The sequence below is a fragment of the Phragmites australis genome, chromosome 12 (assembly GCF_958298935.1).
Source record: "Phragmites australis chromosome 12, lpPhrAust1.1, whole genome shotgun sequence".
NCBI classification, from domain to species: Eukaryota; Viridiplantae; Streptophyta; class Magnoliopsida; order Poales; family Poaceae; genus Phragmites; species Phragmites australis.
In genome coordinates, this window is record NC_084932.1 from 5,267,251 (window position 1) to 5,328,485 (window position 61,235).

Below are 61,235 nucleotides of genomic sequence, written 5' to 3' on the forward strand. Positions count from 1 at the left end.
CGGCTTGAGCCCGCCGGCGGCGAGCGGCGCAGTCCAAGCGGCTGGCAACGGCAGCTGCGGCCCCAGCATGTGCGCGGGGATCCATTTGAGGCACACGTCGTCACTGTCGACGGCCGGAGAATGGCTAGCGGCGGCGGACGGCGGAAACTATACGACGGCGGCTCGGTCTTGACTCGCCGACGACGAACGGCGGCGTAACACGCCTGGCCGAATGCACCAACACGTTCCACGCGAGCATGTGGACCTAACGGCGTGCTCGCCGGCCGACGAGCTCGACGGCGGCACGGCTGGCGGCACGCGCGGGGAGGCGGCGGCGGCTCGGCCATCGTGGACACACGCGCCGGTGACGGGACGGAGGAAAAACGCCGTGCGCAAAAGGTGTACAGGAGCATGGGGAAGCTCACCGTGCAGCAGGTTGGGCCGGAGAAGCGAGGGCACGGCGGGTCGACGAAGGGCGGCGGAGTTCGGCTGCCGTCGTTGGGGAAGAAGGCGTGGATGGCTCCAATCCTTGCGGGAAACAGCCGGGGAAGGAGGGGACACGGCGGAGGAGCTCGGGGCGCTCTTCCCTGCGGCTCTACTGGGCTCGGGCTCGAGGGAGCTTGCCGGTGGCGCGTCGGCTTGGCCAGCGGCGCGGCGCAATGCAGCTCGGCGCTGTGGTGCTCTGGGCGACAGGAAGAGCAAGCGAGGGAGAGAGAGATATAAGGCAGAGGCGAAGGAGGAGATAAGGCCTGGGCCGATCTTTTGGCCGGCAACGTGGAGCTGGCCACCGAAGTCAAGATTTGCGGCGCCGCCTTGCTCTGTGAGAGCGGGAGAAGGGGAAGCAGAGGCTGCCTGAGCGAAGGGGATGACAGGTGGGGCCGATGAACAGTGACCGCCAGGCAAAAATATCTTCACTACTTTGGTTATCAAGGTGGAGGCCTTACTGTGGTCTAAAAATTGTGGAACAAATTTTGTTGGCTTCTATAAATCATGAACAATCCATTTTACCTTGTTTGACCCAAAAAGCTTGCACCAAATTCAAATGAAAATTCTCCAAAGAGGCAAGCTTTTCTAAATTGTGTTAATTTTTATGCCTTTAAAATAATTCCCAAAAATTTGGGAAAATTCATTTATATTCTCCTCCAGGCACCTACTAATTTCTAAAATTGTTTCCAACCCTATGTTGTATAGAAATATGGTGAGTTGCTTAACAACGCATCAACTAATATTGATTTTTACAATTTATTTAATTAAAAATTGCATGCCTAAAATTGCTCAAAACCAAACAAATGATGCTAATGACGTCCATTAGCACTTAATTATATGTTTTGGAAATTCTGGGCCATGACACGGGTGATGGTTGGGAACAGTGGCGGCGACCCTCCTAGGCGTTGGGGTGGACGGGGACCCGAGGCGGCAGGGTGGTTGGGCCCGCGTTGGAGTCTCGATGGCATTGAGCCAGCGAAGGACGGAGTAATGGCGACAGAAGGGAGGCGGCCGAGGGCGTGGAGCTTTCATAACCTGAAATTTTTAGTTTTTCAGAGTTCAAAAGTGTTGGAGCTGAACCTAAAGGAGTAAGAGAGAAACCGACGATGAAGATAACGGTTTGAAGACTTCAACGTCCGCTCGCTAGGCTGAGAGATCCACCATTGCTCGCCGATCCAACGAGTCATGTCAAAGCTACATTTACCGTGTATTATTTACTGTTTACTTGCTTTAATGTTCGTTAAACCTGTACTTTGGCATGCTAATCGTAATTTGCTTAATGCAAGTTTGTAATGAACCTTGGGTGGTATATAAGCACTTTGGAATGGAGATGAAGGCAAGGTTGCTCTGGACTAAAGTAATTTAGTGTATTCTTAAGTTAGGGTTAGCTATTGTAACTCATTTTATCCCTTAGCACAATCTGCATCCCCGAAATCCCCCCCCCCCCCCAATTCTTTGAATTCCTGGATGCCTGCATCCTGAACTCAAAGTGACATAAGGGTATCAGGGCCTCTTCGATTCTTGGCAAATTTTTGTTCAAAGGCAACTAGATCAGGCATAGGTGAGGGTTTCGCGGCACTTGTTCCCATGTAAAATTCTGAGAACCAAAGCTGATCTATTGTGAAGGCGGTGGCAGGAGGTTGGATTCAGGCTTGGGTTGTGCGGCTCATTCAAACTGACCTTGCCCTAACCGATACTCTCTCAATATATAGCCCTCCAAACTGACCTTGATTTGGAAACAATTTAGGTCGTATCCTACCCGGACACAAACCATGCCAAAATACGTCCACTCATAACTGAATCCAACTCGTGCTCGAGTCTGACTCCGACTAGCGCTTGATTTATTATGGGATAGGACTCTCCAACCAGTCAGCCTGTAGCCTGACCTCACCATGTACTCGAGCGACCCCGTCACTCGAACACATCATCTGGTTGCCCGCAACCTCGTGTACATTTGCCTTTTTTCACAACGCACCTAGTCGAGCACCTGCAACCTTGCCTTCATATACAATGTTCTCTAGCCCGAACGTCTCGTATGATATTCTCTATCACTAGAACCTTAGTTCCTCTCTGAACCTAGTTTTGAATCTAAGTTCCTCCCTGAACCTAGTTAGCCAATCCATCATCGATGACGGAGGCTAGTTCGCGGGAGGTTGCTGTGGTGGCGAGCTCGTCAACGAGCACATGGCTTTGTCGGCGGTGGACGATTGTTCCAAGGCGTGTAAGTGCCACCTAAAGATATTTTCTACCCTCCCTAGTGCATGGTTGAGCGGTGTCTATGGTGTTAGATTTAGTGCCTTGCTTATGTCTTTCGAAAAACATCAAACTCCTTCTCTCACCTCTTTAATTTCTTATCTTCTTAATAAAAATCCTACTATCTCCGTTCTGAAATAGATGCAGCCCTAAATACATGTAGTCAAACTTTAGAAACTTTGACTACTAATATATACAAAATTATTATAATTTGGTACATAAAATAATAGTAATGAATTTATCATAAAAAATATTTTAATATCATCTAATTTTTATCAATTTTTATAAAAGAAATAGTTATCAAAAGTAATAATTAAATATATTTATTAAAGGACATGTTAATGTCCTAATCGACCAATAAAAAAACATAGAGATAGTACATGACATTAGGCGAGCACTGATACTGGCCTCAAGCCTGGGCGCCTGGCTTCCCTTCTGGAACGATCTGAACGATAGAATGAACCATGGGTGACGTAGTTGACGAATGACGAGGATACCACGTACACCTCTGAGCGCGAATCTTCCACACGTGCACCTGTGCACGCACACGCGTCGGCCAGCTACACACACCGCCTCATATCCACTCACACGAGCCAACGCACCGGCTGGCTCGCGCGGTTTAAAAGAAGCTCCGTAGGCGACGGGTTCGAGCACATCACCGCCATCTCCGACGACGACTCGACGTCGGTCTGTCTCATCAGCTCACACGCAAGAGGAGTTCTACCCGCAGCTTAAGCGATGCCGTCGCTGACAACGCTGTTGCCGTGGCTGGTGAAGAAGAAGATGGCGGGCGGCGGCCCGGTGGCGCGGCCCCGCCGGGGGACGTCGCTGGGGGCGCGGTGGCGGCGGCTGGTCCGGGCGCTCTCATGCACGCGTCGGCCGGCATACTGATGGATCGACTTGTTGTTGGTTGGTGTATAGAGGAGCCAATCACCTACCTAGCGTTCGCGCGTGCGTTACTCTGTTTTTCGTCAAGTGCTCCGTTCGTTTGGCGCGTGTGAAGTCAAAAGCGTGTTACTGTGCTCGTGGTATGTTCAAAATCGTGTGAGACGGATGGATCTACGTCCTGCTCGTGTATGCTCACTTGTTACGATACCTCGCTTTTTTTTAGCATGTTTGTTTGAGTTTGGGTTTTTAAGTTTTTTTAAAAAACTGTAATTCTGAAAATAGTCGTTGATTTTTATAATAATTTTTTTCTTCTCAGCACAGAGCTGTTAGAAAAACGTCTCTCAGTAAGCTTCTCAGTTTTAGTTTATTTTCTTCAGAAACAGATTTCTGACTTTTACTTCTTCAGAAGTCACTTTCTGATTTCTAAGTAGAAGCAAAAGCAGAAAAAAAAATAGGGACTTATTCTCTCTACGAACTCTCCACCACGCACGCAAACGTGACCATTATTTCCTTCTTTTTAAATATTTGCTTTCAAATTTTAAAAAACACAAAGTTGAACGTATTTTTCATGCAAATTTACTAAGGTCGATTTTATTTGTTGGGCGTCGACGAATAACCATCTATCGGACAATTTCATTGGTCAGCCGGCAACGGAGAACAATCTGCAAGACAGTTGTTGACAGGCGTGGATGAATACTTCTCCGTTTCAGAATACTAGTTACTTTTAATTTTACTATTTAATTTTTGACTCATAATAATTTCAAGTAAATTGTAAACAATCTCTATAATATAAAATATGAGTTTCAGCTTAAGCCTCCCCTCCCAACGTCATAGAAAAAATTAGAAGGAAAACAACAAAGAAAAACTACTCGCGCCCGTCCTTCACTATCCTGAAAACTTGAAAAGCAACTGCACCCGTCCCCAATCCCTACTCTTCACCCCGTCCTCCCCGCTTCGGACACGGACCCTCTGACTCGCTGCACGTCCGTTGGCATGCGGGCCCAGGACCCAGATGTAAGTGAGCGTGCAGTAAGTTAAAGATCTCTGTCCCTGCTTCAACTACGCAGGTCCTCGTCTCCCCCGTTGTCGTTCACCATATTGATGTCGATCTGCAGATGACGATCTCTTCCTAGGCTCAAGCGGTAGGCCTTCACCACCCCGCTTCTGAGTTCCACGATTGACCCAGCCTTGCCAAGGTTGTATTTCCCCATCTGCCTAAGCACGACCTCTCTGCTGCCCAGCCCTTGCTCCTCCAAGCCACCAGGTCTCGTCTCCTTCCCATTGTGGCACCGTCTGCGAGGTAGGCTAGTGGTCGCCATGGCCGAGAAGCCAACCGAGCTTATCCACCCCGCATCCCTCCTCTTCCATCCTACCGGCTGAGCCTGTCCACTCCGCAATCCTCCTCCTCTTCTTTCCTGTTACCCACCTATTACCCTTCCTCTGTTGTTGCCCTCCTCGTCGTCATCTGCTATTTCTCCATGTTACCGGCTTCCTCCTTCTGGCTCTCTGTGATGGCACGCTGGCTGCAGTAGGCAACAGCGATGGAGGAGCATGATGCCGGCGGTAGAGAGCAGCACGGTGCCAGGATAAGGAGGAGGAGGGGTCCGACGATGGAGATCCGAGAGCAAAGAGACTAGTCTGTCCATGGCAATTGTAATGGGGGATGACAAGAACAGAGCTCAACACATTAGATAGCCAGATTGGTAATTTTATTATTTCCCCAATTCATATGGTTTTCCAAATCTATTTTCTGAAATATTTCAGCTAATGCTAATTTCTAATGAGGATCCTTTCCAGAAATGCCATTTTTTTATAAATTATTGGTACACATTCATTGGTGTACTTTCCCTTATTATTGTCTCCGTCGTAAGATATCATTAGTTTTGTCACATGAAGCATGCTAAACACTTATAATTATTTTTATATGCATTTGCCAAGAATTAGTGGCCAAAGTTACAACAGGAAAGCAAAAAATAACAATTATGTTGAAACGGATGTAGTATCGGACAATTTCTATCGGTTGCGTGTCAATGAACAACAATATGCAAGTCAGTTGCTGATGAGCAACGATCTGTCAGGGTTTTGGTTTCTACTGGTCGGACATCGATGGGCAATAATCTGCCGGACAATTATTAGCATAGTTGAGTCACTTGTAAGTATGATATAAATGGACTAAAGGACTCGGAAGTGTTTTTCTCTTGACTTGTGCGAATGAAATGGATTTGTGTTGCAAGTGAGCCATATGCGGTACTCTGATCCCAAACAGTATGAAGTACTGTGTCCCTGTTATTTACTACCTCTGTTTTCTAATAATTGACATTTATAACTTTAACTTTGATCAATAATAATTTTTAAAATATTTAAACAAGTAAAATGAAAATAGTATTATCAGATTTGTCATCAAAAGTAGTTTAAGGATGTTATATATTTAGAATGATATATGTGTATATTTATGAAAAATTAATGATCAAATATTGATGCATAAAATTAATTGTGTCAGTTATTTAAAAATGAAGGTAGTACCTTTAGCTGGATCGGAGAAACAGAGCACGGCGCCACGCACGCAGCTTAGAATGTGACACGTCCTGTGAAACACGTGTCATACATCTTCTGGAACGATCTGAAGGTGAGAAATTAAGTGAAGAAGTGCTTGAGTTTAAATGTGATGAGACACTAACCATAGTTGGGGTGTTTTGAACTTGTTTAGCTTATATTTATGGACGTTTATTCTTATTTATATCTAATTTGAATTGATTATGTTTAGAATTGGCAAATTCTTCTCTGTACGTAGAAAATTACACACACCGTAAGTTTTGATGTGAACATCAGATATTCCGGTGTTTATCGGAAGTTTCGATGTGGGCAATATATACTCGTCGAACTATTTCTTAGAAAGAGTAATTTTTTGAACAAAATTAGAGATTAATATACCGGAAGGTCCGGTCCTTCCAGTGAGTATGGTAGCTACACCGGAGGATACTATCGGAGCATTTCCAGTGCTGAAGTGGAAATCAGAGTAAACACTCGATGGTCTGGTGATAGACTTTGAGAGCGTCGAAGTTTTTCTGCAGAGAGGAGATTTTTGGTGCCAAGTTTTATTAGTACGTCGATAGTCTGGTGCTGAGATTATGAACACCAGAAAATGCAACTGACCTTTTGTTACAAAGAGGTTGCAGAAGGGTGGTTCGGTGGATTGGTACACACCGGATTATCCGATGATGGACATAAGATCACCATAGCTATCACCAGACGTTTTCTTGTAGAGAACAAAATTTTCCTAGAACAGATAATGTTACACTTACCGGATGGTCCGGTGTTCAAGAGCATAACACACCGGAACATCCGGTGTTCACATTTTCTGTAGGATGTGCTCTGAGTTGAATTTTTTGATTTTGTGCTAACCTGGAGATGTTTTAGAGTGTGGAGAAATATATTTGCTTGTTTTATGGTGTGCAAATGACGTATGCAACTTTATGGTCGATGGCAGGTGATCAGGACTAAACGGGAGCTTATTGCCGGACGATCAAGGAGAGTCGGGTGGAGTCTAAGGGTGATCTTAGTTATACATATGAAGGTCAAGCAAAGCATGAAACAGAGGATAAAGATGGCGTGTTGACAATGTCAAGCGAAGGGGATACCGGTGTAAGTGATAAGGCAGCCTAAGGGATAGGAAGCGGGAGAGACTTGTCGGCGGTTAAGATCACAGGATGAAGGACATGCGTCATCATCGGAGCACTTGCTTCAGGTGAAAGCAAGTGGCGGCTAGTCACGTTTTGAGAAGCGTGCTAAGGTTTCGCGGTTTGACCTTAAAACCGTGGGAGGACAAGAGGAGTACGTGGCACCATCACGAAGTTTGTGTCGAGGCGAAGCTAAGTCGTAAAGGCGTCATGATCGTCCAATGAATGAAGAACAAAATAGACTAAAATACTCTCGGTGGTAGGTAAAAGTGTACTACAAGAGATGAGCATTTTGGGAAAAGTTAGGAAACTTAGGGGACAAGTTTTCTAGGCCTATAAATAAAGATAGGGCTATGGGAGAGGAAAAACTAGCCACTTGAGTCTATTGTGTCACTTTTTTTAGAGTCTAGTGCTAGGGTTTTAGAGGAAAGGAATGATGAGTGTTTAGCCTATGTATTAGGTGAGAATTTTGAGTGAAAATATTTGTAATTCGTCTAAGATAGAGCTGATCTCTTTGAGTAATGTAATTTATGTTGTATATGTTTGAATTCTCCTCTTTCTAGTTTCCCTGTATTGCTTCCCTTGCAATTTTCAGCATCTTGGAAAGTCATTCTTTTTATTGCTAGAGGCATAAAAATCACATATGAGTTCACTCATAGATCTCGAGCTTCCTTGCCTCTAGATCATCCACTTGGAGAATTTTTTCAACCGGTGACCTTATCTTTATTTATTTTTTAATCTTTCATCTTAAATTCCAAACTTTTGTGTATGGAGATGAGTTATGAATTTGTTTGTTGTGGAACCTAGTATTCGATTCAATCATGAGACCCACCTTTGATTGGATCTTCAAGTTTGGTTTTTGAATTTTTTGAGTTTTTATTCTGTTCTAGACGGATCTTGTGGGTTGAGCTATGTGATTCCACTGTATTTTGTATTGCACTTTATTCTTAAGGTGCATTGGGTAATAAAGTAGAAGAAAATTGTCTATTTCGAATTTTTTTTATTGAGATGACTATTTATCTCTCTCTAGTCGTTATTTTCGATCGTACAAAAGGATAAACAAAGCAGAATGAGATCTTCTGACTTCGGTGAAGTCAGTGACTTCAACAAGTTACCAACCGTTAATTTGAGATGAATGTACTAGATTTGATGGAACAATATTAAACAGTAAAAATCGCTACAGTAGCTTACAGATTTATTACACTTCCATTGCTACAGTACCACCACTATGATATTCGACGTAAAAGATATTGATCTAAAAACACTGTTGCTCTTTGACTTTACCGGATCCCAATAAAGCATGAGTGACACTATGTGCCACACCTCTGAGCGCCTGACTGGTGCATGCACATGTGCACGGTGCGTGGACACGCGTCGGCCAGGGCCAGCACTCGTGTGCACACTCGTAGGGATGGAAACGGATCGGATACGCATGAAATCGAATTCGGATAGTACGATTTACCACATTTTAATCCGAATATGAATACGGATCCGGATATCTTCGAATACGAATACGAATCGGATAGTTCGAATACGAATCCGCATTCGGATATCTACTCGATCTTCGAAATTTAGGTTGGAAATTTAAATTTTTGAAAAAAATTGACTGAAATTTGATAAAATTCGAATGAAATTTGTTCTACTTTGATTGGGCCGGAATTTTACAAATTTTGTTCAAAATTCATGTTGGAAATTTAAATTTTTGATCAAATTTAATTGAAATTTGATGAAATTTGACTGAAATTGTTCCAATTTGATTGGGTTGGAATTTCGTTCATATCTGAAATTTCTAAAACTTTAGCAAAATTTGGTTCCCTGGTTGGCGGATACGGATACGAATCGGATATATCTCGAATTCGGATATCCACATTTGAATCCGAATCTCGAAAACGAATTCGGATATATCCATTTTAGTATCCATTTCAGAAACGAATACGGATACGGATATCCATATTCGCATTTTAACGAATACGGAATCGGATAATTCGGATTTCCTGCCATCCATTTCCACCCCTAGTGCACAGCCTGCCTGAGGTCACCCACACGGGCGACGCGCCGGCAGCCTGCTGGCTTGCGCGGTTTTTAAGAGGGAAAAATTCTTATTTATCATAAAAAATAAGATAAGATAATTTTTTATTTATCATCTTATAAATTAAAATTTCGTATTTATCATTATTTCTAATTTTTATTTATTTTCATCATTCCTATTTATTTGATTATAGAAAAGACATATTTGTTTTTAGTGGAGGATAACCTCGGGTGTGGTCGTTAGTAACTAATCAAAATTTAGGGCTCTTAAAGGTCGATTTTTAAAATATGATGTACTAAAGAGTTATTGATAATTTTTTATATTTTATAGGGGTTTTTCATGTTGAATTTGAATGAATAGATTAATAGATATGAATTTCTATATTTATGTTGTTTGTAGATCATTAGGGGAACTGCACCGTTATATTGTAACTATGATTGGGTAAAAAAACTAGAATTAATTTTTTGGTGAATAACAAAGTTATAGAAAATTTTGTGTAGATAATTTCAGTGTGCTTTTTTTTACTAGTTGTAGAAAAATAGATATAAAAATAAAAGTTGACTAGACTGTAGTGGATATATTAGTGTCGTGGCTATTTTTTAATATAATTTAGTTAATATTTACGATACTTTCTAACTAGAAAATATGATATATTAAATATGGTTTCTATATATAGATCATACTTCTTAGTTGTAAGTTTATATTTTTATACCATATAGACATCAAATTGTTTACCATATGTGATGGAGAACGATACATTTGTGCTTGAGGCCACCGTCTTTGTCTTCAAAAACAAAAACGTCTTTTTATAGATCAACTGGACGAAATGACGAATAAGAAATAAAAATTAAAACAATAACAAATAAAATTTTATTTTATAAGATGATAAATAAAAAATTATCTTATGTTGCTATGACAAGAATGTTTTTTAAAAGAGCCTCGCAGGCGACCGCTTCGAACACACAGTCATCTGCTGTCACGTGTGACGGAGGCTTTGGGCTACTGGCGTGTGGGCCACTGCTGTCAGGACGAGGTGTTTAAATGTCGTAGCCATAGACTTTGGATTTTTCAAATAATATTATTTTGTTAGAAAATTTCAAAAATAATATCTAAATTCATAAAATTATAAAATAGGTACATATCTGCACTCCAAGACATTTAGGCACTCCTGGTACCGACATCCTACATAGCCGTGAGTCCAAGGCTGTCCCGTAGACGATATTCTAAGTAAAATTCATAATTTTTCATATTATCTCATATGAAGATGATCTTTATATGAAGCTTGTGCATCTCGATGAGATATATAACTTTTTAATTAACAATTTTTCTATTTAAATCTATTTAGATGCCAAAAAGTGATTATAAATTTCAGATCGGAAAAACTAGATTTAGAACTTCTAGCCAACTTTTGAGCATTTAATAGATTCAAATGGAAAAATATTAAACTATAAAGTTATAAATCTTGTCGATAAGTACAATTTTTATATAAAGATTATCTTCGTCTGAGATTATATAAAAAAAATATTTTTTTAATATTATCTTTGTGATACATGACCTGAGTGCCGATAGGTCCTCAGACAGACCCACTGCTACGTAGTATGTCGTACGTGGAGCGCTGATAGGTTTCTATTTATGCAAATATCGGATTTGATTATTATTTTTGCAATTTTTCAATAAAATAATAATATATATTTTTTTAAAAAGCTCTAGACTTTGAAGCGTTGCTCTCTGAAATTGAAGGTGTTGCACAACATACATGTAATTCTGTGATACTTGGACGAAAAGGGAGCATTCACTAATACATCACATCCGGACCAACTTTTGATTAATAAACATTTGATGCTTCAGTACCAGTATCTGTCAAAAAAAAAAATATAGTGATTGGAATCCGCAAAAAGGAAACACGTTGCTGGAATACATGGAAATTACACAAATAGAGTTGTCATCAAATGCACCTAATATAGTAACTTTATTGAATATTATAAATATATAATTTATAAAAAAAACTCATCCGCAACTTTGAGGGCTTGTCGAAAACCCCTCTACAACTTCTATTTTGTCTGTCAACCCCCTAAACTCTTATTTTATGTCAAATATCCCGTAGTATTATTGATTGCATGACAGGTGCTTGTATGACTTTTCAAAATGAAATGGTAGCTTGTTGAATGATTTTTCGTAGTCTCTTAAACTATTAAATTAGATATTCATCATGGTTTTACACACTTAAATATGATGAATATTTAAAAAAATGTAAATATAGAGCCAAATAATAAAATGCTAGGTCAATTAAAATAGTTCTTATAAGCGCAGCTAGATGTCGCTACACTACTCCACTAACCCTAGAAAGTCACCCAGGTACCCATCGTGCAGCCAACATTCATATGAGTTCTTTCTGACATGCCCATAGCCACAGGTGCCGGATTGGAGAAAAAGAAGTTGTAGGGGTTTCTTTGTTTAACAAACCCCAAAGTTATATGTGTGGTTGTCGGAGGATTAACTCCTGTTGTAGGATTCTGAGGGATCCTTTTTTTAGATTCGGCCGGAGGATGATTCTGAATATGTTCGCTGGAGAAATAAATGGGTATGAATGCGATGGCAGGTGGGGTAGAATGATCTAATGCGGAACGGAGTAAATGCGCTGGTGTTTTGACAGGTTCAGACCGCACGGAGGCGTAACACCCTACTCTTGTATAGATACTATAAATGCCTTGAGAATGTCTCTAAAGGATGTTACTGGTTACAAGAATGTTTCTCTATCTTAGAGCCTGGGGCTCCTTGTTCTTCGGTCTGCGTGTATCTGTTGGCTTTTGGTGCTCTTGATCTTCTCCTCTCTTCTCTTTCCTACTTACTTCCTCTGGGATTTTCCAACCTTCTTCTGTCCGTGCTGCCGGCGGCTTTAAATACCCGCCGGTAGTAGCGTGCCCTAAACGGGAGGGGGGCACGAGTTCCAAGATACCATAAATGGAAAGGGCGTCATCATCACCTCTGTGCGAAGTGACCAGGGTGGAAAATGCGTCCCACGCCCGGTCATCCGTCACCATAAATGCACTGACAACGGGCGCCGTGGAGAGGGCCCACTAGGCAGCCGAAAAGCGGCCCGGCGTGCCCGCCTTGTCTTGTTCTCCTGCCACAGCAGCGCGGCAGATAGAACGCCTCGGCCCTTACGACGTTATCCCGAGACGGACCGGATGGCACGGGATGGGACCCGTGCATTCAATGACCCCACGCCCTTCTAACAGAATGTGGCAGGAACTAACACCGAGCGTGGCGGGAGCAGTTGGAGGTGACAGGCCACGAGCGCTCTTTAAATACGGTCTTTGGGCCTTTAACTGGCTGACACCTCATCAGTGGGCCCCTCGGGGGCTACTGTCAGGGAGCTTTCTGAGTCATCGGGGAACTGAGTGCTCGGGGGTCACTGTTCACCTCCCCGAGCACTCTCTCCCGAGAATGCCCTTTCTTGATCCTCGGGGAACCGAGTACTCGGGGGTACCGTTCACCTCCCCGAGCACTCTCTCCCGGACACGCTTGTGCGGATCCTCGGGGGACCGAGTGCTCGGGGGCCGCTGCTTGCGGCCCCGAGCATTCTCTCCCGGAACTTCCTTCAGCGGGTCCTCGGGATACTTGGGGGCCCAAGGGGCCACCGCTCGCAACCCCGGGTACATTTCTCCCGGTACTTAGCTTTCTTGATCGTCGGGGGACTCGGGTGCTCGGGGGTCGCCGTATACCTTCCCGAGCACTTTCTTCACAGATCATCGGGGAACTTGGGTACTCGGGGACCACTGACTGTGGCCCCAAGCGCCCTCTCCTGGGACTTAATCTTTTTTACCTTGCGGAGGAGACTCCGCGGGATGACGCTACGTGGCGGATTGCTGGTCTGGCCTCAGAATTCGGGGACCCCCGGTTCCTGATTCACCGACAGTGGTGTTTGTAAATCTTTCTAAATACTCCCTTTATTAAAAAATAATAGATATTTTTTTTAGACTCAGTATTCAAAGCTAAATTTTAGTTAAGATTTTTCTTAAAAAATATATCATTTATAACTACAAAATCTATATAATGTGAAACTATTTTAAATTATGAAATTAATTATATAATTTTTATACACTATATATTTTTACAATTTTATTAAATATTAGTCAAAGTATATAAAATTTTATTTTTTTAAAAATGCACTTATTATTTCTGAACGGATGAATTATATTCTTAAGTGATAAAAAACAGAGTTATTATCCGAAAATTGAGCATTTGTCACTCGAAGAGAGTATATATATTGTCGCACGACCGAATAATAGTAGCACTGTTTCCATCGCACGTGCGTCGTCGCCGGAGAGGGCGGAGTATACGTACGGGGATGGGGACCAGCTGCTTGCCGGCCCATGTGCCGCTGCTCACTGTCTGGCAACGCTAGCTCTGCCTCGTCTCGCGACTTGAATGCAATGCAGAGGCAGCTGCGATTGATCCCGCACTGACCTCGATCGATCCGCATCCGCCTCCCCTCACCCTCGATCCGCATTAACTGCTTCCAGCTTCCAAATCCCAATCCCCATTACCCAAATCCAAAGCCGACCGAAACTACTAGAGCCAGAGGAGAGAGAAGCAGCAGGGAGAGAAGGTGGCGGGAGCGCTGCTCGGCGGCGGGTGAGTGGGGGAATGGGGGAGGCGGGGAGGTCGCTGGCGGAGACGCCGACGTGGTCGGTGGCCACCGTCACCACGCTCATGGTCGCCGCCTGCTTCCTCGTCGAGCGCTCCCTCTCGCGCTTCGCGAAGGTCTGCCGGCCGACCGGCCAGCCAGCCATCACTGCTCAGCTCACTCTCCTTTGGTTGCTGCTGCCGGTGGCGGCAAAGCTTAGCTAGCTAATCGCTTCCTGCTCGCCCGATTCGTCGATCTCCCGGCTCGCTAGCTAGCAGCCGCGTCGTGCTTGATCGGTCGGTTGATTAGTTGCTGTTCGACTAAGCTGATCTCGATTGGCCTGCTTGGCTTTGCAGTGGCTCCGGAAAACGAAGCGGAAGGCCATGCTCGCCGCGCTCGAGAAGATCCGCGAAGGTACGTACCGTGCGCCAAAAGTTGCGGTTCGGGGCGACCATCTAACATGCTAGCTGCGCGATTCACCTGCCCAGTTTGAATGCGCTTGTTGGGCTACTACAGTGTTACCGGGACATAAGACGGTTGTCGGAATCCGACTTGGGTTGGAGTGTTGGATTCGGTAAATAAAATTTTGATATGTGAAATACAACTCGAAATCTGATACGGGTGTTGTAATTTAACTCGGATTTGAGTGTTTAATTCAGAAAAAAAAAAAAATTAGGCACAAGTGTCTAGGCAACACCGGCTACTAGTGAAGTGAGCCAACGGTGGTGAAGACATTGCCCTGGTTGCTCTGCTCATCGTTGTTACTGTTTCCCCTTTCCCCGCTTTTAGATTCTGCATCATTTCTGCTCAGCGGCAGCTTGGCTTTTCTGTGAGTCCTGATGGCATTCGCGTTGGCTAGAAATAGCCACTTTGTGGCTGACAAATACTATTGATGATGAGCTTCCATTCTTGGGTATAGGATGAAATTCTGACATATTCAGGGTCACCATCAGTTCAATTTAGCATGGCTCGCATGTTAGTCGTACTGACACAGTATCACATTGTTTGTAAAGATCTTCACAGTTTGCAATACCTTGCTTGGTCATCCCCTTAGGCCACTTACTTTCACAAGGGAAACACGGGATGCTTGCAATGGGATATCTCGCTACCGCTGCTGCCTTTAAGCTGTTCGACTGTTTGCCTCAACGAGAGGAACCGTGCCTAACTGCAGAACTGATGCTGCTCGGCGTGATCTCGCTGCTGCTGAGCCAGACGGCGCACTGGATATCAGAAATCTGTGTGCCATCGAAGGTGTTCACCAGTCGATTCTACATTTGCTCGGAGAACGACTTTGATGACCTACTGCAGAATGAGGAGGCGAACCAGACATCTCTTGCGAACCACATGCTTGGTGGTCAGGCAATGCATGTTTGTAGTGAGGTAATCAAATGACGTGGTTCCATCCTGTGAAGGTTGTTGGGGAGAGCCATTGTTTGCTGACTCGGTTGGTGTTCTCCCTACTTGCAGGGCCACGAACCTTTTGTTTCGTACGAGGGCCTTGAACAGCTGCATCGGTTTTTGTTCATTCTTGGTATCACTCATGTATTATACAGTTTTGTAACTGTTGTTCTGTCCATGATTAAGGTTGGTGTTCACTGCTCATTGCTGATCTAAAATTTTGACTTTTCTTTGTGAGTTTGTTGTATATATCCTCTCCTTCTGCTATTGGTGCAGATATATAGCTGGAGGAAATGGGAAACCCTAGCAGGTCCAATCGCTGCTGAGGAGTTGAAAGGTAGGAGCATTAACTGAAATGGGATGCTTGTTAAGCCATATGTAATGCAACATTGCTTATTTGTTCTACCTGACAAATATCTGTCCCTCTCAGCTAGGAGAACTAAGGTGATGCGAAGGCAGTCTACCTTTGTTTTTCATCATGCTTCTCATCCATGGAGCAAAAATAAAATACTTATTTGGATGGTAAGCTTGCTTTGTTTTTTCCTTGAGCAGGATGTGGAACTGCTTCCAATTGTATTATTCTTTTTTCCGATAAGCATGTTAAAGAGTAATAAAAATGCCTTACTTGTTCATTTCATCCAGTCATTTCTAATTTAGCCTTGAGCACGTATCACATGTTCATGCAATGACATATAAGAATATCATTGGACTATAAAGGCCAAAGATTCATGTATCTGAAGTCTTGACTTGTGTAAATACTTAATAGGGTGTTGGCTACGTGTACCCACTTGGTGCAGAGACCGGAACATTATTTTATATTGGAATAAAGCTTCCTTCATCTAAAAAAAAAATACTTAATAGGGTATACATCCATGATCTACATGTATACGGATACACATTGCTTTCTGTGATGGCTTGTTGAAATATGGTCTTGTCTGATCAATACAGAGAATACTTGGATTGTGAAGTTTCTCTAATTTTCTCTAGAAATTTTGAAACATTGCAGCTGTGCTTTCTGCGTCAATTCAAGGGCTCCATCACAAGATCAGATTATTTGGCATTGAGGTTGGGCTTTGTCACAGTGAGTACTCTAATTTGTTTCTATTGTTTCAATCTTCTCTGTTAAGATGCTTATGATATGCCACTTTCCCCTGCATTGTGATTTGCTTGTCTAATTTTTTTCTTGTCAGTATCACAAGCTACCACATTCATATGACTTCCACAAATACATGGTACGGAGCATGGAAGATGACTACAATGGGACTATTGGTATCAGGTCAAACAGAACTTGGTCTCCAGATTCCTCACTTTTCATATGATGAATTAATCATTAAACAAATTATCTCTCATAGATTTCTTGATTCAAACATCATAGTATGTATGCAGACTGGTCTGAAAAATGCTCTAAACAAAGTATTTTGAACTTTTCGAACGCATACATTGTACAACCATTTGAAGCTCCATATTGGTCCAAAATTTAACGTGTTGCTTGACCCCAGCTGAAGCTACCTAAACATTCAGCTTTCTAGGAACTTGGTTATAGCATGTCAGGATCTATCCATTTTCTATTTTTCTTTTTGTAATGTTCTGTTTTATAGTTGTTGGAATTACCTTCTGGAATAGCAGTATTCATGCATGATCTAACATCCCGTTTGATGCAGTTGGCCACTTTGGGCATATGCTATCATATGCATATTAATCAATGTTCATGGTACTCTCTCTCTCTCTTTCACAGTTATAACCTGAAACACTGTGAGTTACAACTTGTTAGGTAGATCAGTTATAACATCACGTCCAGAAATGCATAATTACAACACGAGAAGCTAACACTGTGAGTTACAACTTGTTATTTGCACTGTGCACATCCTCCAGTTACAACCCGAAACACTATGAGTTACAACTTGTTAGGTAGATTAGTTACAACTTCACGTCCAGAAATGCATAATTGCAACATGAAAAGCTAACATTGTGAGTTACAACTTGTTATTCGCACTGCGCATATCCCCCAATTACAACTCGAAACACTGTAAGTTATAACTTGTTATGTAGATTAGTTACAATTTCACGTCCATAAATACATAATTGCAACACGAGAAGCTAACACTGTGAGTTACAACTTATTATTCGCACTGCGCACAACCTCCAGTTACAACCCGAAACACTGTGAGTTACAACTTAAGGGGTGTGCGCAGATATGAACTACAGTGAGCATACCTGCAGAATATACATACAATATATATATGTATATGTATATGTATATGTATATGTATATGTATATGTATATGTATATGTATATGTATATGTATATCCCTGTTGTGAGCTTTATAAACATCTAATGACACCATTTGCCTTTTTTTTGTTAACTGTAGGTATCAATATATATTTCTGGTTATCTTTTGTTCCTGTTATTGTAAGTATTACCCATGTCACCTAACTCTTATACAAGATTCAACTAATGATGTCTCTTGTTTCTTGTCTCAAAATGGTACTTATATCTTGTCATAATTATGTGCCTTCAATCTTTCAAAAGCTGGTCCTTCTAGTGGGTACTGAACTCCAGCACGTGGTCGCTCAGTTGGCTCTGGAAGTTGCTGAGGCAACAGCGCCTTACGTTGGCACACAACTCAAACTGCGTGATGATCTCTTTTGGTTTGGAAAACCTCGGGTGCTCTGGTGGCTTATACAATTCATTTCATTTCAGGTGATTTCTCTCGCTGATGTACATAATGTTATGCTGTGATGCTTATATGAACATCCTTTTCCTCATCCTAACACTTATTCTTGCTTCCAGAATGCGTTTGAGATGGCAACATTCCTATGGTCTCTGGTGAGAATCTTTTTAATTTTTATGATCCAGAATATATTGTTTGGCACTATCAGCCAAAAGTGTCAGCAGATGTAGGACAGGTGCTTGGTTTATGCAATCTTTTTGAATTGTTGGTCTGGATCACAGCTTGCTAGTTCTAAAACATAGTAGCAAAAGACCTAAAGTTAACTAAACGACTTCCTAGCTCAAGAGAAAAGAACGGAACTGAAAGTTTTGTCATCACTCCATATAACTTTGTTGGTTATTATTTACCAATTTGCATACATCCTGTGCAGTGGGAACTGAGTTCAGTACAATCCTGCTTCATGAAGCACAATTACATGGTTGTCATCCGCTTGATTTCTGGGTAAGTTCCAAAAGAATGAGTATGCTTTGTTTTGACTGTAGAAGAGCTTGGCATCTCATTTTGCTCTTGATATATATATATATATAAATAATATTGCTTTGAGAAAATTGCCAAAAGTTAACGTTTGACATCAGTTGCTATGTCAATCTACTTTAAAAGTCACACACATTTACATTAAAGCTCTAATAATGATACCGGCATGCTTTAAACATGCTTGTGTTACTCCAGTTATCTAGACTATAGGCTACGTTAGAAGGGATATTTCATATTTGTACTAAACTAACTTTATTGTGATGTATTCTGCTTTTTAAATTCAAGTATATTGGTTGGCTCAGAACTAAAAAAGGTCTTCTCTTCTGAACATTGCAGGCTGCTAGTTCAGTTTTGGTGCAGCTGCAGCACACTGCCCCTAAATGTGATTATTTCTCAGGTACTACTCGAGAACATACCTAATTTGGATCAAGAGATACTGAGATAGTGAAGTCTTGACATGATTTCATCTGCACTCTTTACAACTCACTATCATATCAGCTTATCCTACTGATGAATTGTTTCTTCATTTGGACAACTATTTTCTTACCTGATTTTGAAACGTTTTAATTGCATCTTATTTTTGTAACAAACCACTTAAATTTGACTGCTGCACGTTATATTCAGAAAGAGTTATTCATCTGGGAAAAAAGGTAGGCTGTAGATTTTGAAAAGATGTTCCTACATGGTTGATAATTTGATAAGCTGCTGCTGCTGCTTCTGTCTTCTTTACATCGCTTGTTTGTTCGCTGGATTTGCAGATGGGATCCAAGTTCAAGAAGTCATTGGTTTCAGAAAACGTGAGGGAATCGCTCCACAGCTGGTGCAAACGGGTGAAGGACAGGAGCAGGCACAACCCGCTCTTCTCGCGGAACGGCACCGTCACGTCGAGGTCCGTCTGCTCCCTCGACACCACCTACGAGACCGATCACGAGACGAACACGGTGTGCACGCTGTCGAGGACCGCGTCGGCGTCGTCGCTGGACGACCAGCTGACCGTGGCCACCGTCGACGACGAGCCATCGTTCATGGAGAAGGATGTTTGACATCGTTGCTGGTTTGGTGGCCCGGCACCCCGTTGTTCACCGAAACCACGCCTGTGTATTTGGAGTTAGGACTCGGTTGATCCTGGAAAAAGAGTGCGTTGAACTGAAGAGAAAAGTGGACACTGCATGTATATGTATGTAGTTATTGCCCCTCATGACAACCAATGAATCGCTCTCAATTGAGAGAAGCTGGAGGGGGTGTTTGGAATGGGGGGTCATTCCAGGACTTCTTAAGATTTTAACTAAGTTTACACTAAAAACCTAAACAAGCCCTTAAATTCCTTGTGGAGTCATGGAGATTGTGGAGTAGAGGATAGCATATAGTAAAATCTTACTTCGCGGAGTTCTAGTGTATAATTTCATGTCGAATTTTGAGATTGTAGGCTAAAATAAAATAATTTAAGTTTTTGTTTTTAATCTAAAATAGAAACAAGATGGTTCACTTAAATACCCTCAGGGTATTTATAATTTTAGCTTCACAAATTTTTGGAGCTGTGTATTTGAACTTTTAGAGTTAGAAATACTTAGTTTTAAGAATTTTTAAAGCTAGACTGTTGGAACCCACAAACATGCCTGGACCCACGGGGCAAAGAAACTAGAAATAAAAGAAGAATAGAAAAAGTTGCCGCACCTAAAAAATTGCAGTACCAGTAGCTATAAGTATATAGAAGAAGCCACAAATATATGTACGTTTGCCAATTAAGGAGAGGGGAGCTATCCTTTTTCTCCAAATATTAAGGAGAACGTTTCTTTTTTGTTTCTTGAAATTGTTAAGGAGAGGAGAGCTATCCCAGTCTCCAAATATCCAAAGCCAAACGCTAGCACAGGTTGCGGCTCAAACTCAGCCAGGACCGAAAAAGTCTAGAACGACCACGATTTGTTTGTGGCGGTGAACTTCTTCCAAACACCACACAATGTGAACAAATAAATACAATTCCTCAAAAAAAGAAGAAGAAAAAGAACAGATTTTTTATAATAGCAATTTAGACGAAGCTTCTAAACAGTAATTTTTCTTTGCTGTGCCAAAAAAAAGGAGAAAACAGAGAAAAAAAAAGGAGGAAAAAGAAAGAGAAGAACAAGGCAGAGGAGGTACACAATCACATAGCCACAACCGAGAAGAGCTTCCCAATTCCAATTTGCACCCACCCTCCCAACCCAAAGTCTTCTTCCCCAGGCTCCAGCCGGCCAAGAACCGCGCGCAGCAAGGCAGAGCACCCTTCCTTTCCTTCACCGGGGATGCAGACGGCGGCGGCGGCGGTGGCGTGGGCGCCGGGCCTATCGCCGTCCACCTCCTCCTCGCCTTCCGTCTTCAAGGTTAGGGTTGGGCTCCATCCCCCCTGTTCTCGCCTTGTCCTTTGCCTTGGGGCTGGGGGGGTGCTTTATTGGTTCTATCCAGCTGATGATGGGGCTCTTCATTCGGTGCGCAGGTGGGGATTGCGTCGCCCTGCGGGACGGCAGCTCCTGCTTCTTCTGCGCCGAGGTTGGTCGCCGCGTCCGGCCGCCGGCGGTGGCGGCAAGGTGAGTCTTTTGTTGTCGTTTTCTTGCTCGTTGGCTCGGTTCTACTTCTCTCCCTGTTCCTGCCCTTGTTGGGGATTTTGGATTGGTGGGGAGTTATCTCAAGCTTAAAAGAAGGAGAATAATATGGAGACAAATCGTGGGATTTTGATTGTATAATTATCGAGGCATGCCGTGAAACAATTGCATCGGCTGAAAGAAGAATTTTGGAGCCCCAAACTGCATTATTTCACCTCAGATTGATTGTTTGTTTATGTTCTCCAGCTAGGCACAGCTTGTTCCAAGAACGTTATACTTATCAATATAGTGACGTATGGTAATGAAGAATTGTGATGAGAACCCTGTGTGTTCTGTGGTACGTTTGGTGATTAGGTAGGATGCCGTTGAATAATAGTTTACCTCATGTTTAGCACTATCCAGAATGTTGTTTGTAGCACAATATGATACCTCTGTGGTGGGAGCTTAGTTTCATATGGTCTGCGGAGTGTAATGATCTAGCATAGTATCAATCAGTTAACTAGAAGCTTAACAATTATGGGCCAAGCAGGGCCATCTCCTAGTGTGGATTTAGGTTAGGTTTGGTGCATTCCAAAGTTCTGATTATTGCTTGTATTATTTTTTCTTAACGGAGGTAACTGAAGATCTACCTGTGTTATACTGTTATTCTCTAGCAGTGGTTCGAGCTATTGCCAACCCAGACCCAGCCGTCGAGCTGCCATTGACTGATGAAAATGTTGAGATGGTGTTGGATGAAGTGCGACCGTACCTTATGGCAGATGGTGGTAATGTTGCATTGCATGAAATTGATGGGAATGTTGTGAGGTTGAAGCTGCAAGGCGCATGTGGGTCATGCCCAGCTTCAGTAACAACGATGAAGATGGGCATCGAGCGCCGCTTGATGGAGAAAATACCAGAGATTGTTGCAGTTGAACCCATCGCAGATGAGGAGACTGGGCTTGAGTTGAACCAAGAGAACATTGAAAAGGTAAATGTTCTATTGTTGGCTAAATATGTTTGTTGGCAAACATCAGTTGGTGCCTACAGAATTTTGAATTAACCCAGGCTTTACATTGTTGATCATTTGGATGAATTTGCCTTAAATAAGATTAAATTCTTCTGACATACTGTGTTTTACCACCAATCTACCATTGTAGTGTACTTTGTAACTCAAATCTAGAGTTTTCTAGTTCATTGTACTTATTAGGTTCTACAGAGCTATGGCTGCATAATGATGTTATTGTCCTCCATTTTCACATTTAAGATCCATCTTTCAATGCTAGTTTACTAGGCTTATTCTAGTCATTCATACTTGAACATGTAGTGAAAAAAGTATTGCAGTGCTAAATTCGTGACTTGAGTTTTTGGTTAGCAGGTTAGAGGCCTTTTTCAGTATAGTTGCATTATCATTATTCTGGCTATTTCTTTTGTGGCAGTTCTGGTACTTCAGCTGATTTCCATAGCATGAGTCTGGTACTTGTTTTCATACCATATACAACTAACTGCTGCGCCTTTGCCCATACACACACCGATGCATTTGGCTTTTTCATCCTTTTTGATTGTCCAGTATGTGAAGTGACATCCTTTCCACTGTCAACTATGCTGCAGCGGTACAGCCTACTTTTGAATTATTGCTATTTTTTAATAGGAAATTCTGTTTGCTGGTATGCCAATCATCCATGCCTCAGTTTTGTGCTTTTAAGACATTTCCAGGTTCAATTTCGGTAAATGAAAGCAACCGAGACGGATATGGGGACCAACCACCAAATGATATTGCTGCCATCTTGCTTTATGATTTAATCGTTTCAGTTCTTTGAAAAATTGTCTTGAAATTAATTTCAGTGCATAGCATTTTTTTTCTTTTGATTTCTTGGACTGGTTTCTTTTTGTAACCGTTAACATTTTTTCACCTATATCAGGTACTTGACGAGATTAGGCCGTACCTTGCTGGCACAGGAGGTGGTGAGCTCGAGTTTGTTGCAATTGAGGAACCAATCGTCAAGGTTAGGCTTACCGGTCCAGCCGCTGGTGTGATGACTGTCCGTGTAGCGCTGACTCAGAAGCTTCGTGAAAAGATCCCAAAAATCGCAGCTGTCCAGCTATTGTCATAAGATTAGAAAATTTAGAAGCCAGCCACCACAATCTACAATGCAAATGTGCAACTGCAATGATCTTAAGAAGTGATGTGTTGCCTCCTGAGTATCATTTGCCTCCACTTCAGCTATTAACTGTGATCATCGATACAGAATGTTGCAAGGGTGTTCTTGCCACATTTATAACAGAGTTTTGGTTTCTGTCTACAATTCATACTCTTTCTTGTTATAATCATGAGGGAAGAAACTAAAACATGGAGTAACAACAAGATTCAGCTTTTGGGAAGAGTATTTTCTCTCCCGGTGTTGACGCCTGTTGTCACCTGCAAACTCGAAGTCCTCAAATCCACATGTATTTCCATAGGTTGGAACTTGGATCTGTGTTGCATCATGTCCTTTTTGTTTAATGAATTGCTACATCATGTCCATGTCCATGTAATCGCAAAAAACCAAAAAAAAAAGAAAGAGGCCTAGTCCAAGTTCATGTCCAGCGCCACCAACAGCCTCGTCCACCCGTTTCCCTTCCTCTTGTTCGTGTTGCTCTTATTGCTCTTGGCTTCATCTTCACTCTCCAAATGAGAAGGGGAGGCTGAGCGATCTGCAGCATCGTGAGTGTCAGGTGCGTGGCCATAGTTGAGAAGAAATTGAGTTTTCAGGTCCAGATTCAGTCATCAAGCAGTATATACTTGAGAAATGCACTAATATTTCAATACACGGTCGTCATGCAGTGCTTGATCATTTTAACTTTTTGTTTAGAATAACAGAGACATCGCAACAGCGATGCTCCGGTCCCAGATTGACTGAAACCAAAGTCGGACAAACCGTTAAGCTCCATACAGTTTTGTGACCAAAAGGCCTACAGTCAACACACCTCAACATCTTACATTGCTAATTGCCATCACATGATCAGAAAAACAGCCAACACCAGCAACGAAAACAAAGACTTGATGCTACTCTTCCACTGCCTCCATATTTTGAAACACACCTAGCCATGACACCCGATCCAACCCTCGAATTTGTAGAGGAATTTATTCATGGTGCCCAGCTTTCACCAAATGTCCCTAACCATGAAAAGACATAATTTTTTTAGTACTCACTAACAAATCAAATCGCAGTACACAGTAGAAGGGCAAACCGGAGAAAGTAATCAAGGAACCTACCACCGGGTCTCTTGCACAGAATAACCAGTAGACGCTGAACAATGTAGATGTGAACACAAACGATATCATCAGGTGCAGCACATTTGTATAGAACTCCATAATGTCCAAATGGAAGGAGGCGATCATGAATAGAAACACTTGGAGGGTTCCGTTCCACGAGACTGCCATGCTACAGGGTGCAGTATCGGGGAAGGATGACGCGATCACACCGAGCAACATAGAGACCAGAGCAAACGTAAAGTAGATGTTGCAGATATATGCAGCGGTGTGGTTGTACTGATACAACTTGTTGAGAAGTGCAGCTCTATCCCTCCAAAGCAAGATAGTGATTCCACTGAAACAAATGATCTTGTAACGCTTGATTCTATGGTTCCTACTTGCTTTCTTAACCTGCAGCAATCACACCACTTGTCAAATTAAACACAAATTTACCATCTAGATGGATAGTACAAACAATGTAATATTTTCTTTCACCTCATCGGGTGTCATGTTCGCAAAGTCTTTCTCATCAAGGTTTCTGACAAGGTCAATGAACAAGCTGCGGAGATTCTGCACCACCATTGGCAGCTGCGCCATCTGAAACCAAAAATTCGTGTAAGTGACCAGTTGGCACCGTGGCTCGGTGCAGGGAAAACATTATCGGTGATAAACCCAGTTTACCGGGTCTACGGACCACGGTAGAAAAGATGTAGCATGTTTACCAGTATTTTATTTAAATTTTGTTTAAATTTTGTCCGGTATATCCGATATTTCAGATAAACCGTGTTTACCGGTGACCTCTGCTAAATAAAATGTTTTCCCTGGCTCGGTGCCGTGCTAGATCAGATGCAGTCCGCCCTGCACTCTCGCCCCGACTCGATTGGGGCCTGCGGCGGTCGTCCTCCGTGCTCTCGCCGCCCCCACGCGCTCCACAGCTCGCGCCCCAAACCGCCAAACGTGCCCTCGTCGAACTCCCCCAACTAGTCCACCCCGCCTCAGCTCCTCGACTCCCACCGCCTACCAACCAATCCCAACCCTAGCGCTCTAAAGCCGCGCGGCCCCGCTCCGATCTGCCGCGCGGCACGCGTCCCAGATCCACCACCGTCTCCGTGGCCCCAACCAACCCAAAATCGAAAGCGGGTGAGCTCGAGCCCGAGTTCAGTACCTGCGACGCCGTGGAGGAGCGGCTCCGCGAGGTCGTGGGGAGGCGGCGCGGTCGCCGTTACTGATGCGGGTGCGGAGCCAGGCGAGGCGGTTCGGCGAATAGGGGGCTTATGCGTTGTTTTTTTATAATTGCAAGGCCCTATGTATGTGTATATATGTGTATGTATATATATATACATATGTATATATACGTATATATATATATATGTAATTTTCTTTTTTAAAGTTCTAGAAAAATATCGAAATGAATATTAGTTACATTAATAAATCGGCTGAAAAAAAATCTAAAATGCAAAGAAAAATATCTAAAACTCAAAAAAATATGAAACAAATCTTTTTAGGTTAGTATTACTTTCACCTACATGTTAAAACTATGTGCATGCATAAAAGTACTATTATTTTTTCTATAATTAATTTAATATGTTTAACATTAATGATTTTATAAATAAATATTAAAATGTATAAAATTTGTGAACTTAATTTTTTAATCTTCTTTTGTCGTGCTCTACACAGCAACAATAAAAATGGACGCGCCTACCAATCAGACTACTTGAATTTATCATCCTACCCATGTAAGTCTGCTGCAAAATTACCCCTCGTAATTCTCACTTAAAATGCAACTGTAATAGTCCATCATATAATGGTAACTGACGCGATTTATGTAGGTCAAAAATGGCACTTTAAATCTTATTAAAATGCCATTAACCTGAATAATAATTGTTATATTATTGTATGATTCAAACATTTGTTTAATCGTATTAAAAGAAAAAGATAAATGTACGATTGACTGCTATTTCTACACACGCGCCGCACAAATCATAAGTCACGCAATTTTTTCACGTAAAATACGTGAAATGAGGGCGCAAGTGTATAGCCAAAGTCTCTCACTCTCTCTTCTTTCCTATGTGTTTTCATTTTAGACAAGAGAGAATTAACTATTTAAACATATTTAACTCTTCTCCAATTAGCGGTACGAGACTAAAATGCGTAGGCTTTGAAGTTCATGAATGAGCCTAAATGGACCAATTCCAATGTCCTCCGCTGCCATCGAGTCGCCCTCCACCCTCCTCCAGCTACTTCTCACACTACTTAGTACTTACCTTAATTTCGTCAGTGTTCTATGTTGGTTGAACACAATTTGGGTTAGTCAATAAATTAGGCCCGGTGCTATAAACACGGAGCCATTGCTTTTCATTGAGAAGTGTAACATCAAAACCTACTCCTTTGCGGACATACGTAGAGAATCCGAGATTCTGAATCTGACCTCCATCTGCATGTTTAACTTTACGGGTCTAAAACTTTTGTTTTTGATAATTGGTGCTCGGCAATTATTTTTAGTTTATTTCATTTAGAATGTTATTTGTACTGTTGTTTTTCGATGTAGTATATCATTTTAATTGTCAATTTTCTTAATATTTGGGTTCATCCTTCTTAAATGTAACTTGTTACCGGTTATATACCTACAAGTGACCCGTCAGTTTCAGTACCAACGAGCACAAAGATATAGATATAAAATTTCATTTATCCTTTTTAGGTACGGGTCGAGCCAGCCAATTTAAATCTCAGATCAATAATAGATCTGCTTTCTCCGTACCCGACGTATTGCCATCCACAGTTGTAAGGCCTTTTCCGACAGAATCGGTTTTCTTCCCGTAAATCACTGTAGCGCACGTTTTTTTTTACTTTTTCCCAATCACGAGCGGCAGCAAACGGCTCCAACAGCTCTCGTATCCACCTCTACAGGGATACGGGAAGCAAATGGAAGCCGGCAAATTTGGGGAGGAACCGGCTCCCGTATCACTGTAGCCCACTTATGCGTGTGGATCCGAAGGGAGAAGGAGAGTAATGTAAGATAGAAAATAGAGTAGCTATTAGAGATAAAAAATAGAGAATACTGTAATAGTATTAAGAGATACTATAATAATAATATTATATAAGATAAATTTTTAAATATCTATTAGAGATGACCTAACCCACGGCCCACGGCACCCCAAACGTCAGACAGTTATCTCCATCTCCTATCTCTATATCTACAAGAGAGGTCAGGTCCCGTGACTCGTTCGGAGGTAACGTGTACGCAGATGGATTGATTACTGGTGGCTTGCGAAGGACGACGGCGATGGGGCTCTGGGGCTGGCCGTGGGGACGGCCAGGCCTCTCGGGCTTCGGCGCGGCGTCCACTGCCGAGGAGGTCACCGCCGGCGTCGACGCCAGCCATCTCACGGCCATCGTCACAGGTCTGTTAGCCACTGTGTTGTTCCTTTTCGTTTTATGCATGTCAGGTGCAGCAGTGCTGTGCTTCCCTTTGCTCAGTCAGGCAGGAGTAAAAACAATTCAGGCCGAGCTTGATTTTAAAGCACCGGTTACTACAGAAAATGTTGGGGTAAATTGGTAAAGCAAATTCGTTTGCCCCAAGCAATTAATCAAACACGTCCATTTTCTTGCTTTCACAAAAGAAATAAAAATAAAATGGGGTTGAAGCTGAACATGAATGAATGGTGAACAGAGAGTGCATAATTTAATCTTACGGGCTTATCTGCAGATTATATTATGTGTGGAATTGATGCTGTGATTTGTGCTTTTAGTTATCACCTAATCTTCATGGGAGAAGACGAACTTGTATAGAAGCTGTATTCCTTGTGTAGAAGTTCATTCTTCTAGCATAGGTTCACTGTTTGGTGATATAGAAACTTTCAGTTTCGTTTTCATGGTTTAACATGACAGTTTCTAGTTTATCTCTGCTCTTTGGATTACAGTGTATTCATATAAATTTCCACAGCAAACAGAGGTCTGGATCCTACTGATTTTCATGATCTGTGTTTCACACTTTCTTCTCCCTTGTGTTTTTATTTGATAAAAACAGGAGCAACAAATGGCATTGGAAAGGAGACAGCCAGAGTCCTTGCACTGAGGGGAGCAAAAGTGATCATAGCAGCAAGGACACTGGAGAGTGGCATGAAGGTGAAAGAGAGCCTTGCAGATCAGGTCCCAAATTCCAAATTGCATGTCATGGAGATGGACCTGAGCTCTCTCAGCTCCGTCCGCAGCTTCGGGCGGTCCTTCAACTCGTCTCACAAGCATCTCAACATCCTCATGTATGTATCACCATCTCTGAAACATTGCAAATATTCAGACCACAGCACAGACATAGTAAAATCTGCTGCATGTTTCTCTGAAGAAACAATGCAGGGATAATGGCCTGCCCTTTCCAGCTATCCAAAGATGGGATTGAGCGGCAATTTGCTACGAATCATGTTGGTGAGCATACCTATCATTCGTGTCAATAGATCCCTGTCACATATAGCATCAGGAGGGGATTTGCTGTGCTGATTTGGATTGAAATGCTGTTAGTTTGACACTTTGTTCAGAACAAAATTTTCCTCTTCAGAAGTAAATAATGCATGATTAATTAGGCACAAACACATGTTGAATTTGACCTAACGAGCAGGTCATTTCTTGCTGACAAATCTCCTACTCGACAAGCTGAAATCAACTGCCAGAGAGACCGGCGTGCAGGGCAGAATCATAAATGTATCTTCTGTTGCACATAGAAGAAGTGATGGTTCATGCTTTGACTTGAAGAAGCTAAACGATAAGACTAGGTTGGCAAAAGTTATTCTTTAATTCTCATTGATTTTGTTTGCATCACAACAACGTGACAAGAAGCTGAATGTTTTCTTCTTTTAATACCTCGAAATTTATAGGTACAATCCATTCATTGCATATTCACATTCCAAACTAGCCAATATTCTCCATGCAAATGAGTTATCCAGGAGTTTTCAGGTGTGTAATCTCTCTGTTCATTGCATATTCACATGCTCAGAAACTGACACATGTATGGTGCCAATTCAGGAAGAAGGATGCAACCTGACTGCAAATTCCCTGCATCCTGGAGTAATCGTCACCAACATCGCTCGCTACGTCGCAACAAACAGTAATAGCATTGCAAGCTCAACAAAATTCAGAAACAAAATAATCTTGTTCCTTTCTTCAGTTAACTAATATAAACGAATACTTGGCAGGTGTGCTGGTTTCAATCCTCTCCGTGGCAAAGCCATTTCTGAGGGGCATACCCCAGGTTATTGAATTGTATTACCCAACTAATTCACTAAAAATTCCATAATAAACCGGTGCCATAAGAAGGTATTCATCTGACATGAAGAATATGATTTCTAGGGAGCCGCGACTACATGCTACTTGGCATTGCACCCTGATCTGAAAGATGTGTCTGGCAAATACTTCGCGGCTTGCAACGAAGTGATACCGACTGGCGTCGCAAGAGATGCAGAGCTGGCGAAGAGGCTATGGTCGTTCAGTGAAGAACTTGTAGGGATCAGTGCGGAGAAGAGACCTAAATGATATGATCTTATCCATGCGCGCTGGTGCTGCTAGCCTACGAGAGAACTAGTGTAATGGAGACCAAAATATTTCGTATTACAAGAGTCAGAAGTAGTTGTAGCACCACAACTCCAAAATGCAAAGTTTCATAAATTTGTTGCAATAATCAAAACAAGGATCTCGATAGTGATGACACTTTTTTTGCAACAGTCAAAGCACACATTTGGAGATGTTGCTTTTGACTATTGCAAAAATTGGCAACGCACGCGCACTAACTACAAGATAGGGAAGATATAAAGGCAGAGAGAAAACGCGGGATACATCTGCACGGCAGGATTGGGAGCAGAGAATCTGGGCATTGGGGCAGAGAATCTAGGCATTGGGGCGACTTGTTGCGCTCGTGCTTCAACTGTAGGAGGGAGGAGGGCTGTGTGAATAGTGTGATAGGTAAGATATTTTTTTTATATCTATTTTATGATTTTTTCATCTATATTTTTTTTACCTCCTGTGTCAAAAACAACTGCCGTCAAGTTACGTTGCGTCAAGCTTTCAGAGTGGCCGCTTTCGGTCGTACTGCTGCCTTTTGTTTTCGGTGTGTGCTGCCCGTGTAGGCTATAAAATGTAAAATGAGAAGAAGCAGCAGCGCAGTGTGAGAAGAGTAGGAGCAGCACGAGGTGAGTTGAGGTGAGGAGTAGTAGTGTGAGGAGAGGAACAACAATACGAGGAGAGTAGCTATGTGAGTTGAACACTTCGAGAACGTTTTCTTTAGTTATAGTAAGTACTTAGATTACGTATGTAATTATTACTTAGATTAGTAGTAGCAATTAGAGTAAGTATATTGTTTAATCCGTTCATTTATATTTGTTTAATTATATTAAATTGATAAATTAGAGTACTTATATTAGTTGCTTAGTTTAATTACATGAATTTGATTAGTCAATGTAATTTAATTATTTACTTAGTTTAATAACATAAATTTAATTAATCTATGTAATTAGATTATTTTCTTAGCATAATTGTATGAATGTCATTACTCACGATAATTAAAATATTTATATAATTTAATCAGAGTTATTAGAGTTACGGACTAATCAGATTAATTAGTTTAACTCAACTGATTTGATTAATTAGCTTAATTACTTAGGTTAAGTAAAGTAATATGATTAATCAGATTGTTTAAATGGGGTACTGTGAATTTATTTAATGGTTGTCAAATAATTATGGCACGTAACTTTAAATATTATTTATGATTTTTAATAGCTATTCATAATTTTTTTTATTCGAGAATTTATTTAATATTTATGTAATAGTTATTTAGTAAATATTTATTATTACTTTTAATGCTCATTAAATATTTAATCACAATAGTTATATATTAATACTTTGTTAATGTTTATTAAATATTTTAATTCAATGTTAAATATTAATTATTTCATTTGAATTTAATATTGATGCTTTAATTAGCATCATTAATTACTTCAATAGTGTGATAAGCATGATATTCATTTATCTATTATTTTTTTTACCTATTTTATGATTTTTTTCACCTACATTTTTTTTACCTCGTGTGCCAAAAACAACCGCAGTCAAGTTAAGTTGTGTCAAGCTTTCAGGGTGGTTGCTTCCGGTGCTGTTGCATCCGCGTACAGCTGCCTTTTGTTTTCGGTGCATCTTGTGCTGCCTATGTAGGCTATAAAATGAGGAAGAACAACAGTACAGCGCGAGGCGAGGAGCAATAGCGTAGTGCGAGGAGAGGGGTAGCAGCGCGAGGAGATGAGTAGCACAAGGAGAGTAGCTGTGCGAGTTGAACACTTTGAGAGTACTTCACTTCGGTTATAGTAAATACTTAGATTACATATGCAATTAATACTTAGATTAGTAGTAGTAATTAGAGTCAACATATTGTTTAATTCATTTAATTACATTTATTTAATTATATTAAATTGATAAATGAGAGTACTTAAGATTATTTGCTTAGTTTGATTATATGAGTTTGATTAGTCAGTGTAATTTGATTATTTACTTAGTTTAATAACATAAATTTAATTAATCTATGTAATTAGATTATTTTCTTAGTATAATTATGAATGTCATTAACTAGTATAATTAAAATATTTATATAATTTAATCAGAGTTATTAGAGTTACATGATTAATCCCATTAATTAGTTTAACTCAACTAATTTGATTAATTAGCTTAATCACTTAGGTTAAGTAAAGTAATATGATTAATCAGATTATTTAAATAGGGTACTGTGAATTTATTTAATGGTTGTCAAATAATTATGGCACGTAACTTTAAATATTAAATGTGATTTTTAATAGCTATTCAATAAATTTTTTATTCGAGAATTTATTTAATGTTTATGTAATAGTTATTTAGTAAATATTTATTATTACTTTTAATGCTTATTAAATATTTAATCAAAATAGTTATATATTAATACTTAGTTAATGTTTATTAAATATTTTAATTCAATGTTAAATATTAATTATTTCATTTGAATTTAATATTGATGATTTAATTAGCACCGTTAATTACTTAAATATTTTGCATTATTAAGTAATGTATTATGTAATTTGCATTGTTAATTTACTTAGTATTTATGGATTGGCGTAATTAGTTTTGTATCATACATACATCTAAGTAGTTGTTTTATTACATGTAAGTTTATTTAGCGGATACGGTATGACTATCCATATTTATTATAAAGAACGTGCCACTGTTTTACACGGGAGTCTCGTAACAATTCAGAACCGGTAGCACATAAATAGTACGATCGAGCTACCTATTGACTTAGATGATTTGAAATCACATGTTATGAGCTTTTTGCATGTGAACCAGTAGTCTCATACTGTTGTCCTAGAGGGTGTACAACCACGGCTTATTCAAACAGCTCGGTCAGGCCAAAAGATGATGCATAAATAGGAGGGAGTGCATGTCGGGGAGGGCAGTTCCAGTACAGAAGGAGCTAGAGTGGACCCTTCTGAAGTAGATGCAGGATGCATGGATGATGAAGCCGGTGGTAGCGGGGATGAAGAAACTGTTGACAACGATGACCCGGTGCCGGTGATCCAGTACTTTTGTGGTACTGGGCTGCTGGATTGTATCATCGTTGAGTATAACACCTTATCTAACTAGGGATACCAGAATAACGACATTTAGATCGGACAACGATTTCGTAACTGGGATGAGGTCATCCACTTTATTAGTAACTATGTTGTAATGACAAGAAAAGATCGCAAGTGCACACAGTCTAACCCTACGGAGTATGAGATCGGGTGTATCAAGTACTCAAATTGTCCTTACTTTATACGAGCACATAAGCTGAAATATGAGAATTATTTTATGATCAGTAGACACACCTCACATATATGCAGCAGAGAGGCTGTTAGAAATGTGATCCACATTATTGATGTGAGGTTTATAGCCCAACTCCTCATTACCCTTGTTGGTACGGACATATGTTTGTCGCAAAAATTGATTATTGAGAAAGTACATATTAAGACAGGTATGCTGATCAATTACCATACCGCGTGGCGAGCAAAGCAGAATGCGTTGAAGATGCTATTTGAAAACTTCGAAGAGTCTTACAACCAGTGGCGGGCCTAGAATTTTAAACTTGGGTGTACATACTGTATTATATATAGATAAATTTTGTTTGATAACCATAAATATTAAACAACGATAAAATCCAAAGTAAAAAATTATTCATAATAATGACACCATCTAAAGTAATATAAAGGAACTAAACCAAACTGAAATTATAATACATTTTTTAGACTGTTCACTGCGTTTGCTTCTATCCCTAAATGACCATTTTCAGTTTCAAAAATCTTACCTCCTATTATTCAACAGTTAAGAGCTCGCATATGCAAACTGAAAAGTCTATGTTATCCATATTATGCCCAATCCCAATATTAGCACATGTTACATGGCATACTCAATTCCTTATAAACTGTTGGGTCCATCAAGTTGGAGCTGATACAGGCAAGTTGGGTGCAAGGAAACAGACAACATGCCATTACACACGAACACAACCAAAAAAGTACGCAAGTTGGAGCTGATTTACTGCAATTCTTCACATAAGGCACACACCAATTCATCAATGAATTTAACTGCTTGTTTGCTAGAATCCTGCAAATCAGCACTACCACAAACTTAGCATGAATCGACAACCCTAATACACCTCCATACCTGTCACGCTAGCATCGCTTCACCCATGCCCGTGCCACAACCCCCGCCACTGTGCTCTGCCTCGCTCGTGTTCGAGACGCTACCACCGCTGCTGCGCCCCTTTCCACGCCCCGCCTCGCTCGCATCCATGCCACCGCTACCATTTATCTTAGGTCGTGGTCAACTAGTCATCACTCATCAGCTCGTCTATGGCTCCAGGCATCTACTCGTAGCCCCGATGGCGCTTGAGCCGCTGGGCATGGCCACGTGGGCCGTCAAGACATGGGCTATGGACGTTGAGTCATTGATACCATTTGGTGTTTGCTTAGCCTGTCAGGAAGTCAGGTTGTGGCCTTGTGGGCTCACCGACTCAGCCCATCAGGTCAAGAGAATGCTTAAAGCTCAATTGCTCAAGACATATAGAAAAGTTTTTACACAAATTTTTTGGTGTACATATATACACTCATGTCCCTGAGTGGGCCCATCACTGGGCGGGCGGCTGTGGGTGGCTTTAAGGGCAAGTTTTATTTTGACTGGTTGGCGGAGGCTATAATGGCTATGGATGCTTGAGAGCTGCTTTAGGTGTCCCTGTTGTTCAATTCGTGGTGCAAGACAATAGGTGCTGTACTTCCATCCTTAGGTGGGTTGTGACAATAGCAACCAACAAGCAATTTTTTTTAGAAACACAAATACAACTCGTAGACGCACGCACACACTCATATAGTGCCTACTGAAGATTGAAGATACGGAGCTTGAAGTTTGATAAAGTCACCACATGCTACTCGCTATCGACGAGTACGTTGCCTACCACTAAAAAAAATTCGTCTTGGTAAGACATACAAGGAGCAAACCTAGAGTTTGATCTCTAGTGGGTAGGGGGTACAACCACCTCTACTAACCAAGAAATATTTTGTTTTAGAGTGTATGATGGTTTTGAGCTGAACGTTTGGGTTTGAGATTCTGTGTTTCTTTTGTGCACATTGAGTTTCAATCATTTCTACTTTATTTCTTCTTTCCTTTTATTGTGTTATGGCGAGGTGCATCATATTGGGTGAAGAAAGCTTCATTCATTAAAAATATAATTCTAGAACGTGAAAGTTTGTTAATTGATGGCTATTAAAAACTTGAATCGACTCTTCCTGCAACCAGGGGTGGAGCTAGGAATCAAACATGTGGAGCAACTCGCCAATATTGACAATTATTATCAGATAAGAAGTATGATATGATGATATATATTCACATATACTGACTTAACTGGAGCATATATATAACAAGTATAGCAACATATGTTTTGTGATACAAAGGAATTACATTTCTTGTCGGGGATGATCCCTAACAATGAATCCGGGGTGTACCGGACGATGGACGCGTTAATCTACATTTCTTGGGGTCATATCTAATGGACTCAAGAACACGACGGATTTATCCAGGTTCAGACCTCCTATGGGATAATAGCCATACGCCCCGTGTATTTTTTTTGGGATTGGATGAACTTGTTATATAATGTCTCCCGTGCCTTTACAAGCCAGATCCTTCCCTTTATATACCAGGGGAAAAGGTGTACATACAAACAGACTGTGCCAAACTCTGTGGCAGATCTACATCTGAAAAAGCCTACCTCACCGGAGAAAGACTCCAACTCGAAGGCTGCCAACGCATCCCCAAAGCAATTAGACTAGATAAGATTGCCAACAGAGGCATGGGCGATCTCGTCGATGCAAGAATCAAGGCTCAAGGAACTTGAAGACGAAGACATCATTCCTCCTTGCGGTTTGGCCAACTGGAAGCTAGCATCGGGTGAGGAATTCTCATCCTGCTAATTCAACCATGAGATTGTGGTTTTTGAGTCCTTTTTTTTGTTGCAGTTTCAATGTTCCTCCTTCTAAGTTTCTTCTCAATGTACTTGATTGGTACCAAATCGAACTTCACCACCTAAACCCAAACTCAATCACCATGCTTAGTGTTTTCGTTCATCTTCGCGAAGCCTTCCTCGGCATTGAGCCGAGTTTGGATCTTTTTCAGTATTTCTACCATCTGAAGAAGAATACTTTAAATAAAGGTGTCAGAAGTTGTGGTTTCCAACTACGAAATGGAATGAAGAATTCCTATATCCCGATTGCTCTGATCTCCTGGCAAAAATATTGGAAAACTTTGCTTTTATATCTCCAATCCCGACCCCGTTGCCTCTCCCTTGGTCTATATAGGTCTATAGCACCGCCCAAATCCGTCCTGGTCGAAGAAGCACCTCGAGTTCGACCATACTACCTATTATGTTAAGAAGATTGGTGAACTTAGACAGAGTAGTTTAATCGGGTGGCATGTGGCCAAAGACTTCATCAGTCGAAGGCTAATCCCCTTGAAAGCGCGGGATCACTTCGCTTGGGAATATGCTGGAGACAGCGATAGCTCTTGGAACGCAACCAGATGTAGGACTTAGTTAGCCCTTAATGCTTTTTGCAACCGCAATTGATCTCTATCGAGTGACACTACTGCAGAACCCCATATCACTGTCGGCTCTAAAACCCCCTTCACTGCCAGGTTTGGAGCCGACAGTGGGTAACGGGCAGTGATAGTCAGGGACTATCACTGCTGATGCGGAGGACTGGCAGTGAAAGATGTTTCCTAGGAGATGGCAGCAATGCCTAGGAATCACTGCCAGCTAGTGGTTTCAGCCGGCAGTGTTTTGCCTCTCCGGCCTCCCTCCCCTCTCCTCCCTATCCTCCCTCTCTCTCCTCAATCACTCCATCTCTCCCTCTCAATACATGCATACAATGAGACATATATTTAATGTGAATCAATAACAAAAGTACCTTCATTAATATATATAGTAATTCATATCATACATTGAAGGTGTTGGGTATCGATAAACACACATATATACATAATAATTCTCAAAGATCACCCCCCCCCCAAAGAGTCGGTCGAGTTGAGCTAGCCTAGTATTGCCTACCTCTCCCGCGATGAGGACCGCGTCTCTGCACAGACTGCTGATGGTGTGTGTACATCCGGGGATGCCAGGGGGGAGGGCGGGGGGGGGGGCAATGGTGGTGGAGTGGAGGACCCAGCCACGCCTGATCGACTGCAGTGTCGTCTGTGCTCTAGGCTCACCGACGTATCAAAGACGTCAAAGTCAGACGTCTGAAAGCCACTACGGTTTAAGCCTTAGGCCTCCTCCATAGCACACTGATGGGCCACCCTCTCGTGCTCATCCACAACACACTAATGGGCTAGCCTCTCATCCTCCTCCTCCTGGGCACACTTACGAGGCATTGCTTCTTGCTCCTCTGCAGCACATAGCTGATCTAGCCTCTCATCCTCCTCCTCCAGGGCATGCTTATGGGCCACTACTTCTTGCTCCTCATTTGCATCATCGTTGGAAGGCCATTTTGTCGAAGAGACGTCCAACGGTACCAACTCTGAAAGCTAGTCGAAGGCCACAACAGGATCCTTCGGACCAGGTGCACTGACAGCGAGTGCACTTCTACCACGGCTTCTTCGAGGCGATGGCTAGAGAGGTGGACTTCTTCTAGGAGATGGCTGAGGAGAGGGAGATCTTTGAGGCGATGGTGGCTCAAGGTGTCGTGGAAAATAAATGTTCTTGGTATCTGTCCCTGGTGGAAACACTATATAGACATTCTCCCATGCGATGATTGTATGCTCGTTCTCTCCTATAGTGTTCGCCCCTCCTCTACGGGGTAGTCCACCTCAACATGATGGTACTAATCAACTGACTCATCTACTTCAACCACAGCATAGCCCTCCAGTATCGAACGTCCGTGCAAATATTTATGGGAGTCGTGGGGATAAGCCACGCCAGAAGCCACCTTGATGGTAATGTTTCTAGCACAAATGTGTAGTTCACACGATGTCCGTGCTGTGATGAGGTCCATGGGATAAGTGATGGGGTCATCTCTCGGAAGACGCACAGCTACTCCGATGACCATGGGGCTGGAGCGCGCAACTTTAGGAGATGCTACCGGTTATTTCTGTTCGCTCACAATGGCGCCCTGTTGACGCAAGAGGGCTTGTTTCACTACTTGTGCTATCTTTCCCTCTTTCTGTTCCCTCTCCTTTTGTAGCACTTGTTCAAGCATTTCTATTATCTTAGCTTGTTGTGCCTCTTGTTTTGCATCTCGCTCTGCTTAGGATCTCTTTTGACTCTTGTAGCGTGCTCAACCACGCTTGGGGATGTGGGCCGCCTGAGAGGACTGTGGCGCAGACTGAGCCGATGGTGGCCTTGGGGCTGTCACCGTGGCTCTCGGCCTCGGGTAGGGGCAATCCCGAGCGTAGTGGCCAACATGGTCGCAGTTGTTGCACGGGCCACCGGGATCACCTGTCACGCTCACTTGGGAGCCGATGGGTCTTGGAGGCTACCCCTGTGGAGCAGAGAAAGCCGGACGCTACACCAACCACATCGATCGTTGAGCAGTCGGTGCTGACACGTGAGATGGTGGAGGCTGACTCTCAGTGTAGACATGTTGAGAGCTCTCGCCCATGGAAGGCAAGGGACCCCTCTTACGCTTCTTCTCCTCCTGATGGTTCTTGAGCTTGAACTCCACCATGAGCGAGGTGCTCACAAGTTTATTGAAATTGGTGAACTCGTGCGCCGACAACCGGTCTTGCATCTTCGAATTGAGACCGTTAACGAAGCGGTATTGTTTCCGCTCGTCGGTGCTCAATTCATCTTGAGCATATTGTGCAAGGTGGCTGAACACCTGCACATATTCCATCACCGATCGGCCTCCCTGCTTGAGGTCCATGAACTCCTGTCGCTTGATCTCCATAAGACCCTTGGGACTGTGGAAATCCCGAAATGCCTGGCGGAACTCCGCCCATGACACCCGATGATTGGCGGGGTGCATGGCCAAGTAGTTGGACCACAGCGTGCCTACCGTACCTTGAAGCTGATGAGCGGCGAAGAGCGCCTTCTCGTGGTCTTCGCATCTAAGGAGGACGAGCTTTTGCTCGATAGTCCGGAGCCAGTGGTTGGCGTCCAGAGGATCATCAGCTCGTGTGAAGGTAGGTGGCTGAGTTCTAAGGAAATTCGAAAAGTCATCTCGGCGCCCGGCCCCACTTCCTCCATGAGGGGCCGTGTTGCGCACGAGGACCTCAAGGAGCGCTTGATTCGTCTGGCGGTTCTGCTCAATTCGCATGAGCACTTCCACCATGCTTGGTGGTGGAGGCGGCGGAGGGTTGTTCTCATTAGAACCCTCAGGAAGATCTCCCAAACTGCCATAGGTTCTCATACTGTTGTGACGATGAGAAGAAAGAGATGCGAAGGTTAATTTCTGATATAGGTGAAAAAATCAAACTCCAACTAATACTATTTTGCTATGTTGGATCTCGCTTATTTGAATCCGTATACCACATAATGATAAAAATGCATGTTCAAAGGTATGATGCAAAATGAGCAATGAAACATGAAAGTGTGCTCGCTTCTGAACTACACGTATCTTTCTCAAATGTATCTCACCCCATCAAGCATCACAACCAGACACGTTATACTTAGGGTCATAATATAGCAGATTCATACATATTGATAGGAAAATACATAAGTAAACTTTAGTTGGTTGCTTAGTGGGTTTGACACACTTACTAAACAACGTTCTAATTGTGTTTAGGCTACTTAATTAAACCAAGCTCTGATATCACGCTGTGAGGAACCGTCCAAATAATATTCTAATTAATCACCGGGAGGATCATTATTCGTAATCACAACCTCGATGATTAACCTGAAAATCATCCCGATAGTCCCGACACATATTTTGTGCCCAAGATCGAAACACATGCCTTTCCAACATGTACATCACAACAAAGCTTAAGAAAGAACAGGTAATTAACATTATATTACAAGTTCTTAAGCATGCAACAAGTTATCACAATTGACAGCAAAAGAGAGATAGGAGGAGACTAAAACCTGCTTAACTCCTAACCAGCAAAAGAACTAAGCAGCAGAAGACTAAAAGCTATACAAAAAAAGGGGGATGGAGCCATATGCCCTTAGGCTCCATCACAAAAGCACGACCACCCAAAGTAGGATGCACTACTCTTGCCCACCACCTGCATCTGCGGGCATGAAGTAGCCAAACACCGTCTCTCCCTCAGCAACAGGAGTACCTGAAAGCGCAGACATGAGTACGAAGGTACTCACAAGACTTAAACCATATAGAGTACATATACATAGCTCAACTCCAAGGATTATGCATTGATTATTAGCAAGGATGAACCACAGGTTAAGTAAAATATATGCACTAAGCATCCTAGATATATGTGTAAGCGACTAAAACTTTACCAAAACATATGAAAATTACCATGCATCTAACAACTAAACAAAGTAACTGTAACAACATGTATATCAATAAGTAACAAGTGCCCACATCACTATCTCCCACATACCGAACCACAAACCATACTCGAAACTCTACGATCGGGTGCAAATGAAACAATAGCATGCTCATGACCGAGAGCGCGGGAGTTCGAACTGTTTATACACCCTGTAGAGGATACTCTTGGACCGACATGATACGAGGACCATTCGGCTTGTGCCACCGGCCAAAGTGCACACAAGGGGTACTCGTGACAACCTTTCCCAACCAACCCCAACCGTGTGGGGCATGCATCACTCAGCGCGGCGATACTAGAACTACTCCCGGAGCAAACTAATACCGCTTACATGCCCGCCCGCTCACACCGTTGATGTTCACACCCACAAAACCACAACTGCGAAGGTATTCGGCTCACCTTACCATTAGATCGGCATGTGGTGAGTAAGGTAAGTGCTAAAGCCAACTACCCCGACGATCGGCCTTAAACGATGCAAGCGGTCTACCGACCTACCCAGGGGAACTCCACATCCGGGCAGGATAAAACACCATCCTAGCACCACCCACACCTCGTTTCATTCTCACCACTCATACAACCATCTCAACCTCAACAAGTTTATGTAACCATAAGGAGGTCCTATGTTGGCGAACAACGGGATGTGCCCTCGTTCGACTTCTACCGAATGACCTAAGCATGGCTAAGTATATAAGTCGAACTCACACCTAGACATTGACAACCTCTCAAGGCTACAAGGAAAGTAAATACACAAGTGTTCATGGTAGAAGAATGCAATCGGCATATGTTCTACCCATTGGTACCCGACACTGACTCACTAAACATGCATACATACATAAGCATATTTCATCAATTTTAGACTTATCCAATTACACAAGAGAGATCAATATGCTTAGTTGCTTGCCTTGATGCACTGGCTCACAAATGTGGGGTGCCTCTGGATCACCTTCGCTCGCCAGGATCGTCGGATCGGCATTCTCTAAAAAGAATAACACGTGCAATGCCATGAGTATGGATGAAATGCAACAATGCATGCCATAGGATGTGCAAAACATGTTAAAAGTGTAAACATGCAAACTAGAACAAAATTGGGACTCAAACCAATTTGAAAAGTTGCCGAAAGTGCGGAACCTCCGGAGAATTATCCGGAACCTCTGGACATATGTGGACTATCCGCAAAATTATGCAGAATATCTGAACATTGCGCAACTCAGGCAAACTCCAGACTACTCCGGATAGTCTGGACATATGCGAATACTCCGCACTGCCTAGAACTTCTTTGATTTTGGGGAAAAATTGCCAAATCGAATTGCGATCTTTTCCAAACTAAAGAGGAACATGTTTGAGATGGCTTATGGAGTCTAGAATTCACTCATAAACCTAGCAACTTGATTCCTAACTCAAAATCTCATCTAAATCCTCATTTTGGTCCAAAATCTCAAAAACCAATGAACTTTGCTAAAACTCAAAATCGACCAACCAAACCACGAATTCTTGCCATGGGGAGCCTAAGAGACTTACTCAAGATGCTTGTGGAGTTGGGTGACTGTCGTGAAGTGGAGGAAACGGAGGAAATCGAAGAACTCCGGTGTTCCTTGTGCTTCAACCAAAAACACCAAAAGACATCAAACCCGGCTCGAATCTTTGAGAAAACGAAAATGAATTGGATGGATGAGTAGCTTATGAGGTCTAGAATGCAATGGTACCACATGCACACCTTCAATCCTTGACTTGAGCTTGGATTTTGGAAGAAATGGAGAGAGGGAGTGAGAGCTCTTGCTCTCCTTACTTAGGCCGGTTGGAGCATGGGAGTGAGGGTGGGAGCAGGTGGGAGGGAGAGAGAGAGAGAGAGAGAGAGAGAGAGAGAGAGAGAGAGAGAGAGAGAGAGAGAGAGAGAGAGAGAGAGAGAGAGAGGGCAGGTGGGCTGCCCCTTTGGAGTGGTTGGAGGGTGGGGCCGGGTGAGTCCCACATGTTAGAGAGAAAGAGGTCCATTTTAATCGTGACTTTAATTCTTTTCTCTCCCGAATTTCTTTCTATCATCCAATTGATTTCAAACAAAGTGCTCTAGTGTGCCAAAATAATTTACCTCAAAAATAATTATGACACTAATGATGCATGATTAAGCTTAATCATGCGATTATGGAATTTGGGACGTGACATCAGTCCACCCTGATTGTCCCAGCAGTAAACCATAGTTTTGAAGGTGACCTCGGAGCCAGAAGGAGGTGATTCGAAGATGACTACCGCCGACTCAAAGTGGTCGTAGAAACTAGTGTCAAAGAATCCGACGCGGATGCGCACTTGAGACATGATCGATCCTAAAAATAGAAGAAGCCATCTACCTGGCACGCCAACTGTTGAAGATTTATTTCTAACAATGTGTCTGTAATTAGATTGGGGTACCTTCAAGATCAGGGGTCAAGCATAAAACAAGACACATAATGTAGACAGGTTCGGACCCTCGGCCCGAGTAATACCCTACGTCATGTATGGAGGTTGATGTATATATATTATCTCGAATACAAGTAAGATGGCTAGACCTATTACAAAGGAGTAGATCAGATCTAAACTAAACTAGAGTTGAAGTTGACAAGTATCTCATATGGTCTTGGTGCTTGCGTCGAGTTGAGTTGTGTTGAACTGCTCTATTGTCAAAGTTGTGGGGTTTTGTAGAAGTCGTCCTTTCAAGGGTCTAGGTCCTCGCCTTATATAGACCCTAGCATTGCCCAGAATCCTGTCGTAATTGATAAGGAGTCCTCCTCCTTGTCGATCAAGGCAAGACAGCTGAATCCAGCTTGGATACTAGTTGTACTCAAGTTGGTTAACCCGATCGAGACCTTCCTAGTATAGGATTTTGTGAACTCCAAGTATATCTGGTCACGTAGATTCGGGTCCCTAATATCCGGAGTCGTTAATGATGCAAACAAGATATCATATCCATATATGATATACTCCTTATATGTATATACCCTGTAATTAGATATTCGACAACAGAAATCCTGGAAGATGGATCAAGACACAAGATAACCAGTGAACTAGCATTCAAACCAACATAAGAGGACCACCAATACTTCAAGGTTGATTATGACAACGACAACCCAACAGCCATACAAATCAGAGTAAGACAGAGAGCAAAAGACAAAGTTCAGGCCAGCACACAACAAACGATAAAATAAAGCATAATTATTAGGGATTTTTCTCTCTAGGGCACTGATAAAGCGTGGTTTGGTCCACACCACATCACACTCCTCGTTTTTGTCCCAGCCGCACCACAAAAATGTGGTTTGGTTTCTAGGACACCACGTCGATTAAAATAATCATATGGTGAGTGAAAAGACCTTATTGCCCTTCTCCTCATTGTTTCATTACCAAAAGCGGGTCCCACCAGAAAACCGATGAGATCCGCTCCAGCCCTTCCTCCGAGCAAGCAGCACCAGGTGAGATCACCGTGCACAACGGGTTGATGGCAGCTCGGTGCCAGGTGATCGGCCGTGGAGAAGAAGGCCTTGCACCACTGGACCACAGCGAAATGACACGAGAGATTGCTCAAGTCTCACCTCCGCTCTCAAATCTGTCGCTAGCATCTCCTTCTCCTTCCTCCCATTGCCTGGGCAGTGCTTTATCGCCGTGCGGCCGCTGGTGACTGAGAACCAGGCCACCGCCCAAGTCGCCCAATGGCACCCACGCCCAAGCTCCCTTATCTCCTCACACACTCTATCCCTCTGATGTTCTCTCCTGCCCCCTCACTCTCTCATTGAGAGCACCGTAGAGGGAGTGATGCCACTGAGCTGCTTACGCGCTGCCGCCAAATCCAAAGCACTGCTCGATTCCACTGACAAATCTACCCCATCCGAGCCCAGGAGAGTGATGGGAGAGGACGTCCAGGTCTTCTCCGACTGCCTTCCGTCGGATACTGCATCGAATCTCTTGCGTCGCCGTCTTCTTCCCTAAGTCCGATCAGCATCTCCGTTCCTCACCGTCGCATCGCCTCCCTGTAGCTCCAACCTCCAACTCAGAGTCCAGTGAGCTTGGCCCTATGTTGTTCAACGTTTTGCGTGCATCACTTCCATCTTAGCCCACCGTTGGCGTGGTCCTACACGAGTGTCGCTCTCCACCGCTCCTTGTGGCTCACCGCTGGTCGCTTTTTGGCTCGATCCGTCCACCGGGAACCCCTCCAACATGCTCTCCATCATGCGCAGATGCTCACAGTGCCGACCCCTCACTGTCTTGTCACCAAAATTCGCTGCTCGCCGTGAGCCAGACCATCGTGAGCCCTACCCATCTCTCTCTCTTTCTCCTTCCTCCGTGAACCCAACTCATGATGAGTCGTAGACTCATCCCTCTCCCTATATGACCGACACATGGGACCCACCTGTCAGCCACAATAAGGGAGGTGAGATGCTGATAAGAGAGATCAAGGGCATTTGTGTCATTTTTAAACTATTCTTTCTCCTCATTAGCTAAAAATGATTATTTTATTCGATGTGGTGTCCTAGAGACCAAGCTACATTTTCGTGGTGCAGCTAGGACAAAAACGAGGAGTGTGGTGTGGTGTGGACCAAACCACGATTTATCAGTGTCCCAGAGACAAAAATCCCTAATTATTATCATCTCTCTGATTAGAGCAACGAGCAGAGGCACCAAAAGTTGGATGAAAACCTATTATTCATTGTAAACTGCAGGATTTGGGTCCTGATGAAGGGCTTCTTCCGTGATCTCCGTAGATGAATCCAACCTGGATACTAGCCGTACTCGAGTCAGATAACCCGATCGAGACCTTCCTAGTATATGCCTCCAAGATATCTGGGAGTATCGGGTCCCGTATATTTAGGTATGCAATATCTGTAGTTATTAAGCATGTGTAAGGTGTATTATGTTCATATATGATATACTCCTTTTGCGTATATACCCTATAGTTATATATTCGACAAGTATAACATATATTATTCTAATTGTAATAATAGAAATGAAAAGAAATTCTTATTACCTAATAGAATTAATTGCATTCATAAGCCTAAGTCTTGCATTTGCGATAATTTTCATATTTTGTTTAACCATCACCTTGTCAATATGAGCCATACTATTTTTTAGATTATTGAAACAATAAACTGAATATTTATGAAATGACCTATCATCCTGGCCCATGTGACATAGAAAATTACACTTATCTCTATTATTAACCTTCTTCTAACTTTTAAATCATGTGACTGTGAACGCATTCGAGTCGCACTTCCGAGCCGTACTTCCCAGCTGGCTTTTTTGAAAATAGGAAACAACACGGGCAATATGCAAGATCAGTATGAGGTGAGTACTCTAGCCACCAAACATTTATAAACCAATTGCTATTGAATCAACGACGATGCTTTGATGATTTATTAAAGGGTACGCTTTATTAAATGGGTACTTTGTCAAGATTGGTTGATATAGACCCTTAGATATATAAAATCACAAAGCTTTATCTTGTTCCGTAGGAGGGAGTTTTCATATTTGAAAGTGTTTACCTGGGTCCCCATCAAATGTTGTAGTTATAATTCTTGCTTATTGATCTTGTGGCGGTGTAGAAGTATTCCAATCAGGAATTTGCATATCAATCAGTTCAGTAGCTGATTAATGGTCGCAGTAGGATTTTCAGCACCAGAACTTGAAACAACTAGCTTATAAAAACTATACTTAGCGTCTTCATCATAGCTAAACAAATCAACAACTAAAGACTATCAAAGCATATTGAATTGAAAAAAAAAATTATATTTTCCACGGCATCACCAATTCATCATCATAACTAAAGAATACCTAATTTAATTAACCCTAGCTACCACTACCCGGTCAATCTAATTCTAAAGCAACATTTCCAACCAAAAATTGAAGATTAGCATGGTCTGATGGCCGGAAGGGAGTGCGACTATGCGAGGCATACCTTTCGGAGTTCTGGCTTTGAAGCCCAGTGTTGCAGCTTGTAGCGGCCGGTGGCGAGCATAGAGAATCGGCACCGTGGTACGGGAGTTCTACGGGCGGCGGCGACGACGGGAAGAGGAAGTCGAACAATCGCGTAGACTCTCTGGCTGGCTTCCTCTTCAATTCACACAGTGGGCAAAAGCCTTGTTTCATTGGGCTATGCTTATTCCCTTGCTGGGCTTAGAAGTGAAGCACGTCGTGAAGGGCATGGTGATTAGCAGGAAGTTAAATGGATCATCTGAAAAAATGTTTCTTTGAGGGGCCAGGCCTTTGCTTGCAACCTCCACTCGACTCGACAAAAGTTCATGGCCATGATCATGATCTGTGTTGGCTAGGCGATCTGCCGATCATGATCATCGTGGATATCGGCGGCGGCGGCGGCGGCGGAAAGGTTGTCCAAGCGTCCGAAACGTAGGTGTGCATCGTCGTGACACGCATGCACGCACAGAGTGAAAACACTTTTCTCCCAAAAACCGTCCGGATCGATCGGTATTTGGTAAGAACAGCCTCGAATCCGAAATCCTGACGAACAGCAAAGTCCGAAACTGAGCCGTAGTATTCGAACACGCGCGCACCACGGTTCACAAGATGACGGCGGCGGCTATAAAGTTGGGTCGGGTGCACGCACTGTTAAGAAACCCCTGCTACCAGGTGTAATCTAGTGATCTCTTTGAATCAATTGTAAAAGAAGACACAAGTGTAGGGGAAAAGCTATATATTCTTTATTCATCTGTGTTTACAATGAGGGGTGCTGCCCTGTATATATAGTGCTAAAAACCTCTAAGAAATAGAATCAAATCTTTCAAGAGATCGAGACGGGTCCATATTCGATTGTGAAGCTCTAAGTTTTCTAACACTCCCCCTTGCCACTTCTTGCGAAATGTATATGTCTCATCAAAACTTCCAAAAAAACCCTATGGAAAAAATTGAGAGAAAGAGTACATAGCTCGCGATATGGTTACACGAATTGCCTCGTTAAAAACCTTAACATGAAAAACTTCAAGAAAACTCATCTAAGGAAAAAAAGAGTACAATCCACCTAAAAATGATTCGTAGAATATTCATGATTAACTTTGGGCACTTAATCTTCTTGACTAAGATTTAATTCTTAATATTGGTATTATGTGAAAATTCTCCCCCTGAAATATGCAACTCTCTAAGCATCATCATTCCAATGCCACGAACACATCTTTCAAAACTAGATGCAGGGAGAGATTTAGTGAATAAATCTGTAAGATTTTCACATGACTTAGTATACATTACCTTTATTTTATTTATTTTATGCAATTCATGAGCATAAAAGAACTTAGGGTCGATATGTTTCGTTAAGTTGCTTTTCACATATCCCGACTGCACTTGTGCAACACATGCAACATTATCTTCATAGATAATGGTAGGGGTGTTAGTAGTATTCAAACCACATGACTGCTGGATATGATTGATGACTCTTCTAAGCCATGCGCATTCCCGTACGGCTTCATATAAAGCTATTATTTCTGAGTGGTTTGTTGAAGTAGATACAAGACTTTGCTTCGACGATTTTCAAGATATTGCAGTTCCACCACATAAGAAAACATAGCCAGTCTGTGATTTCGTTGTATGCGGGTCTAACAGGTACCCAACATCTGCATATCCAACCAGAATTAGATCCTGATTCTTTCTGTAAAATAGGTCTAGATCTTTGCTACCTTGCAAGTAGCGCATAATATCCTTCAAGCCCTTCCAGTGCCTTTTAGTGGGCTCTGCACTGTATCGTGCAAGTAGGTTTACTGTAAACGCTATGTCTGACCTAGTGCAATTAGCCAGATACATCAGCGCACCTATTGCACTTAAGTATGAGAATTCCGGTCCCAATACTTCCTCCCTCTCTTCTCTAGGTTTATAGGGATCTTGATATGCTTGTAATGACCTTCCGACCATGGGGGTTTTAGCAGGAAATGATTTTTCAAAACCAAATCGCTCTAACACCTTCTGAGTGTAGTTTGACTGATGTACAAAGATTCCATCTGCCATATGCTCTAGCTGCAGACCCAAGCAAAATTTGGTTCTACCCAAATCTTTCATTTCAAATTCAGATTTTAAGTAGGAACTTGCTTCTTCTATATCTTCTTTTGTACCAATGATATTCAGATCATCTACATATACTGATATTATGCAAAATCCAATCTGGGACCTTCTTATGAATACACAGGGACAATCCGTGCTATTTGTGTAGCCTCGTTTTCCAAGAAATTCACTCAAATGATTGTACCACATTCTACCTGACTGTTTTAACCCATATAGCGACTTCTTCAATTGTACGCTATAAAGATGTCTATTTCCTCTATCCTAATTCGGCAATGGTATTCCTTCAGGTACCTTCATATAAATGACCGAATCTAGGCACCCAGTCACAGCCTTTAAGCCACCAAGTCACAAAGACAAGGCCTCCACCCGGATGAGCCACCAAGCCACCAAGGCAAGGTCTCACCACTAGCCTCTCTTCTAGTTCCTCGCCGCCGTGATCACTTTGGAGCTTGAGCCACAAAGGCAAGGGTCTCCGTGTCCTCGCACAATCGCCTTGTCGTCGCTTCACACCAAGTCGGAGGGTCAACAAGTTTGCCGGCGAGTCACCAAGACTCCAAGGTGCCGGCGTACCAAGAGATACACTGTTGGATCACTCCTTGATCCACTCTCTAGGCAGCAATCACTTAGCAACTCACTTTCTAGGCCTATAAGTACTAATCACTCACTAATATTGTGCTTAATTGCCTTGAATGATCACTTTAAGCACTTTGGTGGCTTGGATGTCTTCTCATATGTATATGAACTTCTCTGGACTCCAGCACCCTCAAATGACTGAGTAGAGGTGTATTTATAGTCTCAAACTCGCGCACTAGCCGTTAACCTAACGGCTTAAAAAATTGTTAACACCGGATAATCCGGTGAGAACAGTGGTACTAACATCGGATCATCCGGTGAGTACACTCTCACAAACTAGACATTAGAACCCCACTCAAGCCTCTGTGAACACCAGACTTTCCGATGAGTATACCTTAGCTATCCGAGCCAACATCTTCTCTGAGTAAATTGCTCTGGTGCCCTCTCCGGTGCTTATCACATCATCACCGAACTATCCGGTGGGGTCACTGCATTCTCCCTTTTGTCAACAATACTCCGGTGCATTCCTCCGGAGTGTTCAAATCAATCACTAGACTATCCGGTGGGGTTTTCTGCTTCTTTTTCATCTTTACACTGTCCATTATCCGGTGTTGTCTACAATTGATCACCGAACTATCCAGTGCGACTTTCTTGCCTCTAACCCTCTTTGACAGAGATACTCCAGTTAGTGCAAATACCCTGAGCACCGGACCATTCGGTGTAGTCATTTTTCTTAGGACTTTTTCCAATTCAACCAAACTTTGTCTCGATTTCGGTGGCTTCTTCATGTATTGCATCCATGAGACCTACTAATATATATTCTTGATAAGTATGTTAATCCCAATGGCTATGTTGTCATTAATCACCAAAATGATAATCATGGCCTAATAGAGATATTTTCGCTACAATTTCCACCTTTTTAGTGATTGATGATAACACAACTAAAGTAAGTGGAAAATAACAAATGATTCAAAATGTAAAGATCATAAATGAGCTCAAAGTCTTACCATATTGCTTGGATGCATGTTCTTACAAGTTATTTTCCCTTTGTTGTGGCTCTCCCTTTCTTCATTGTCACTATCTCCCTTGATTTGACCTTGGCTATGTTGTCATTAATCACCAAAATCACAATCATGGCCTAATAGAGCTATTTTCACTACAATCTCCCATTTTTGGTGATTGATGACAACACAACAAAAATAAGTGGAAAATAACAAATGATTCAAAATATAAAGATCATAAATAAGCTCAAAGTCTTACCATATTGCTTGGATGCATGTTCTTACAACTTAGTTTCCCTTTGTTGTGGCTTCCTCTTTCTCCATTGCTACTTGACCTAAGCAAGAGCTTCTCCCCCTTTGTTAATCTTCATGTATCTTGCACTTGCTACAATCTCTCCACATTGGTCATCTTGCATTCATTGCTTTGGCCGTCAAACTTCTCCCCCTTTGTCAATAATCTCCCAAAAAGGACTATATGCAATGTTGAACTTAAAGGGAAATATTAGAGCACATGGGAGAGAGCTTCACAAATCATGATTTAATTAAAAATAATACCAATTGTAAGGATACCAATTGTAATGATACCAATTATAGGAATCTCACTACTAAAGAATGATACCAATTGAAAAGGATGAAAGCATATGAATTATAATTCATGAAACTCACATAATATAATTTAAACTCCCCTTATATAAGTGCATACATATGATGAGAAAAAAAATATATGCACAACTAGACAATATGTCAAGATAGGAAGTTTAAACTATATTATTCATGGAGGTATCTTAAATGAACAAAGATTTAACAATGATACCAATTGAAACGTTTGAGCATCGCATACCTCCGGGGACATGTTGATTGCTCCATGAGACTACAAAAGATGCAACTTGAAACACATATTAGTCTCAAAATCATAACCTATAGGATATACTCCCCCTAAATATGTGCATACAAGTGTTGAATACTTGTGAGATATATGCATTTATTATTGATAACAATGAGGATTTATCCTCTACATTAGATCATGGCCCATCAAAGATATCAATTATAAAATTAGTACCATAAAAGAAACATACCACTAATAAACCATGTAGGTTGCTCATGGATAAAAGAGAAATACAAGCAACCTACCATATGAGATTTACACTAGGAATTGCAATAAATTGAAATGAGCATATGCAATCCTAGACAAGGCAAATGAGCTAGAAGAAAAACAAAATGCATAAATAAGAATCTAGCTACACTTACATATTTTACCTTTGGATGGGGATTTAGGTATGTGATGATCATAATCTTCATCAATACGCCCATCTTGTACACTTGACTTCTTTACTTGAATCTTCACTTCATCTTGTAAGTCAAGCCTCCAAATCCCTATAGCCGCCTCGGGCTTCAAGTCTTCTTTGAAACCCAAACTGATTGGTGTCCATTTATATTGGTGATGACTTCCTTGAGAACCCAAATGGGTTGGTTCCACCTCCGATTTATCTTCCCAACTATGTGTACAACCACCTTGAGTTTTTCCTCTTTATTGAGCTTGTAGTGGTTATTCTTTATCTTGTTCTTATAGTTGGGCTTGGTGTAGAGGTTGGAGGTCTTGTTGGAGAGGTTCGCCATCTTCTTCTTCTCCTTGGTCTCCTTCTTCACTTGCTTGCATTGAAAAGACTTGTGACCTTCTTGATAGCATTTGAAGCATGTCACGGTTGACTCCTCCGTAGGCTTCTTCATCATGAAAGTACGAATATCTTAAGGAGGTTAGACATGTCCTTTGCCCTTCAATCTCGCCAAGTCCTCCTTGAGCTTCTCCACTTCTTGCTTGAGCTCATCATTCTCTTGTGCAATGAGTTTATTAGATTGTTCTACAAAAACATTCTCAATACAAATATCATTGCAAATGGGTGAGCTAGATAAAATATATAAATCATCACAAGAAGTGAAAATATCTACCTTAGAATTGTAATTAAAAAGAGAGATAGATTGCTTCAAATGGACCTTAGTTTGAGATTCAATGCACTCAAATTTAGCTTTAAGCTCTTCATGCTCCTTATTTAGTAAATTGAATTGCACAATAATTGTTCATAATTAGAAACAAAGGTAGTATGGATGTCATTAAATGCATTGAATTTTTTAAGCTCTTTTGATTGTTTCTTAAGGGCCCTTTGTTGCTTATTGATCAAATGAAGGAGTTCGTCATAAGAGAATCCTCATCGAATTCACCATCACTTACATCGTTATCCATACCTTTGGCCATAAGGCACTTGTGAGATGGCTTGCGAGATGACTTACGTGATGATGATCTTGAGGAAGAGTTTCTCTTGGAGGAGTGGATGGTGATGTTCTCATCATTTGAGCTTTAATCTTCATCATCACTCACTCATCTTCCTATGCTTGTGAATGCTTTGGCTCTTCCCCTTGTCTCCCTTTTGTTCTTGGTCCTTTTCTTCTCTTTCTTAATATGATCAATTGTTTTGACCAAGTTCTTCATGGAGATTCAGTGATCAATCTTGGCATTGATCTTCTTGATGTTCTTCTCCACTTGTGAGATGAGCTTGGTGACTTCGGGATCCATCTTTTCATCGCTTGAGGTGTTTTTCTCATCTTCTTTATAGCCCTCTTCATCTTTATCTTTATCATCTTCACTTGAGCTTGACTCTTGCTCTTGTCTCCTTATCCTTGCTTTCATGTGTTGACATTTAGCTTGCTTGCTTGTGAGAGCAAGATTTTTAGTGTCAGATGACGAAAAACTTTCACCCTTATATTCATTGTCATCTCATAGGCGGTGATCTTGCCAAACATTTAACTTGGAGTCATCTTCTTGATGTCATTGTTGTTGTAGATGATGGAGACTATCAACTTGTACTTTGAAGAAGGGCTTAAAGTATTCTTCTCACCACTTGATTATTTTCAATTGACGTCAAACATAACACATTGATCTCATTGATAAGAATATTCAAACGTGAGTACATGTCATTAGCACTTTCATGTGGTAGTTGCTTGATGTCATTAAGCTTAGTAACAAGCACATGATATTTCTCATTGCGCACATCCTTTGTGCCTTCATGTATTTCAATGAGACTATTCCAAATGTCATGTGTATTGCTGAGAAAATAAACACGATTAAATACATCAACACATATAGATGATAAAAGGATACTCTTTACCAATGTATCTAATTGCCTCTCCTTGTTGGTGATGCGATGTTTCATCCCTTACTCGGTGACTCTCCAAACATCTAAGCCTCTAGCTTGCAAATAACAAGACATTAGAATTTTTCAACATGGAAAATTTGTTCCATTGAAAAGTGGAGCACTACGGGAATTCATCCCAACCCTGGACGTCACAACTCTAGAATTTTAAGCCTATTAAGAACATGAGACTCTGATACCAATTGTAGGGATCGGTGATGTCCTAATAGTGGGGTAAATTAGGAGACTTAAAACTATTTCGTCTAAAAAAATAACACAAGATAAATTTATATCAATTTATATCTAAATATACTATATATTTATCTAGTGTGTCCACTCTACCGATCAAAGCGTTTGCAACCTATCTAAGAAGGTAAATTGCAAATAAGTAAATGCGGAAACGTAAATAAGGTAGAGAGAGCAAATTTGGCACAAGAATTTTTTTTCCGTGGTATCGATGGTATGAATGCCACCCCTAGTCCATGTTGGAGCTCCACAAAGGATATGCTCTCGGTCGGCACCCGATCACGACCTTTAAGCCACCAAGTCACAAAGACAAGGCTTCCACCCGGATGAACCACCAAACCACCAAGGTAAGGTCTCACCACTAGCCTCTTTTTTGGTTCCTCGGCGCCATGATCACTTCGGAGCTTGAGCCACAAAGGCAAGGGTCTCCGCGTCCCTGCACAATCGTCTTGCCGCCGCTCCACACCAAGTCGGAGGGTCAACAAGCTTGCTGACAAGTCACCAAGACTCCAAGGTGCCACCGTACCAAGAGGTACACTGTTGGATCACTCCTTGATACACTCTCTAGGCAACAATCAATTAGCAACTCACTCTTTAGGTCTATAAGCACTAATCACTCACTAATCTTGCTCTTAATTATCTTGGATGATCACTTTAAGCACTTTGGTGGCTTGAATGTCTTCTCACGTGTATATGAACTTCTCTGGACTCCAACACCCTTAAATAACTGAGTGAAAGGGGTATTTATAGCCTCAAACTCGCGCACTAGCCATTAACCCAATGGCTCTAAAAGACTGTTAACATCGGATGATCTGGTGAGAATAATGGTACTAACACCGGATCATACGGTGAGTACACTCTCACAAACTAGCCATTGGAACCCCACTCAAGCCTCTGTAAACACCGGCCACTCCGGTGTATACTCCATCTTCATCACCGGACTTTCCGATGAGTATACCTTAGTCATCCGAGCCAACATCTTTTTTATGTAAATTGCTCAGGTGCCTTCTCCAGTGCTTATCGCATCATTATCAGACTATCCGGTGGGTCACTGCATTCTCTCCTTTGTCAACAATGCTCCGGTGCATTCCTCCGGTGTGTTCAAATCAATCACTAGACTATCCGATGAGGTCTTCTGCTTTTTTTTCATCTTTGCACTGTTCATTGTCTGGTATTGCCTACACTCAATCACCGGACTATCTGGTGCGGCTTTCATACCTTTGTCCCTCTTTGACAGATATGCTTCGATGAGTGCAAATACCCTGAGCACCGGACCATCTTGTGTAGTCATTTTTTCTGAGACTTTTTTCAATTCAACCAAACTTTGTCCCGGCTTTGGTGACTTCTTCATGTATTGCATCATGAGACCTACTAAAATATATTTTTAACAAACATATTAGTCACAATGACTATGTTATCATTAATCACCAAAATCACAATTAAAACCTAATAGGACTATTTTCGCTACAAAGACCAATCAAGATCAGATAACCAAATAAACCAGGACAGCATCCTGAAAAGTGAAGTGACGGTCCAAGTCCGTTATTATTGTATGATTTCTTGGTTTACTTGGCTGCTTCACAATATGTTGGTTACTTGGCTTTGTTTACTTGGAATCCCAATACTTATTTGTAGGGAAAATGACCTTCCAAAGAAAATTTGCCTCCCATTGGACCAATATGAATTGGCGATCAGAACACATATGGATAGGACTTCTAAAAGTTCTAGAAGAAGAGGTGATTTTTCTGGACCTGTATTCTTTTTCTATGTTTATTAGGATTCTTAGTGGTTGCAGTAGGAATATAAGTGGGTACTTAATAAGTAATTTTGTATCACTATTTAGTTTATTTTTTTAATTTAATTAAATAGAAATGAATTTTATTAGGATTCTTAGCGGTCGCATTAGGATTCTCTAGTTTAATTTTTTGAATTTTGGATCGATCCAATAATAAACAAAATACAAAAATCTGTATCCCTAAGCTACTGTATTCGCTTGCTGGAAGGCAATTTAAAGTGACGAGATGTCGAGATCATGATTCATACTTGTAGGAGTCAAATCAGCTGAAGTCTTTACAACTCTACTCAGGAGAGGACGATCAATGACTGCTCTGCGCTGACACTTGTTTGTGTGACCGAACAAGCCCAGGCCCAATCCGGCAAGGGCGGGAGGCCGATGCTTTCTGCTCGTTGGATGGGCGGGAGATACCGCCAGCCCATCTAGCTAGTGAGAAGTGTCTCTGTTGTCCTCTATTTATTCACGTTGATATTAATTTTAATTTCTTGTTAGTTTAGTGGGTGATTTATTTCTGCCCACTAAACGGATGAGAGGAAAAAAATTCGAAAATGACAACATAATTTTTTAATTTTTAAATAAAGAATATAGAAATTAAAAAAATCCAATACATATGCTATATATGTGCCACAACGTGTGCTAGGCTCAGCTTTATGATAGGGCCACGGCAAGGGATCGCCATCACTTCACTCTAGCCCCTGCTGCCATGCCGTGTGTGGATGCTTCTCTCAAATTCAAATTTTATAGGATCTTATCTAGAAACATCTTTATAAGATCTTATCTATACTATCTACCTTCTGATTCAACGGTTGAATTGGAAGTAGAGAAATAGTGTGAACATATGTCACCACATACGAGAGAATCTTTTGTAAGACAAATTCTTGTAAAATTTGCTTCCGCTTCTCTCTCCTCCCGATGTTCTGGAGTCAGTTAGGATGCATACTTGGAGATCAGTACGATCAGTTGCACATCTGAACTGATGCATCGTATGATCCTCCGGTGAGACTGCAGGTAAATCCAAATCAGAATTCAGACGAGATAGGGCTCTCGATCGATGTCTGGCTAAGTGAGGAAGGCCATCATATATCCAGCGACGACATGAGCCAGAGATTAGGAGAGGGAGGGATAAGGTTAGTTATTAGCCATGATAGATTACCCAGCGCGGCTAAGGATAATCCATATCCAATCTAATGGGTTCCTCGCCCTCTGTACTAGCTAGTGGCGGAGCCAGAACACCTACTGTACGGTAATTCTGAGTTATCTGGGACACTGGTATTTGTGAATTTTTTTTCTCAAAAAGAGCTAAGCTATAACAACATCTAGGATTTTTGGGTAGTCCTGTGACACCTAAAAAACCCTAGCTCCGCCTATGGTACTAGCTACAAATACTAGGAGTAGTTCGCCTCCACTACTATCAGCAACACATCGATCGTCCGTCTGTCGTCTAGTTCCGTAATCTGGCACCGACCGAGTTCCAAGCAGGCAGCAGCACACTTCATTGAGTGAGCGAGCGAGATGGTGCAGCGCGCTTCCGCCGTTGAGGCCATGTCCATGGATCTTAGCCCCAAGCAGGCCAAGAAGGCCTACGGTGGTGAGGACAGTGCCTACTACGACTGGTCCCCTGCCGACTTGCCCATTTGGCACCGCCTCCATCGGCGTTGCCAAGCTCTCCCTCGCTGTCGGTGGTCTCGCCTTGCCCAGCTACTCGGATTCTGCAAAGGTCGCCTACGCCCTCCAAGGCAAGCTCATGCTTCCTATTCTTCAGATATCTGAAATTGGACGAGATTTCAGTGATGTTCACCTCCGATCAGAATTAGGAAAGATGAGGTTTCGAGGTTCGGACTTGGAAGGATTCTATAGATATGAGGTTTAGAAGAAACTCCGGAGAAGACAGGCCGACCAGGTAAGGGAGGCGGGTTGTGGGCGAGGCGGAAGGCACGCCTCTGGCCGCGGGAGCTAAAGGACCGTCGGTGGGCCAGGTGGGGTGGGGGCGTTACGTACGGCATGCCATGTTAGTGTGGCAGGGATTGCCGAAGCAGATCCAATGGCGTCCTCGCCGCTAGAGATGGGAAGGGGCGAGGGCAGGAATGAACACATGAGGAAGAACAACGGCAAAAGGAAGACATAATCGCGCAATTTGGCTAGAGGTTGAAGACAATGTATCATCCGTCAGATCCGCATCCAGTGGTCAGGATCAGTCGACTAAAAAGAACGCCAATTTCAGAAGTCTGAAGTTTAGCGACCGCCTTTTTTTCCCTACTCCTATCTCCAAGCATATATGCATGCATGACGTCTCCTCAACACACGAGTCTCGAGCAGGGAAAAAAATTATCAATGATACGATTATGAGATTTTCGTTTTATCGGTTGAGTCTGGTAAATTTTTTTATCGCCCAAATTTTTTGTTTTTTTAATCCTGTCTAGCGGCACACCGGTATACTACTACCGTTGTATTTTTGAATCAGTGATACTCTCTTATTTTTATATTATTATGTGTAATTTTTTATGTTAAATAGTTTTAGGACAATTGATGCTATTTTCTATATAAATTGATCTATTTTTTTCTAAATTTTAATCGAAAAATTTATATATCGTCAATAGAATTTTGATAAATTCAAAATTCTTGTTTATGGGTGACCCAATAAACTTATATTACCGGTAAATAAAACCGTTTTGGATGAGTGGCCGGATCAGCCGATTAATCACATGCACATTTGTATGCAGGCAAGGGCACGTGCGGAGTGGTGCTCCCGGAGGCGACCAAGGAAGGTGATCCCCGTCAAGGAGGGCGACGCGCTCGCGCTCCCCTTCGGCGTCGTGACCTGGTGGCGCAACGCCCACGCGGCCGCTGCCGCCGACCTCGTCGTCCTCTTCCTCGGCGACACCTCCAAGGGCCACAAGACGGGCCAGTTCACTAACTTCTAGCTCACCGGCTCCACCGGCATCTTCACCGGGTTCTCCACCGGGTTTGTCGACCGCGCCTGGGACCTCGCGCAGGAGGACGCCCCAAGCTCGTCTCCACCCAGCCCGGCGCCGGCATCATCAGGGTCAAGGACGGCCACAGGATGCCCGAGTAGCCATGCGACTAGGATCGGGACGGCATGGTGCTAAATTGCCTTGAGGCACCGCTCGACGTCGACATTAAGAATGGCGGCCACGTCGTCGTGCTCAACACCCAAAACCTGCCGCTCGTCAAGGAGGTCGGCCTCGGCGCCGACCTCGTCAGGATCGATGCCCACTCCATGTGCTCGCCGGGCTTCTCCTGCGACTCCGCCTACCAGGTCACCTATATCAGTATATCGTGCGCGGCAGCGGCCTCGTCCAGGTCGTCGGCATCGACGGAACACGCGTGCTCGAGACCCGCGCCGAGGGAGGCTGCCTCTTCATCGTGCCCAGGTTCTTCGTCATCTCCAAGGTAGCCGGTGACACCGGCATGGAGTGGTTCTCCATCATCACTACTCCCAAGCAATAAGCTTTTCTTTTCTGCAGCATATATATCTAGATGTACGTTGATCATCGTGCACTGCATGTTCAGTAAAATGTTCCTAATCGAAACGAACTATATATTATATTGTGTCTTTTGCAGCCCGATCTTCAGCCACTTGGCAGGGAGGACTTCGGTGTGGAAGGCCATTTCGCCCGCGGTGCTGGAGACATCGTTCAACACCACGCCGGAGATGGAGGAGATGTTCCGCTCCAAGAGGCTTGACTCGGAGATCTTTTTCGCTCCCACAAATTAATCGATTCACCGATCGATCGAGCAGCTAGAAGTGCTACTTAGGTCCATCCATCTCCGGCACCCTAATTTAGATAATTAGGGAATTTAGTGTGTCTTTTAGCTTCAACTTGGATTCTTCATATGTACTTCGATCAAGAGTTTGTTTATGTACGTCTCGGTCGGTTTTAGTTAGATTACTCGATGTAATAAGCTTGTGATGGAACTAATTTCTTCTAATGGTTTCTCGTTAAGTAGTGAACTTGAGTTGAGAGAAACATATGATTGGAAGTGTGTTATATATGTTTTTGCTAGTGATTTGTTACACCCTCCTATCATAAATACGTGTCTTTTGGAAAAGGTTCAATCAAAAAATAGCTTCCAAAATATTTAGTTTGAAGATCTTAAAATTGGGTTCCAAATTTTGCAAAGACGAATCTTCCTCACTATGGTTTGATCTTGCACCGGTGGTGTTGTTGAGGAATAATCTAAGCTAGGACTGCCTCTGAACTTTTTTTTTGTTCTGTTCATTTGTACTAATAATCTTTTTGGTGTGCTTCTGCTTCGTTGCATCAGCCAAATCAGGGGTAAACTGAAGTACTGAACACAACCTCGCTCACTCTTTCTTTCTCAACAAAAAAAAAAGATGACCAAAGCATGGGATCTCTATAGATTTTGGCAATGCCTTCGCTGAATACACTCGGTCTAGTCCGGTGCCTTTGTAAATTGCCACTTCGCAGAGGACGACGATGTTGGATGCAATGTGCCAATTGCTGTGTTTACTTCTCGATCTCAAGTTCATGATTGTTAAAGGGATCCTGATATGGTGGCAACGGCCCTTCGTTCGCAGCTTATGATATCCTGTAGAAATACTTATTGTTGAAAAATTATGTTGAGTACAATATTTGAACTGGCAGAAATCTTACGCAACAGGTTTTTAACAACAGCAAGAAAATAAACCAACATAGTGTAATTGCTCAAAAAGAAGAAAAAACACACGATAGGTATGTATATGTCTTTTTGATGAAGAAAATAAACCAACATATAGTGCTATTCCTACCTATTACTAGCTAGGATGCTGTTTGATGAAATTTCCTCCACAACGGGATGGAAATACACATGCATGGTTGATTATATAAAGAACAACCATGTAGGTTTCAGGTGGGAGATGGTAAAAAACACCGTCCAGTTTTTAATAAATATTTTTTGGGGGTGTACATACGAGTGTGTATTCAGTAAGTGTTTTAGCAGGTTATCTAGACCAACCAAGCTTCGCACCATAGTGAATGAGCATCATTTTAGAGATATGCCCAGGTAACACAATTTTAACTTTGTCCAACAGTATATTTATAAATATTAAAATTGGCTATATGAAAATTATATGTGTAGAGTTGCCTCGAAAGATATTTTCAAAGCAATGTGATTTTATTAAGATTTAGTGATTTACAAATATTGAACAAGAGAGTATAGAGGTCAAACTATGCTTTGAAAATTATGTTCAAAATACATTACACCAAATGAGGTTGGTTTACTCTACCAGGCCAGGGGAAAAGTTGGGAGATGAGTGGATGGTAAAAGTGGATAAATTACCTAAATTTTAAGTTTTTTTATTGATTAGATGGGAGAAAAGTGGAGGAAAAGGTGAAGTAAGAACAATCATGTTTTATATAGTAGAGATATCAATACAAATTCATAGATTGATTGCTAACCACGATTTGTCTCGTGGTGACTCGGCCGTCCCGGTGACAACGTATGTGCATGCGAATTGCACCTTTTCGAAGCGGTGCGGTACTAAAACGAATAGAAGGAGCGTCGCTTGGGCTCACTCGGCCCAATAGCAAGCTTTGTTCAATCTTGACCTGCCTACCGAGCCGCGCCATCTCGTAATTTGCGTGTCCCTTTGTTTGAATTCAAAATTTATAGAAAAACTAAGTATCTGTGCGTTGCAATAAAAATACAAATATTGGACACGGTAACATTAATCACAAATTCAAGGTATGGAGATGTAGATACGTCATAGGAGTACCGCCGAACGAATACGTCAGAAGTAATGCTATAGTTTGATTTCAGATGAGATAAAAAAAGGAGGAGATTATACGCTAATTTTCATCCTATTTTCTTCATTTATTTTCGTTAGTAAACAGATCATATATCCGTAGCTACTAACGAGACAGTAAAGCTGGAGGACAATGGTGGATGGCAAACGTGAATAAATTATTCGAATTTTAGGGATTTTATTAGATAAGAGAAGAGTAAAAGGAAGAGATGATGTAAGAATCAACTCATATTTTATACAGTAGAGATTAGTTACTACACTTTTTGAAAAAAAATTGTGCTATTTACTAAACCACTCTA

At 42.1% G+C, this 61,235-nt stretch overlaps 4 protein-coding genes and 1 pseudogene across 4 annotated transcripts; 4 read left to right on the forward strand and 1 right to left on the reverse strand.

Annotated features, from left to right (window-relative positions):
- The first annotated feature begins 13,625 nt into the window (after positions 1-13,625).
- LOC133886203 (MLO-like protein 4) lies at positions 13,626-19,870 on the forward strand. Its single transcript, XM_062325935.1, has 15 exons — positions 13,626-14,079; positions 14,299-14,356; positions 15,114-15,322; positions 15,410-15,526; positions 15,617-15,677; positions 15,771-15,862; positions 16,347-16,421; positions 16,531-16,616; positions 17,002-17,051; positions 17,710-17,750; positions 17,871-18,041; positions 18,132-18,167; positions 18,443-18,513; positions 18,883-18,943; positions 19,305-19,870. The coding sequence occupies exons 1-15, from the start codon at positions 13,963-13,965 to the stop codon at positions 19,587-19,589; spliced, it is 1,530 nt and encodes a 509-aa protein (XP_062181919.1). The 5' UTR covers positions 13,626-13,962; the 3' UTR covers positions 19,590-19,870.
- Positions 19,871-20,535: 665 nt separating this feature from the next.
- On the forward strand, positions 20,536-23,404 carry LOC133886204 (nifU-like protein 2, chloroplastic). Its single transcript, XM_062325936.1, has 4 exons — positions 20,536-20,903; positions 21,017-21,107; positions 21,779-22,089; positions 23,021-23,404. Exons 1-4 carry the CDS (start codon positions 20,826-20,828, stop codon positions 23,210-23,212), a joined length of 672 nt encoding a protein of 223 aa, XP_062181920.1. The 5' UTR covers positions 20,536-20,825; the 3' UTR covers positions 23,213-23,404.
- A 525-nt stretch (positions 23,405-23,929) lies between these two features.
- LOC133886205 (uncharacterized) lies at positions 23,930-25,634 on the reverse strand. Its single transcript, XM_062325937.1, has 4 exons — positions 25,499-25,634; positions 24,829-24,930; positions 24,355-24,744; positions 23,930-24,255 (listed from the first exon to the last, which is right to left on the reverse strand). The coding sequence occupies exons 2-4, from the start codon at positions 24,928-24,930 to the stop codon at positions 24,223-24,225; spliced, it is 525 nt and encodes a 174-aa protein (XP_062181921.1). The 5' UTR covers positions 25,499-25,634; the 3' UTR covers positions 23,930-24,222.
- Positions 25,635-27,517: 1,883 nt separating this feature from the next.
- LOC133887325 (short-chain dehydrogenase TIC 32, chloroplastic-like) lies at positions 27,518-30,030 on the forward strand. Its single transcript, XM_062327257.1, has 8 exons — positions 27,518-27,734; positions 28,361-28,592; positions 28,676-28,755; positions 28,946-29,099; positions 29,202-29,280; positions 29,350-29,431; positions 29,520-29,575; positions 29,674-30,030. The coding sequence occupies exons 1-8, from the start codon at positions 27,617-27,619 to the stop codon at positions 29,854-29,856; spliced, it is 984 nt and encodes a 327-aa protein (XP_062183241.1). The 5' UTR covers positions 27,518-27,616; the 3' UTR covers positions 29,857-30,030.
- A 26,681-nt stretch (positions 30,031-56,711) lies between these two features.
- LOC133887194 (11S globulin seed storage protein 2-like) lies at positions 56,712-59,133 on the forward strand (annotated as a pseudogene).
- The last annotated feature ends 2,102 nt before the right edge of the window (positions 59,134-61,235 follow it).

Coding starts and splice junctions, on each gene's coding strand:
- LOC133886204 (XM_062325936.1), top strand. CDS start 20,826: ATGCAGACGGCGGCGGCGGCGGTGGCGTGGGCGCCGGGCCTATCGCCG. Junction 21,108..21,778: donor CCGCCGGCGGTGGCGGCAAG/GTGAGTCTTTTG, acceptor ATTCTCTAGCAG/TGGTTCGAGCTATTGCCAAC. Junction 22,090..23,020: donor ACCAAGAGAACATTGAAAAG/GTAAATGTTCTA, acceptor CACCTATATCAG/GTACTTGACGAGATTAGGCC.
- LOC133887325 (XM_062327257.1), top strand. CDS start 27,617: ATGGGGCTCTGGGGCTGGCCGTGGGGACGGCCAGGCCTCTCGGGCTTC. Junction 28,593..28,675: donor AAGCATCTCAACATCCTCAT/GTATGTATCACC, acceptor GTTTCTCTGAAG/AAACAATGCAGGGATAATGG. Junction 29,432..29,519: donor TCGCTACGTCGCAACAAACA/GTAATAGCATTG, acceptor AATACTTGGCAG/GTGTGCTGGTTTCAATCCTC.
- LOC133886205 (XM_062325937.1), bottom strand. CDS start 24,930: ATGGCGCAGCTGCCAATGGTGGTGCAGAATCTCCGCAGCTTGTTCATT. Junction 24,745..24,828: donor CGAACATGACACCCGATGAG/GTGAAAGAAAAT, acceptor TGATTGCTGCAG/GTTAAGAAAGCAAGTAGGAA. Junction 24,256..24,354: donor TCTGTGCAAGAGACCCGGTG/GTAGGTTCCTTG, acceptor TTTCATGGTTAG/GGACATTTGGTGAAAGCTGG.
- LOC133886203 (XM_062325935.1), top strand. CDS start 13,963: ATGGGGGAGGCGGGGAGGTCGCTGGCGGAGACGCCGACGTGGTCGGTG. Junction 15,863..16,346: donor ATAAAATACTTATTTGGATG/GTAAGCTTGCTT, acceptor GAAACATTGCAG/CTGTGCTTTCTGCGTCAATT. Junction 17,052..17,709: donor CATATTAATCAATGTTCATG/GTACTCTCTCTC, acceptor TGTTAACTGTAG/GTATCAATATATATTTCTGG.